This window comes from Staurois parvus, unplaced genomic scaffold (genome assembly GCF_062004578.1).
Source record: "Staurois parvus isolate SC_StPar_1 unplaced genomic scaffold, SC_StPar_1.0 ptg000734l, whole genome shotgun sequence".
Taxonomy (NCBI): Eukaryota; Metazoa; Chordata; class Amphibia; order Anura; family Ranidae; genus Staurois; species Staurois parvus.
In genome coordinates this window covers 142,778-214,866 of record NW_028318530.1, presented here as the reverse complement: position 1 = coordinate 214,866, position 72,089 = coordinate 142,778, and the positions used below count along the sequence as shown (strand labels likewise).

General features: G+C 42.1%; 2 protein-coding genes across 3 annotated transcripts in view; one reads left to right on the top strand and one right to left on the bottom strand.

Moving 5' to 3' along the window:
- The first annotated feature begins 19,145 nt into the window (after positions 1-19,145).
- SHISA3 (shisa family member 3) lies at positions 19,146-54,419 on the top strand. The gene is made up of 2 exons (XM_089653997.1): positions 19,146-19,818; positions 51,100-54,419. The coding sequence occupies exons 1-2, from the start codon at positions 19,554-19,556 to the stop codon at positions 51,531-51,533; spliced, it is 699 nt and encodes a 232-aa protein (XP_089510123.1). The 5' UTR covers positions 19,146-19,553; the 3' UTR covers positions 51,534-54,419.
- Positions 54,420-66,303: 11,884 nt separating this feature from the next.
- Positions 66,304-72,089, bottom strand: part of LOC149445239 (phospholipid-transporting ATPase IA) — a 146,985-nt gene continuing 141,199 nt past the window's right edge. For both annotated transcript variants that reach the window (XM_089653996.1, XM_089653995.1), the window contains one exon: positions 66,304-71,734. In XM_089653996.1, the coding sequence (XP_089510122.1) occupies positions 71,637-71,734 (98 nt within the window). In that variant the 3' untranslated portion in view covers positions 66,304-71,636. The remainder of the gene's footprint in view (positions 71,735-72,089) is intronic.

The following is a 72,089-nucleotide window of genomic DNA, read 5'->3' as shown; positions in this document are numbered from 1 at the left end:
GGCTAGTGGGGGATGACATCATTCTGTGAGTGCGCACAGGAGTCAGTCATTCTGGTACAGCTGGAGTGTGTTGGGAATACATGCTGATGTGCATTCTCAGCTTGGCCTTCATTCCATAAAAGATGGCGATCAGGCAGGTAAGTGTGTCTTATTGCAGAAGAGACATAGTGGAGTTTATTTACTAAAGCTGGAGAGTCCAAAATCAGACTCCCTTCTGCATAGAAACCAATCAGCTTCTAACCTCAGCTTGTTCAATGAAGCTTTGGCAATGAAACCTGGAAGCTGATTGGTTTCTATGCAGAAGGGAGTCTGATTTTGGACTCTCCAGCTTTAGTAAATAAACCCCAGTATGTCTGTTCTGTAATAAAGAAAAACTGCCTGCTCTCAATTTTTCACATTTTAGATTTAGTTCTGCTTTAATACAGATGGCCACTGGTGACAGGTTGTTTTTATATGAATTTGGTCATTAAATGTATTACTCGCTTGGGAAGCCTCAGATGGAAACTGCCCTTTGCTAATTTGTGGGTCACATACTATGACTAAGCACAGGGAACATATTCGGTTGCTTTAAGTTATGTTATTGGCCCAGGACTTAGCACGCAGCCTAGGTGTCTGAGCATGGCAGCTTCCGTCTGTGTTTTCTCCCTACATTGGCAATATAAAATGTATTGCAGACACCCAAGGATGCCAGCACAATCTTTCCAGGGTCCCAGGAGCCCATTATACTGTATAAATAGACTTTAGCTAGGCAGCTGGTGCTTGTCTTCACTCCATCCTGCCTCCCAAACCTTCTTACCTTTCAAAGTCCCTATCTGCATGGCAGGCAGTATTGCGTTTCGGGGAGCCAAAGGGCTTTAGAAGAAATGTGCAGAAACATAAAATCCATTTATATCATTAGCCTAGAACACTTTGCAGTAATCGTAGATTTACTTTAATAATAATGCTATTAAGAACCACCACAAACATAATTAGTACCAGGATTCAAGATACCGGCCTCCAATAGGTAAGGCAGGGTTTCATATAGAGTAGTGTGGATTGACAAGGGTCCTTGACCAAACCTCCTGTGTAAAGTCATAACTCCCAACTCTCCCTCATTTGAAGGGACTGTCCTTTTTGGAACCAAATTCTAATGTTAGAATGATTTGTTTTTGAAATTCACTTTCTATATTTGAATTCTTTTTGTATATTTGTTGTTCTGAATTGATTTGTATTTTCGGAAGTTATTTCAGAAGATCCAAATTTATTCCTTATGTTATTTTAGCGACTTGCTTGTGACTTTGCTGCAACTTGCTTGCGATCTCCATACAACTTGCTTGTGATTTGCTTGTGACTTACTTGTGACTTTGATGCGACTTGCTTGTGACTTTGATGTTTTGCGACTTTGGCCAATCATAACAATATAGAGTTTGACAATAATTATGAGCTTGCACAACCCTCTGCAGGCACAAATTAATATGAATGAATTTGTTGTTTTCACTATAATTTATTTTGGATTCCTTGAAATTCGTTATTATTGTGATTAGAAGATTTGGATCCAAATTTCAATTTGTAGCAAAACACAACACACATGTCTAGTGCTGATGTATATTAGTAAAAGATGTATAGTAGTAGTAAAATCATACCTCAATAAAAGCTGTCTGCTCTGTATTTCCAGGTGCTGCAGGATAATGGCAGTATAGGGTTGACTATGACCCCTCCTTGCACCATGCCTGTTTCCAGTATACAACGTATTCTGTGATTGGAGGATGAGAGAGGAGGCTGCAAGGATGCACATCATTTTTTTGACCTCCAATCACAAAATGCCTTGCAATCACAAGACTTTTTTCAATGAAAATGTGGTGGAGGAGGAGGAGGTGTGATTTTTAGGAAATCTTTTTTTTTAAATTTAGCTGCATATTTCTTGTTACAATATATATGTAAAGCACTGCGTAAATTGATAGCACTATATAAGTACCTGTAACAATAATAATAATACCATAACCTATCACCAAAGAACAACCCACAATAGAAGATCGCAGCAATACCACATATGTGTATGTTATTTGTTTGTACCCGTAGTAAAGCCCAGACACAATAGTGAGCATTTTGCTCACTATTGACACTCACTATATATATATATATATATTGCTCACTATATACACTGACACCGACACTAACTGACACTAATAAAAATTTTAAAATGTTTAAAAAAAAAAGTCCTGCCCAAAATTCTTTACTATTCTTCTTATTTTTTTTTCTCTTTTTTTACACACAGCTGTTACTTTTTCTCTGTGGAGAGAGAGAGAGAGAGAGAGAGAGAGAGAGAGAGAGAGAGAGAGAGAGAGAGAAGACCCCCAATGACACAATGGGGTTTATTTACTAAAGCTGGAGAGTCCAAAATCAGACTCCCTTCTGCATAGAAACCAATCAGCTTCTAACCTCAGCTTGTTCAATGAAGCTTTGGCAATGAAACCTGGAAGCTGATTGGTTTCTATGCAGAAGTGAGTCTGATTTTGCACTCTCCAGCTTTAGTAAATAAACCCCAATGTATCTCCATTCACAGAGAAAGAGAGGGGCAGGCTTCACAGTGGCTGATCAATGGCTATCACAGCGGTCAGGGGACTCAATCATTAGTACAGGACCTGGGACTCCTGGTGAGACCCTGGTCTCTGGGCTGGAGGGCTATGCCCCCAGCCCAAAGTCAGGTATGAATAAATGAGGTCCCATGGAAAAAAGCCCAGTCTAGTGGGGCCGCATATATGTGCATGCTTGGTGCCAAGGGGTTAAACAGAGCATAAATAATATAAAGGTGATTAGCTATTCACAAATGTATTACTAAACATGGTGTTTGGCCAAAAGTTCCTATCTAGAGAGCAGTTAGTTATAGATAGAGTAGGAAGGGGTGAGAGCCACTATCTGGTTTTTATTCTGCTCTTCTGGACCCTGTTAAAGAGATTTCCCTATACTTCCTGTTCTGACAACTTTTATTACCATACAGGAAATAAAAGGAATTCTCTTAAACCCACAGAGATGGAAAAAAAATAATTTTCCTTAGTATAGTAGGGGAAGTCTAGAACCCTTGTAAGATTTTTAATTCTGTTTTGCTTCTACAGATGTTCGCTCATTTCCTGTCTGATGAAGCTGTTGTCAGCAGGACAGGTAGTGAGGGGAAATCTCTCCCATGAAGCCCCAGCTAGAGCATGACAAGAGTTTTCCCTCTATGTCCAAAGCTAGAAAAAACATTTTTTTGGCTTGGCATACACTTGAGTCCGGACTTGTGAAGTGACAGGACGCAGACCTTTTGGGCCTAAGGTGCACTGCACATTTATGCCATCCATAAGTGGCTTTGTGTTTTTCTTTCAATAGCATTGTGCTGAATTAAAGACCCAAACTTTCTAACTTTTGACAAACTCATGGATGTCTAAGAACCCCTGAAGCCTAAGCACAAGTGAAAAGGTTAGTGTATTATTTTTCAAGTTATTGCAGAACAATTTCCCATACATAGAAGTATATGAGTAGCCTTTGTATGCCGCTCTGTTAATGAGCAATTCCGGCTCCTAAGTAGCTGTCTATTATACTGACAACTGAAAACAGGTCAGAAAGCGCATGGGAACAGATGTCACCATTCCTCCCACACACTTTCTGGATTATAGGTGGACCCTAAATGTTCTTGTTTTATGGTAATAGATGTCTACATATTCAGTCACAAATTAAAATCCAGGGAGAGATAAAAAGGAGACTACAGCTTCCACCAATGAAAGGGAAAAATTCAAGAATGAAGAAAAAAAAAGCCTATACAACAACTTCTCAGCCAGCAATGTGCGGACATACCTAGGATTTTTGCTTTTCCATAAAAATAATTTTACTAAAAAAAAGTTTGATACTTTAAAGTGGAACCTAACCAATCCTAAAAGACCTTACCTTGTACCCATTCCATGCAGCCATTTAAAAAAAAAAATAGCGTGTGCACTGATGGCCTGCAGGTCTCTTCAAGGCATTTGCTAGCTGGCAGAAACCAGGGGCTCATCTGCATGTAGTGGATTTCCACGCATGTACACAAATGCCACCAGCTTTTGGTGGATGGGCACTATAGTGCCCTGCTCCGTTTGTGCGTATCTGTGAAAGTCTGCCGCATGTGCACACATGCGCCTCAAACTTGCAGGCTTTGTAATATATTGCCTCCTTGGATAGCTGTGACATAGCAATCCCAGGAGGCAGCAGAGCCCTACCTAGGCTGGAAACTCAGAAGAGCTGCCTTGCAGCACATAAACCCCCCCCCAAAAGAGTAGAATAGAAACATTTAGCATTTGCACAAGAGGGAGGGGGGAGCTCAAAGAAAGAAATTGTTGTTTAGGTGAATAACATTACGCTCAAATGCCCAACTCTGGGCTAAATAAAAAATTTTTTAAATACCTGTCAGGTGTAACAATAAAAAAAAACCCAAAAATGGCTTCAACACTCATCTCTTTTCAGGAACTGTCCTTCAAACTACTTTTTCTCCATCACAAGATGTCCTCACTCTTTCAAGTTTTTATGATGCTGGTTGTCCTTCAATCCAGAAGTCTGAGAACCTACAGTATGTACAGATCTTCATGGACTCATCCTCTGAATGAACTTCACTTATGGAACACTTGGTCTGGCTGAAATCTGATTTGAGTCACTGAAATGAGTCATCCACTTGCATGTTTAAATTTCAGCTTGCTCTATTGAGCTTTGTAAACAACAAACTTTTTGCAATAGGTAGTAAGGAGATTGAGAAAAACAGCTGAAAAAGTCTAAAGCCCTGTCTAGATAGAAAATTATTTTTTTTTGTGATCATTTACATTAACTTGACTTAAAAAAAATATATTTTAAACTGTCATTTTTTTTAGCCCTGGCCATATTAAATAAATACAATACATAGCATTTCACTATACATTTAATGGAATAGTCTTTTCCTTTGTATACACTTTCTACTACATGTAAGTGTGTGTGCTGTGCAGTGTTTGCCTTGATTATGAGCAGACCCATAACCAATGCTGGCCAAACACGTGGACAATTTTCTAGCAAAATCAACCACTTTTAATCAGATACTAAATACGACATGAACTGAACTGACCCAGGCAACATACATCCTTTTTGATCACTTTTATGATATAAAGTGGTTGAAGTTGCTAAAGAGTTGTGTATGACCACACTAAGACCATGCTGTCTAAGGGAAAAAATATATGTACCCAAAGAACCCCCAGTGGGACTTTAATGCAGCAATAGGATCATACATATATTGAAAGAGACATTTGGTTTAAAAAGATTTTTATCAACTTTATTACATACACATTTCCATTGTAATGTTAAATACATGGTTTCTAAAAAGAATATTGCTCTGACAGTATTCTTACAAGAAAACTCTTAATACAAAAATATGAAACCACACAGAAAAAAAAAGAAAAAAAAAACCCAGGCACATTTCGATCATTGCATATTCTAGATCTTCCTCAGGGGGCATAAGAGACAAAGGACTTTCTAGTCAATATATAAACAAATGTCATATCATAAATGGATATACCAAAAATACATAAACAGATAACCCAAAAAATGTTTTCACATAACCAAAGAATTTTATACTTACAAAGCATATGTCAGAGTAAAAGAAAGGATGACTTCCAAGCTCCGGAGCATGAAAAAATGCTTTGGTTATGTGAAAACATTTTTTGGGTTATCTGTTTATTTATTTTTGGTATATTCATTTACAATTGTTTATATATTGACTAGAAAGTTCTTTGTCTCTAATGCCCCCTGAGGAAGATGTAGAATATGGAATGATCAAAACGCATCAGGATTTTTCTGTGTGGTTTAATATTTTGTCTATGTATTGCTATGTATCTTTTTGTTCGCTGTATGTGCATAACCTCCTATTGTATTTCCGACTGATACCTTGTATTACCTGTACTTATTGTATGCTCTGAGTTTATTAATAAACCTTACGGAAAAAAAAAAAAAATTTTTTAACCAAATGTCTTTTTCAATATATGTATGATCCTATTGTTGCATTAAAGTCCCACTGGGGGTTCTTTGGGTACATGTACTCATATAGGGATGAGCAGCCAGATACTCAACCCTTTTGGTTAGGGAAACAATATATTGCTCAATGTCTGCCGAAATGCTGGGCAAAGGTCCCTACAGCATTTTAGAAATCGCAGCCCACACAGGAAACTGCAAGTGCAGCGCGGATCGCAGTGTGGGAGCGATTTCCTGTACATGCGGAATGCCATTAGGATTATGGCACTTGCACACTGCGTTTTTCTGTGTTGGTGGTTGTGGCTGCAGGAACAGGTGTGGTCCACCAGCGGCAATCACCCACACATGTGAACCTAGCCTAAAGGTTAATCACTTCTAAAAGGATGCAGACACTGCAGATTTTCTGTCAGAACATAAGAAAGTGCACCAGCTGATTACAATAAATTAGTCGCTGTGATTCAGAATCAGTATCCAAAGCCACAGTGGAGCAAACAGCTGCTCCTTCAGAGCAGAACAGGTGGGAATCTGCTACAAATTTGTTAAAATTGCTGCAATGTGCCTCGATTACCCAGAGGGGATTGTTTTCTTTCTCGACAAAAGCGGAATTACTCTTTAGGCATGGTTTACACTAGTGCATTTTCAGATCGCATGACAATGGAAATCACATTGCTTTCTTGTTCAAACAATTTTATTAACAACAAAGCAGAATGGAACAAACAAGGAGACATTGCTAATGTACAATGGACATGGAAGTGGCAATAGGACATAAAAAAATGCACAGTACATATGTCTATATACTACTAGCATAAACAGGTAGATAAAAGTTGACAATAAAAGACATTATTGTTCCAGCCAATCAAAGTAATGTCTCCCGAGTGCATTAAAGAAATAGGGGGAAGTTTGAAGGGGGGGTCAAACCGGGGTGGAAGGGGGGAGAGGGAAAGTGAGACAGCAACCATGACTCCATGAGCGTTCGACAGGTTTACATCAATCCCTGCATGCTAAGTACAAAGGGCTATTGATTATATCCAAAGTGCATAGTATACAAATCAGGGGAGAAGGAGTGATTCGTCAAAGTTAGGGGGGATGAAGCGCTCTACCCAGGGGCTCCATATGCGCAAGAATTTAGGAATCATGTCAAGAATTGCGGCTTCCACTTTTGCATGTATCATGGCTTGTGTTATTCTAGTTTTGACGGCCGCGATACTCAGGGTGGGGGATTTCCAAGATTTTGCTATAACCTGTTTAGCCGCCGTCGTAACTTGCATAATGAGCTTAAATTGCGAATTGGAGATGCCAGGGGGGCATTGATTGAGTAGGGCTATTGTTGGGTCTGGTTGTAGGGTGATAGTGCTAAGTGTAGATATCATGGTGAAGATTTCACCCCAAAAGGTTCGGGCTATTGGACAGTCCCACCACATATGGTAATGCGTTCCTGGGTCCGTACAGCCTCTAAAACAGTTGGGTGAGTAATTAGAGGTAAATTTCGCGATTCTCGCTGGGACTAAGTACCATCGGGTTAAGACTTTATAATTCGTTTCCAATGCTACAATGTTCTGTGAGGATGATTTGGTGTTGGCCCAAATGCGGTCCCATTCAGACGGGTCAAATTTCTTTCCCATATCCGCTTCCCACTTATGGGTATACAGAGGGGGGGACGTGGTAATCGAAGTGGTGAGGAGTGAATATAAGCAGGAAATAAGCCCACGTCTATGAGGGTCTTTGTAGCATGCTCGTTCAAAGAAAGACATGGTGTCTGGCCGATTGGTTATTGTGGTATAGGGGGTGTAAAAGTGTTGTAGCTGCAAGTATCGGAATATCTCGGAGGCTGGGAGGCTATGCGTTTCCCGCAGCGAGGCAAAGAATTTAAACTTATTCCTCTGTAGGAAATGATGTGTACGGAGTAAATTAGCAGAGGACCAGGCTTTAAATAAGAGGGGTGTCTGCCAAGCTGGGGGGAAAGCTGGGTTTCGCAGGAACGAGAGCATAGGGTTATGTGGTGATTGGAGAAGGTAACGGTTTTTCAGTTTGTCCCATAAGGATAGAAAGTGAGAAGTGATGGGGTTGGTTATAGGGCGGCGGTCTATCGGCCTCAACCAGAGTAAGTTTGCTGTAGATAAGGGGTTGCATTCTATCGATTCCAGCGCAACCCATTGAGGGATTTCAAAAGTTGCATGGTATTTAGGCAACTGGGCTAAATGCGCTGCCTGGTAATATTTGCTAATATCAGGTAGGCCCAGGCCTCCACTGAGCTTAGGGCGATAGAGGGTGGAGCGAGGTATACGAGGACAAGTATTGCCCCATACATAGGAAAAGATGCGACGCTGCAGTGTGCGGAGGTAGTGAGGAGGTACTGGGACAGGAAGGACTCTAAACAGATATAGGATTTTTGGGAGGATTGACATCTTGATAACTGCTATTCTGCCGAGCCATGCGAGGGGAAGGGAGGACCATTTGGTCAGAAGGGTTGAGAGGTGGTTAAGCATCGGTAGATAGTTAGCTGCGTAAAGGTCTGATAATCTAGGTGTCAGTTTGATCCCCAAGAAAGGGATATGACACTGTGACCATGGGAATGGTAAAATTTGCTGTAAATGCGACAACTCTATAGGGGGGAGAGAAATGTTGAGTGCTGTTGATTTATTAGGGTTTATTATTAGACCCGAAAGCGCGCCAAATGTCTCAAGGAGCCGGAGTAAGGAAGGGGTGGAAGTTAATGGGGATGTGAGAAAGAGCAAGACGTCATCTGCTAATTCTGGCCGAAGGTTCTCGATACAGCGAAAAGATCCAGGTTAAGAAGTGTGGGCCAAAACCCCAACGATGCAAAATATAGTTGAGGTATTGCTATGAGACTGTATCGAATGCTTTCCGGATATCTAGGGAGAGGAAACAGGCAGGAATATTACGAGACCTGGCTAAGTTTGCTAGAAGAGATGCACGCCTGATGTTATCTCCTGCTTGTCTAGTTGGGATAAAGCCCACTTGGTCGTTATGAATTAGAGAGCCAATACATAAGTTAAGACGCGAAGATAGGATTTTTGCTAACAATTTGATGTCAATATTAAGAAGAGATATTGGCCTGTAATTGGACCACTGCGTGTCATCAGAGTTCGGCTTTGGGATCATTGAAATGTTCGCTTGCACTGTTTCGTGGTTAAAGGTTTGGCCAGATAGTAGATCGTTAAAAGCGTTAGTAAGGATGGGAGTGAGGAGGTGAGCAAATTTCCTATAATAAGTGGCTGAGAAGCCATCCAGTCCTGGGCGTTTCCGTAATTTTAGATTTTTAATAGCGTCTAAGGTTTCAGTAGGGGAAATAGGTCGCTCAAGCGCCACTAACTGGCACTCTGAGAGTTTCGGGAAGGAAATGGAACTTAGAAGGGTATCAGCTTGTGCGGGGTCAAAAGGTGTGGAAGAAGAGTAAAGCTGTGACAAATGTTTATGGAAAGTCTGTAGAATGAGTTCTGGGTTACTAGTGAGGTTGCCAGAGGAGGAGCGAATCCGGATAGGTTTAGTGAGCTGGTCGAGCCTACGAAGTGAGAGGGCCAAGAGTGTATTGGGTTTATTTGCCCTAGTATAATATTTATGTCTAGATCTACGTAGAGGGAGTTCCGCTTGATCTGTGAGAAAAAGATCTAGAGCCAATCTAGATCACTCTAAGGCTTCACGATTGGCGGGCGTAGCAGCCGCCTGGAAAGTTTGATGGGAACGATCATAGGTTTGCTCCAGTAAGAGACGTTGTTGTCTTTTGGTTTTATTTAAAAAGGATGCTTTGCTAATGCAGAACCCTCTCAATACCGGTTTATGCGCTTCCCATAACAGGAGAGGGGTTATATCAGGAGACTGGTTAAGAGTGAAATAGTCTTTTAGGGCTGCTTCAATTTCTAAACAGTGATCTGGGTTAGCAAGCAGGTTGTCATTAATGATCCAAGAGGATTCAGTAGGAGATGGGGCTAACGAGGCCATAGCCGTGAATACGGCGCAATGGTCAGTCCAAGGGATTGGAATTATTTCAGAGGTCAGGAGCCGAGGGGAAGAGGCTGTAGTAATGAATATATGGTCTATCCTGGAGAATGACTGGTGGGGATGAGAATAAAAGGTGTATTGGCGTTTAGTCGGGTTGAGTTCCCGCCATGTGTCTATCAAAGAATAACGATGTAGTATGGCTTGGAAGGTCTGTTTAGAGGCAGGGGTGGGGGATGGTTGAGGAGATTTGTCAAGAAAGGGATATATTACACTGTTAGAGTCCCCGCTAAGAATTAGAGTTCCGTGCTTATGGTGGTCCATAACCGAGAGTAAGTGGGAGAGGAATGGTAAGGGGTCTTGGTTGGGGGCGTAATATGCTACAATGGTAACATCTATGTCCAGGAGTTGCCCTATTAACAGGAGGTAACGACCCTCCGGGTCTTTGAGTGCGGTGCATAGCGTGAAAGGTGTTGTACGGTGGAAGGCTATCAGTACCCCCCTGCGGTGAAAAAGGTAACAGGTGAGAAGGGGTGTAGAAGGCCATTTGCAGCCTAGAAGGTGGGTTCCCTAAGGACATCCTGAATCAGGGTGGGCCAGGGAACAACAATAGCCCAAGTGTTATTAAATAACCAATAACACAGGGGCTAGGATGGAGTGTGCAGGTGCGCGGACCGTGAGGATGACAGCAGTGTATGTAATAAATGGTGGCGAGGTCCCGGTTGAAAAAAGTAGGTACATACAAAGAACATTCGAGAAAATCAGGGATCCTAGACTCAGATGGCACTAGTAGTGCTAGTGAGACAGTGAGACAACGTCAATGCAAGGGTGTGGTATCTCATGTTGCCAAAACCCAGGATCCCAAATATAAACTACAGTGGAGCTCAGGAGGGGGGGTGTAGAACAATCCCCAGGTATTGGGGCAACCAAAATTTAACAGGTAGAGGGAGAGTGGATAACCACGGTGTTAACCGTCATGGTGATAATCAAACGAGTATACTGTACCTTACGATGTATGTGGCGAAAAAAGGAGAAAGAAGAATAAACGTGGAATATTGTTCAGTCCATGGTATCGTGCGAAGGTAGGCCCGGAGACGAAAAACGCCCCCGCTTGTGGAAATTGAGTTGACCTTCAGTTGCACGTCTTGGGAAGGACTTCCGCGGCGAGCAAGATGTGGACCTCCGCTTGGCGCTTTCTGAAGGCGTCGCTGGGGGATGTAGTTGCAGGATCCGTAGGGTGTCTAAGAGGTCCTCTGGAGTCTTGCAGGTGTAATCCTGGGACTGGTATCGGAATCGCACTGCAAAAGGGAAGCTCCACCTATATTGTATGGCGTGTTTTTGGAGTACTTGTAGGTGGGGTTTCATAGCCCTGCGCTTGGAGATAGTTGTGGGGCATAGATCTTGGAATAGTTGGTAGGTATGACCTTGGAACTGTAGAGATTCTGCGTTGTGGGCAGCCTGCAAGAGTTGCTCCCTGGTACGGAAAAAGTGGAGCTTGGCTATAATATCGCGTGGTGGACCATCCGCGCGTCGTGGTGCTAACGCCCTGTGAACTCTATCCAATTCTAATCTGTCGATTGGGATAGCTGGAGCAAGCTCTTGGAACAGGGCTGTTATCGTTGATTGGACATCAACAATCGTTTCCGGAAGGCCACGGATACGCAGGTTTGAGCGCCGTGCTCGGTTTTCAAAGTCCTCCAGTCGTGTTAATAATGTTGCGTTTTCGTCACGCAAGAGATCAAGGTCATCCGTAAGCGTATGAAGCGAGGCGTCAAGACCATCTACCCTCTGTTCTAGGTCCGCAGTGCGCTGTCCCAGCTCACAGATTTCCCTAGAAAGTGTGGCAGTGATGCGGTCCGAGGTTTGCTTCAAAGCTTTATGTAGCATTTTTTCAAATCTTGAAAATAGGTCAGGGGGTGTAAGGTCAGGCGTCATGGCTTGTGCAGGGACATCTGTTTCATTGTCGGACTCACCCTCAGATGTGCAGGGATGGCTGGGCTGCGGATCCTGCAGGGCTGCATATGCCCCTGCTGCTGCGTGCTTGCTTCCACGTGTCGGGGCGGTGGCCATGTTTGTGGAGGCCTTTGCCAGGGCCTCTTTAATAGTTTTGGTCGACGGGGGGACCTGATGCCGGGGTGCCCCTTTGACCATTTTGCCGTTTGCTAGGGGGGGGCTGTTATACTGTACTCAGCCCCCCCTGCTCTCTCTCTCCTCACCTCGGCTGCGTTATGCTGTGTGCAGCGGTGGGCGGGCCTATGGACGGCTGACAGTGGGGAGCCAGTCCCGTCGGATTTCTCCGACCTGTTGCGGAGGATCCGCCACAGACCCGGGCGGATCGGACCCCGGGATGGTTGCCGTGGGGATCGGATCCCCCCTGAGTGAATTGCGGGCCGGGACCCGCTGCTTCGAGGTGCCGTCCCCCGACGGGGAGACGGAGCCTCATCGGGACATGTCCATCCCGCCGGCCACGCATGCGCACTCCGGAAATCACATTGCTTTCAATGGTGTCTGCTCACATCAATGGGACTCCCTCTAGGGATGGATGGATGGATCCCCACTCAGTTGTAATCACCCAGCTTGAACAATCAGTAATGACACCACTCCTTACTCCTTATAACGCTGCCATGCACAAGGTACAACTCTGGAATGAATTACTCCAAATAGCTGCATGCAAAAGGAAGGGGATCTCTCATAGGGCAATAAAATTAGGTTTTATTTAAAAATACACATATACTCACTTCTTGACACAGTATAAAAACATATTGTGTACACAACATATAGTGACTTGGTGGGCGTGATGACATCACTGCTGTAACTCCACCCAACGTGTTTAGTCCAAACGGATGTCATCACTAGAGCAATGAATCAGTATCCAAAAACATAGTGGTGCAAACAGCTACTCCTTCAGAGCAGAACAGGTAGGAATCTGCTACAAATTTGTTAAAATTGCTGCAATATGCATTTATTACCCAGAAGGGATTGTTTTCTTTCTCAACAAAAGTGGAATTACTCTTTAGACATGGTTTACACAAGTGCGATTTCAGATGCATTCTGAGTGGCACAGAATCACATAACAATGGAAATCACATTGTTTTCAATGGTGTCTGCTCACATCAATGGGACTCCCTCTAGGGATGGATGGATGGATCCCCGCTCAGTTGTAATCATCCAACTTGAACAATCAGTAATAACACCACTCCTTACTCCTTATAACACTGCCGTGCACAAGGTACAACTCTGGAATGAATTACTCCAAATAGCCACATGTAAAAGGAAGGGAATCTCTCATGGTGCAGTAAATAAAAGCAGGTTTTATTTAAAAATACACATATACTCACTTCTTGACACAGTATAATAATATACCGTATACACAACATATAGTGCCCTGGCGGGCGTAATGACATCACTGCTGTAACTCCGCCTAACGTGTTTCGTCCAAACAGAAGTCATCACTGGGGCAACGAATTAGTATCCAAAGACATAGTGTTAAAATTGCAGCATTGTACATCACCCGCAAGGGACTGTTTTTTTCTCAACAGCGGAATTACTCCTTAGGCTTGGTTCAAACTAGTGCAATTTCAGATGCATTCTCAGTGGCATGGGACCACATGACAATGGAAATCACATTGTTCTCAATGGTGCCCACTCACATCAATGGGACTCAGCACTTTGCGATTTTGGAAAAGATTTCTGTACTTTCTTGGTGTGATTCCGTGAGATTTTGTCCCCATAGAATATGCAAACCTTATACAAGTATCCAAGTAGCACTACATAATCGCAGTGAAAGTTGAAATTGCATGGCAGCAACGTGAACCTAGCCTTAAGCGGGTCATACATGCGAATTTCACCCAGGTTTCTGATGAACCAGCCACAATGAAAGCTATGGGTGGCTCTGTCAGCACCCTCCTCCTGACATTGTTTGATCTGAAAACTGAAAGAGCTGGGTGGAAAATTACAATCAGATGTAGTCACTGTTCAGGTATTCTGACAGCCACAGGCAACAACTGCCGGAATACAATACCTGGACATGCATCTGAAGATCAAAGCAACACCCCAAAGTATTAAAGTCCAAAATATAGTTTTATTTTAAACATATAGTGGATGCAACCCTAATGCGTTTTGGGGGCCACACACTGGCATCAGGGCTACAACTTGATATGAAAATATAAAGATATTGGACTAAAATAAAATAAAAAGCCTCTCTATCATGATATATGTGACTAAATTTATCCTCATATGTATTGAAAGGATTTTTTATAGTAATATATAAATAGTGATTTTCTGTATGTCTGAAAACAATATTATATACTGTAGTAGAAGCAATACAAATAACTGATATGAAAGTCAGTTGTCTGCTATCAAGCATATAAATATAATCAGGTCAAAGGCTGGCCATACATGCTCAATTTTTTGCTGATTCCTGCTAAATTGGTTGAAATTTGAACTGTGGGTGGTCCTGCCCGCACCACCCAGCTCCACCAAGTTGAACTACAAAACTGAAGGAGCGTCCTAGCAGGCAATTCATTAAATAAGAGACACATACAGTTAATAATGTTAAATACACAAATCCTCGAAATAACTGACCAGCTTTGAGTTGGTGTCAATTACCTCCAGTTTGTTATCCATGAACTGGCAGTATTTCTTTTTCAATGACTTGTAAGTGTAGAAGTTGATGTGTGTCTGAAGCCGGCCATACACGGGTCGAATTCCGAAATAATTTTCTTTCTAATATATTTTCTAAGAATTTGTGTTCGAATTTTGCACCATTAATGGGTCACAGAAATGGCGATTTTCGTGTGACCACCGAATTTGAGTGATCGGCTATGTTGGAAATTTTTTGAAAAACGAACAAATTTCGAATCAATGATGGGAGAATCGTGCAAGAAATATAAAGCTGTGACCTGGAAAGAAAAGAAAATTCTTGGCAACAAAAATTCTTTTCTGTAGCAACATGAGGAGAAATTGTAGGCTTGGTTGGCTGAATTTCAAAATCAATGGTGGCACCATCGGATTAAAAACCGCACAAAATTTCCGATTTTCTAAAGAAAATTAGTTATTAATTCGACCCATGTATGGCCTGCATAAATCTCCCTTTCCTTTGAAACCCAATCTGCATTCGGACTGCACTCTAGAGGCTACTGACAGCTGGTTAGGAAGCAATGTGATTCCTCCTCACTGTCTGCTGACAAATGTGTCACAACTGAATGCATTGAATACAGTTGCGGGGCATTTGCAGCGCTTCCCTATTTGCATGTAGTGTTTGGCGGGCTTGCTACCCTCTGATCGCTACAGGTTGGGTAAATTTTGTCGCAGGCGTGAAGCATTGCGACCACGCAATGTAAACACCCCCGTCCGCTCCCTATTGCAGCTTAAGGGGGAGCGGTTGGCAGGCAGCAAAAACGTCAAGCATTTTTTCCACCCCCCCAACCACATGTCTAGTGGAAGCCTATAAATGATGGACATATAAGAACTACCCGAAGCTATCATACATCTTGGAACTGTTACTGAAACTGTCACAAGGTTTTCATGAAGGAGGTGCAGGGCAACTTAAAGGGTCCATACCACCAGAAAAGTGTCAAATGCTTTACTGAATTCCTCTCCCAGTGAGTAGACAATACGGGGCAATAGTTGGGATTGATTGCTAATCTTTGTGTTCACTGATCAAATATAATAGGTAGGTGAGGTCCTCTTATTCAGAGAAGGGCGCTCCAAGAAGACCAGCTTCATATAGAGTATGTGCGGGGTTGGTTTCAATGTGATTTGTAAAAAAAAAAAGTCTTGTACGGTTTTGTTCAACAGTTTAGGTGCGATTCAGGGGCAGGTTTTTAAAGTCTATGAAACTGGAAATCACACCTGAACTTGACTCTTTTTAAGCCCTGGTTCACATACAGTGGATATAAAAATTCTACACACCCCTGTTAAAATGTCAGGTTTCTGTGATTTAAAAAAATTAGACAAAGATAAATAATTTCAGAACTTTTTCCACCTTTAATGTGGCCTATAAACTGTACAATGCAATTGAAAAATAAATTGAAATCTTTTAGTGGGGGGAAGTAAACATAAAAAACAAAAATAATGTGGTTGCATAAGTGTGCACACCCTCTTATAACTGGGGATGAAGCTGTTTTCAGAATTAAGCAATCACATTCAAAATCATGTTAAATAGGAGTCAGTACTCACCTGCCATCATTTAAAGTGCCTTTCATTAACCCCAAATAAAGTGCAGTTGTTCTAGTTCCTAGATTGTAAGCTCCAAGGAGCAGGGCCCTCAAACCCCTCGTGTATTGAAACGTGTTGTTACTGTACTGTCTCATGTACTGTCTCCCATTATAATGAACAGCGCTGAGCAAACTATTGGCGCTATATAAATCCTATATAATAATAATAATAGGTCTTTCCTGACATTTTCTTAGTCGCATCCTACAGCAAAAGCCATGGTCCGCAGAAAGCTGAACAACAAACTGAAATCTCTTAAGTGGAGGGAAGTAAAAATAAAAAAACTAAAATAATATGGTTGCATAAGTGTGCACACCCTTAAACTAATACTTTCTTGAAGCACTTTTTGATTTTATTCCAGCACTCATGTCTTTTTGGGTATGAGTCTATCAGCATGGCACATCTTGATTTGCCAATATTTGCCCACTCTTCCTTGCAAACATACTCCAAATCTGTCAGATTGTGAGAGCATCTCCTGTGCACAGCCCTCTTCAGATCACCCCACAGATTTTCCATCACATTCAGGTCTGGGCTCTGGTTGGGCCATTCCAAAACTTTAATCTTCTTGTGGTGAAGCCATTCCTTTGTTGATATGGATGTATATTTGGGGTCGTTGTCATGTTGACAGATGAAGTTCCTCTTCATGTTCAGCTTTCTAGTAGAAGCCTAAAGGTTTTGTGCCAATATTTACTGGTATTTGGAACTGTTCATAATTCCCTCTACCTTGACTAAGGGCCCAGTTCCAGCTGAAGAAAAACAGCCCCAAAGCATGATGCTGCCGCCACCATGCTTCACTGTGGGTATGGTGTTCTTTTGGTGATGTGCCGTGTTGTTTTTGTGCCAAACATATCTTTTGGAATTATGGCCAAAAAATTCAACCTTGGTTTCATCAGACCATAACACATTTTTCCACATGCTTTTGGGAGACTTCAAATGTGTTTTTGTAAAATTTAGCCGGGCTTGGATGTTTTTCTTTGTAAGAAAAGGCTTCCGTCTTGCCACTCTACCCCATAGCCCAGACATACGAAGAATATGGGAGATTGTTGTCACATGTACCACACAGCCAGTGCTTGCCAGATATTCCTGCAGCTCCTTTAATGTTGCTGTAAGCCTCTTGGCAGCCTCCCAGACCAGTTTTCATCTCTTCTTTTCATCAGTTTTGGAGGGACGTCCAGTTACAGCTAATGTCACTGTTGTGCCATATTTTCTCCACTTGGTGATGACTGTCTTCACTGTGTTCCATGGTATATCTAATGCCTTGGAAATTCTTTTGCACTCTTCTCCTGACTGATACCTTTTAACAATGAGATCCCTGTGATGCTTTGGAAGCTCTCTGCGGACCATGGATTTTGCTATAGGATGCGACTAAGAAAATGTCATGAAAGACCTACTAGAAAAGCTGAACTTTATTTGGGGTTAATCAAAGGTACTTTAAATGATGGCAGGTGTGTACTGACTTCTATTTAACATGATTTTGAATGTGATTGCTTAATTCTGAACACAGCTACATCCCCAGTTATAAGAGGGTGTGCACACTTATGCAACCACATTATTTTAGGTTTTTATGTTTACTTCCCCCCACTAAAAGATTTAAATTTGTTTTTTAATTGAGTTGTACAGTTTATAGGTCACATTAACGGTGGAAAAAGTTCTGAAATTATTTATTTGTTTCAGGTACTTGTTTATCTTTGTCTCATTTTTTTACATCACAATATCCTGACATTTTAACAAGGGTGTGTACACTTTCTATATCCACTGTATATGTAAATTCGATGTGTTTTGAACTGCGCCCGATTCACATAACATGTGAACCAAACTGGCTTCTATGAAGCCGGTTCACATATGTGCAGGCTGGCAGCAGTGCTATTTTAAAAAGAGTCAGGTATGATTTTCAGTCTGATTCAGGAGTGATTTCCAGTATCACAGACTTTAAAAATTTGCACCTGAACCTGTGAATGAAACTGCACCGGACTCTTTTTACAAAATGCACTGAAACCGGCCCCCCACATATGTGAAGCTGGTCTAAAATTGCACTGCGGTTGGCCCCCCACGTATGTGAAGCTGGTTTAAACTCGCACTGCGGTTGGCCCGCACATATGTGAATGTGAAGCTGGTCTAAACTCGCACTGTGGTTGGCCCCCCAACGTATGTGAAGCTGGTCTAAACTCGCACTGTGGTTGGCCCCCCAACGTATGTGAAGCTGGTCTAAAATCGCACTGCGGTTGGCCCGCACATATGTGAAGCTGGTCTAAACTCGCACTGCGGTTGGCCCTGTACATATGTGAAGGTGGTCTAAAATCGCACTGCGGTTGGCCCGCACATATGTGAACTGGCTCCATAGGAAGCTGATTTGGTTCACATGTCACATGAATTGGATGTGGTTCAAAACGCATTCAATTCACATATATGTAAAGCGGGGCTCAGAGTTCACCTTTCTAATGAAGGTGATAACGGCGGACCTTCATAACACTGGCAAGGGAAACGTCTTATGCTTAATTACAGCCCTGCAAGTCAGAAACCTGGCTGCTAGACAAGGGGAAAAAAATCTATTGGAATGAAAAGCATAAAATCCAACCTGGCAGGACCCCCAGTGATAATCTGGTACCAGGTGGTCACTCAAACTTGAATACATTACTGCAATTAATTATTTAGCCTCCCCAGCACCAACCTGTGCATGTTGTAATTGATGAAAAGCCCTAATAAATACATGTGATGGATTAGTCAAACATTCATAGCAGGGGGTGCCCATCCAATGACATCAGCCAGCAGCAGATAAATGGTATTATACTTTATAAGAGAAAATCAGATGCACAGGCTGCAGAGGAGAGTGGCCCCTGCTTGGGATGAATGAGATGCTTTTTTCTTTTCAGCCCCCAAAAATCCACTTGAAATTAGTCTGCATTTAAAAATAAATAGTGAGTAATGAGGGGGGCTTGTGCTCTGGATTGCATTGTGCTGGCAGCTCCCAGGGGGGAGATGAGGAGTGCCTGTGTGCTGGTGACAATGGAGGCCAGTGAGTGGCAGGGAGCTGCTCTCATTAGCTGCCTTGTGACCCCGGGGGCTGGGAGTGACAGCCGGGGGGCTCTAGCTGGCTGCCAGACAGGGGGGAGACCACCAGAGGAAGAGAGAAAGCAGCAGCAGCAGCAGCCTGCTGGAGGGGATCAGCCCCGGGACTCCAGGCTGGGATGTCAGAGCCGAGGATCGGACGGTGACCGCTCTCCTCCAGGCTGGGCTGGTGCCTAGGCTCTCCGGTCAGCGATGTGTCGGGGCGCCCAGCACGCTTCTCCCTGAGCGGCTGTACGGAGGAGGATGGTCAGGTGTGCCCGGCCCCTGTCCGGGTGAGAAGCCGCTCTATAGAGGGGGGAAGCCGACACTTGGCTCGGGGGGTCCGCGCCGGGACTACTATGGGCTTACTAGCAGTCTACTTGGTGCTGGCCGTCCTGACTTGGGGCAATGCCAGGGCTCAGGGGGAGTACTGCCACGGCTGGGTGGACGCTGCCGGCAATTACCAGGCGGGATTCCAGTGTCCGGAGGACTTCGACACCGTGGATGCCACCATCTGCTGCGGCTCGTGTGTACTGCGCTACTGCTGTGCGGCGTCTGATGCCAGGCTGGAGCAGGGCGGCTGTACCAATGATCGGGAGCTGGAGGACACCGGGGTCACTGCACGTGAGTCAGCCTGATGGGGGCATCTAGTACTCTGGACTTACCCTTCACTGATCCTACTGCCAACTGTACCACCCCGACTTACCCATCACTGATCCCACCGCCAACTATACCACCCCGACTTACCCATCACTGATCCCACCGCCAACTGTACCACCCCGACTTACCCATCACTGATCCTACCGCCAACTGTACCACCCGACTTGCCATCACTGATCCCACCGCCAACTGTACCACCCTGACTTACCCATCACTGATCCCACCGCCAACTATACCACCCCGACTTACCCATCACTGATCCCGCCGCCAACTGTACCACCCGACTTGCCATCACTGATCCCACCGCCAACTGTACCACCCGACTTGCCATCACTGATCCCACCGCCAACTGTACCACCCCGACTTACCCGTCACTGATCCCGCCGCCAACTGTACCACCCCGACTTACCCATCACTGATCCCACCGCCAACTATACCACCCCGACTTACCCATCACTGATCCCACCGCCAACTATACCACCCCGACTTACCCATCACTGATCCCACCGCCAACTGTACCACCCGACTTGCCATCACTGATCCCACCGCCAACTGTACCACCCTGACTTACCCATCACTGATCCCACCGCCAACTATACCACCCCGACTTACCCATCACTGATCCCGCCGCCAACTGTACCACCCGACTTGCCATCACTGATCCCACCGCCAACTGTACCACCCGACTTGCCATCACTGATCCCACCGCCAACTGTACCACCCCGACTTACCCGTCACTGATCCCGCCGCCAACTGTACCACCCCGACTTACCCATCACTGATCCCACCGCCAACTATACCACCCCGACTTACCCATCACTGATCCCACCGCCAACTGTACCACCCCGACTTACCCATCACTGATCCTACCGCCAACTGTACCACCCGACTTGCCATCACTGATCCCACCGCCAACTGTACCACCCTGACTTACCCATCACTGATCCCACCGCCAACTATACCACCCCGACTTACCCATCACTGATCCCGCCGCCAACTGTACCACCCGACTTGCCATCACTGATCCCACCGCCAACTGTACCACCCGACTTGCCATCACTGATCCCACCGCCAACTGTACCACCCCGACTTACCCGTCACTGATCCCGCCGCCAACTGTACCACCCCGACTTACCCGTCACTGATCCCGCCGCCAACTGTACCACCATGACTTACCCGTCACTGATCCCGCCGCCAACTGTACCACCCCGACTTACCCGTCACTGATCCCGCCGCCAACTGTACCACCATGACTTACCCATCACTGATCCCGCCGCCAACTGTACCACTCCGACTTACCCATCACTGATCCCGCCGCCAACTGTACCACCCCGACTTACCCATCACTGATCCCGCCGCCAACTGTACCACCCCGACTTACCCATCACTGATCCCGCCGCCAACTGTACCACTCTGACTTACCCATCACTGATCCCGCCGCCAACTGTACCACCCCGACTTACCCATCACTGATCCCACCAACAACTGTACCACCCCGACTTACCCATCACTGATCCTACCGCCAACTGTACCACCCCGACTTACCCATCACTGATCCCACCGCCAACTATACCACCCCGACTTACCCATCACTGATCCTACCGCCAACTGTACCACCCCACTTGCCATCACTGATCCCACCGCTAACTGTACCACCCCGACTTGCCCGTCACTGATCCCACCGCCAACTGTACCACCCCGACTTACCCGTCACTGATCCCGCCGCCAACTGTACCACCCCGACTTACCCGTCACTGATCCCGCCGCCAACTGTACCACCCCGACTTACCCATCACTGATCCTACCGCCAACTGTACCACCCCACTTGCCATCACTGATCCCACCGCCAACTGTACCACCCCGACTTGCCCGTCACTGATCCCACCGCCAACTGTACCACCCCGACTTACCCGTCACTGATCCCGCCGCCAACTGTACCACCCCGACTTACCCGTCACTGATCCCGCCGCCAACTGTACCACCCCGACTTACCCGTCACTGATCCCGCCGCCAACTGTACCACCCCGACTTACCCGTCACTGATCCCGCCGCCAACTGTACCACCCCGACTTACCCGTCACTGATCCCGCCGCCAACTGTACCACCATGACTTACCCATCACTGATCCCGCCGCCAACTGTACCACCCCGACCTACCCATCACTGATCCCGCCGCCAACTGTACCACCCCGACTTACCCATCACTGATCCCACCAACAACTGTACCACCCCGACTTACCCATCACTGATCCCACCGCCAACTATACCACCCCGACTTACCCATCACTGATCCTACCGCCAACTGTACCACCCCGACTTACCCATCACTGATCCCACCGCCAACTATACCACCCCGACTTACCCATCACTGATCCTACCGCCAACTGTACCACCCGACTTGCCATCACTGATCCCACCGCCAACTGTACCACCCCGACTTACCCATCACTGATCCCACCGCCAACTGTACCACCATGACTTACCCATCACTGATCCCGCCACCAACTGTACCACTCCGACTTACCCATCACTGATCCTACCGCCAACTGTACCACCCGACTTGCCATCACTGATCCCACCGCCAACTGTACCACCCCGACTTGCCCGTCACTGATCCCACCGCCAACTGTACCACCCCGACTTACCCGTCACTGATCCCGCCGCCAACTGTACCACCCCGACTTACCCGTCACTGATCCCGCCGCCAACTGTACCACCCCGACTTACCCGTCACTGATCCCGCCGCCAACTGTACCACCCCGACTTACCCGTCACTGATCCCGCCGCCAACTGTACCACCCCGACTTACCCGTCACTGATCCCGCCGCCAACTGTACCACCATGACTTACCCATCACTGATCCCGCCGCCAACTGTACCACCCCGACCTACCCATCACTGATCCCGCCGCCAACTGTACCACCCCGACTTACCCATCACTGATCCCACCAACAACTGTACCACCCCGACTTACCCATCACTGATCCCACCGCCAACTATACCACCCCGACTTACCCATCACTGATCCTACCGCCAACTGTACCACCCCGACTTACCCATCACTGATCCCACCGCCAACTATACCACCCCGACTTACCCATCACTGATCCTACCGCCAACTGTACCACCCGACTTGCCATCACTGATCCCACCGCCAACTGTACCACCCCGACTTACCCGTCACTGATCCCGCCGCCAACTGTACCACCCCGACTTACCCGTCACTGATCCCGCCGCCAACTGTACCACCCCGACTTACCCGTCACTGATCCCGCCGCCAACTGTACCACCATGACTTACCCATCACTGATCCCGCCGCCAACTGTACCACCCCGACCTACCCATCACTGATCCCGCCGCCAACTGTACCACCCCGACTTACCCATCACTGATCCCACCAACAACTGTACCACCCCGACTTACCCATCACTGATCCCACCGCCAACTATACCACCCCGACTTACCCATCACTGATCCTACCGCCAACTGTACCACCCCGACTTACCCATCACTGATCCCACCGCCAACTATACCACCCCGACTTACCCATCACTGATCCTACCGCCAACTGTACCACCCGACTTGCCATCACTGATCCCACCGCCAACTGTACCACCCCGACTTACCCGTCACTGATCCCACCGCCAACTGTACCACCATGACTTACCCATCACTGATCCCGCCACCAACTGTACCACTCCGACTTACCCATCACTGATCCCGCCGCCAACTGTACCACCCCGACTTACCCATCACTGATCCCGCCGCCAACTGTACCACTCTGACTTACCCATCACTGATCCCGCCGCCAACTGTACCACCCCGACTTACCCATCACTGATCCCGCCGCCAACTGTACCACCCCGACCTACCCATCACTGATCCCACCGCCAACTGTACCACCCCGACTTACCCATCACTGATCCCACCACCAACTTTACCACCCCGACTTACCCATCAATGATCCTAATGCCAACTGTACCACCCCGTCTTACCCATAACTGATCCCACTGCCAACTGTACCACCACGACTTACCCATCACTGATCCCACCGCCAACTATACCACCCTGACTTACCCATCACTGATCCCACCGCCAACTGTACCACCCCGACTTACCCATCAGTGATCCTAATGCCAACTGTACCACCCCGTCTTACCCATCACTGATCCCACTGCCAACTGTACCACCACGACTTACCCATCACTGATCCCACCACCAACTATACCACCCTGACTTACCCATCACTGATCCCACCGCGAACTGTACCACCCTGACTTACCCATCAGTAATCCTAATGCCAACTGTACCACCCTGACTTACCCATCACTGATCCTTCTGCCAACTGTACCACCCCGACATACCCATCACTGATCCCACCGCCAACTGTACCACTCTGACTTACCCATAACTGATCCCACCACCAACTATACTACCCGACTTACCCATCACTGATCCCACCGCCAACTATACTACCCCGACTTACCCATCACTGATCTTACCGCCAACTATACCACACCGACTTACCCAACACTGATCCTACTGCCAACTGTACCACCCTGACTTACCCATCACTGATCCTACCGTCAACTATAAGACCCCAACGTACCCATTACTGATCCTACTGCCAACTAAAGTACCACAACTTACCTATAACTGATCCCACTGCCAACTATACTACTGCGACTTTGATATTAGTGATCCTACTGACAACTATACTACCTCCACTTACCCATCACTGATCCCACTGCCAATTATACTACCCTGACTTACCCATAACTGATCCCACTTCAAACTATACTACCCCAACTTACCCATCATTGATCCTACTGCCAACTATACTACCCCGACTTACCCATCACTGATCCCACTGCCAACTATACCACTCTGACTTACCCATCACTAATCCTACTGCCAGCTGTACCCCAACTTCCCCATTTCTGATCCTACTACCAACTGTACTCCCGACTTCCCGTCCACTGATCCTACTGCCAGTTATACTACCCCGACTTACCCATCACTGATCCTACTGTCAACTGTACCCCAACTTCCCCATCACTGAACCTACTGCCAACTGTACCCCCAACTTCCCAATCACTGTACCTAGCACCAACTGTACCCCCAACTTAATACCCCCAACCACCCAATCACTGATCCTACCGACAACTATTCCCCAACTTATCATTGAACCTGCTGCCAACTATACCCCAAATTACACATCATTGTACCAACTGCCAACTTTACCCTGACTTACCCATCACTGCACCCACTGCCAGCTATACTCCCCACCTTACCCGTTGCTGAACTTAATGCCAACTATCTGCCCAACATACCTATCGCGACACCCACTGCCAACTGTACCCTGATTTACTCATCACTGAAACAGCTGCCAAATGTTCCTCCAACACCCATCAATGTGCCAACTACCAACTGTACCCTGACTTACCCATCACTGCACCCATTGCCAGCTGTACCCCCACCTTACCCATCTCTGAACATACTACCAGCTGTACCCACAACATTCATCACTACCCCTACTGCCATCTGTACCCTCAACTTCTCCATTGCTATGCCTATTACCAACTGTGCTTCCGACTTACCTATTACTGCACCCATTGCCTGCCGAGCCCCTAATTTCCTGATCATTGCACCCACTGCCTGCTGTACTCCTGCCTTACGCATTACTGCACCTACTGCCAGTTGTACCCCCTTTCACCATCACTGCACCTATTTCCAACTGTACCCCAGATTTCCCCATAAATGTGCCTACTGCCAGCTGTACCAGCCTTTTAGTATCACTGCACATACTGCCAGCTGTACCTCTGAACTCCCCATCATTGGACCTCCTGCCAGCTGTATCCCAGACTTCTTCATTACACCTACCACCAGCTGCCCCTGACATACCCATCACTGCTTACTTACCCATCACTGGTTCCTGGATTTTTACACCAATGCAAGCAACCCCTTCCTTATTGCTTTTTGTATGTCTTACTTTCTATAGTCTCCAAACTTCCTAATAGATATTCAAAATATTTTATAAACAATGAGAAATTATAGAGAATGTAGCAGTCCATATTACTTCAGTTTTGCAGTGCTGGAATCCTCAGCTTGATTCCTAGTCAGGACACTGTTTGCATGGAGTTTGCATGTCCTCTCTGTGCTTGTGTAGGTTTCCTCTGGGTTCTCCAGTTTCCTCCTACACTTCAAATGTGCTCGTAGGTTAGCTGGCTCCTGTCTACATGGCCCCAGTGTGATTTTTTACTGAGTGCGCCCAAGACAGCTTCCACACTATCTGCCCAACAGCAGACAAAGCACTTTGAGTCCCCAGGGAGAAAGTGTTATATAGAAATATAAAATAAATAAACAATAATTAGCAAATTAGGCTGGCCAATGCTGCTCGAAATTCAGTTGATTTCTGCTGGCTCAGACAAAACTCATGCAGTGCATGGGCCTGCAGACACCATTCCAGTTGACCAAAATTGATTGTTAACTGTTGTCGAGAGAGTTTAATTGGAAAATTGTCAACCAAACAGCATCTGCATCCAATCAGATTCAGGCACTGTACAGGTTGTCAGAATACAATAGCCTGGCAGTGGGGATTTGTCCCTGCGCACAGTTAGCATGGATGGAGGCTGAGATAATATACACCAGATCAGGAACAAATGCATCGGATGTATTTTAGGCTAATGTCAGATGGGGGATTTTGTAGTAGAGATTGATGTCAGGCCATTTTGTAGTAGAGGGGTCATTGGTGATCATACTACAGAATTAAACTGTGCTCTGCAAAATGACTTTGGGGAGAAATCTTTGCGTTGTAGACACCCTTTAGAATTCTTGCGGCCAATTCATGGATGCTGAACACTCTGACCTCAGTGTGCTGCTTTCCTCCTTGGCTACTGTGGCCATTGCACTGACAGGTAGATGGCAGGGGAGCTTTGTAGTAGGGGTAGTTGGAGCCTGATGGGGAACTAGTTCCCGTTTGACAGCGCACAGTAGTGGGTGGCCTACACATGACAATGCCCCAAAGTAGCTCCAGGACATTTTCAATTGCGGAGAATTGAGCATTTTTTAGTGTGATTTTTGTCATGTTTGTAGCATGTTTTGGTGTGCTGCAGAACACGTGTCTACTACCCATGCTTGGTGTGTCTTCAAGCTTAACCCAGGATTGCAGCTTGTTGGCAGGTGTGAATGCAGCCTAGTAGCCAGGTTTTCATGAGTATGTGTGACACAAGTGTCTTATCTGATGTCACTGCTCCCAAATAGAACATAATTGGAGAGAAATTATATCAAAACCTATTATTTGCATTTGAAGAGGAATGATGTCACAGCTGTAGATGTAGTTTTTGTTTTGTCACCCTTATAATATAACATATCTGGAGCAAACCAATGTTACTATTTTACAATATGACGGGAAGTATACAGGTGAAAGGTGAGCTGTATCTGAAGATCGGTGTTATTAGTACTGTAGAAATAAGGAACGTAAAAGTAAAAAGCAGATTTCTACAATAACCCACATCTTATGACAAACTCACAGTGAGTGTTCATACAAAATTCTTTGCTGTCAAAATAAATTGCATGTGGACACTGATTCCAATGAAAGCTTGTGTCATATGAAGAGAAAAGCTTCCCCCTCTCAGTAAAACACTTGTCCTAAGGACTGAATTATATGTAGTTGTAGAAATTGTGTGTGGTCGCTGTAATTTACAGTAGAATTAATGGTATTCTCATTCTGTTTGTGTATGGTAATCATTTTTTACTGGATGACTGTGCTGTTTTTATTATTAGAATTTGGAATTTAGTTTATGACTTCATTGAGATATTGGTCACATAGTGCAAGCATGTCCTACACAACTTAAACAGACTGGTTGCTTAGGATAATGCTTTAAAGCAGCCTTTCTCGACCTCTTTACACAGAGGAACCCTTGAACTTTTTGTCTAAGGGATCCTCTGCTAAAAATCTATCTACAATTCCTGATTCATTAGTGTGGCCAATTCATGGGTGCTGAACACTCTGACCTCAGTGCGCTCTTTTCCTCCTAGGCTATGGTGGCTGTTGCACTGACAGGTAGATTACAGGGGAGTTTGTAGTAGGGTTGGCCAGAGCCTAATGGGGAACTAATTTCCCGTCTTACTGTTGTTTGACAGCACACAGTAGTTGGTTGGCTACATACAACAAAAGCCCCAAAGTAGCTCCAGAACATTTTCAGCTGTTCACAGCACACAGTAGAATTTAGTTCCCTTTCCGTCTCAGGGAACCTCTACTAAAAATTACTCTATCTACAGTTCCTGATACAGTAGTGTGATGGTCAGTGGAAAGATTACTCCTTACACATGTGGTCATTGGGGAGAATTACCCCCACTGAGATAGCGGAAAAGATCAATGGTGTCAGTGGGGACTTATCTTAGAGAAAAATTGCTTGTTGCTCAAGGAACCCCTGGTAACCTCTGGAGGAACCCTAGTTGAGAAACCCTTCTTTAAAGTGATAATGAAGACTGGTATTTTTTTATCAAAAATTAAAAAGGTTTATACTTACCTGCTGTATTTAAGGATATTGCATAGCGCGCCCCTTACCTTCTGCTCTGGGGTCGCCTGCCTGCGCTGTCCACTCCCATTATCCTGAGTGTGCCCCCATAGTAAGTCATGTGCTATGGGGGCAATTGTGTGAGTTCTATCCCCAGCCAGGCTTTGTGCATCTATTGCTTATCATAGGTGAATAGCTTACTAAAGTTATTAAAACTATCGTAAGACAAAATACATTTCCTGCAATACTTTAATGTATTGTATTGTAATGTATTCTTTCATTTTCAAGTATGTGCAGTCTTGGTCATTCAGTTTTTATGGACAAATACTGTACTGATTAAAGGAAAACTGTTTGTTTTCTTTTCATACTTGTCCCTTCGGATAATTTTGCATGAACTGTCGTGATCTGCTCTCAAAAGCTGTGTACTAACGATCGGATTATTGGACGATCGCTTTGAAAGCAGTAATTTTCGCCCGATTTTCTCATCATTTGTACTAGGTTTTATTTCCATCTCTGATTGAAATGGTTTTGTTGGCAAAGTAATGACCAACCCCCTCACACCTTTCCTGTGCACAGACTGGGCTTCAGGCAACAAAGATAACATGACCTACAGTGGAAGAGTTGTCTTAAAGGTAAGAGGGACACCAGTTTGCCATGTTTAATATAAAGGATCAGGAACATGAAGATAGAGACTTCAGATGCTATTTTCTGATACCTGGGAATGTGACATGTTCCCATAGTGATTGGGCATTCTGTAGTACACCTGGAATCACAATTGATGACCTCTATGAGATTATAGGAGAAATAATACAATAATCATGGGTTAAGGCAGCTTCCTACAAATGAATACACACAAGATACCTATATGCTCATACTGTATATGACAGTGCAGGGTGGGAATAAAGATACTTCAGCAGATTATTACTACAGGTTGGCCACCTTCCCATCTCTTTTTAACACATTCACAGTAACCTTGAGTTTGCTTGTGACAATAAAGCAGTATTAAATCCAAAAGTAAATATTTACTATATTGCAGCTTACCAATTCTTAGATGTGATAACTGCATTAGTTATCTTTTTTAGGCTTTCTTTCCTTTATTTTCACCTGGTGATCTGGGCAATAAGTCTGTTGTTTTTCAACAGAATAAGCTGACGTACAGATGTAGCGTTTAGAGGGTTAAAGTGGTTGTAAAGGCTGAAGGTTTTTTTTACCTTCATGCATTCTATACATGAAGGTAAAAAACTTTCTGTGTGCTGCTCTCCCCACAGCCCCTCTAATACTCACCTGAGTCCCCTCTCGATCCAGTGATGTATATGGGAGCCTTTTCTTTCCCAGGTTTCTCTCTCCTCATTGGCTGAAACACAGCAGCAGGAGCCATGGGCTCCCACTGCTGTCAATCACAGCCAGGGAGCCAATGAGGATAGAGCAGAGGGAGGGGCCAGGCCACAGCTCCATATGTCTAATGAACATGTAGAGCGGGGCTTAGGAGAGAGCACGCACCAGTGCCCCCATAACAGGCGGCTAGGTATTGGAGGCACAGGTCAAGGGGGAGGAGCACAGAGCAGGTAAGTGTGACGTGTCTGTTATTTAAAAAAAAAAAAACTAAGGCTTTAATATCACTTTAAGACAAACTATTTACTACTTACAGGGATGCTTACAATGATCCCCTTTTATTCATTTATTTATTTATGTAAAATGTTTATCTCAAAAGGAAAAACCTGTTTGTTGTAACTGCTTATAAAATATTAGCTTGAGTTCAGCTTCAATTTGGTTGTGTATTTAAATCTGCCAGTACATCTAACACTTCCACTGGACTGAGAAAGCTAATATCCAGCGGCGCCCCTGTACTCATTCACCCAGAGTGGGGGCACTCTAATACAGGAGGTGTGTTACTGTTTGGATTACCAGGTGAAAACAGATGGACCCCCCCCAAAAAAAAGAAACCAAATGGGTTTGATACTGCTTTAATAAGTACAAACATGAATTTCCCTATGTGAGCTTGCACCTTTGCAGAATGAGCGGCGCTGCACATTGTGAATGGTCCTGCAGTCTTCTGGGACCTATTACGTGTCTTAGAAGACTGCAGAGGGAGGGAAACTTCCACTTCCAATCCCCTAGGCGATCGCAGCTGAAGTAGGAGTGGGTACCTGTCATAATCAGGTACCTGTTCTCCCCCTCGCTCCCCAAAGGTACCAATCCTTAACAGGGAGTGAGGAATAAGACCTTAATGCGGAACTTCCCCTTTTGGGTGGAGCTCCACTTTAGGATGGAACATTATAGCCAGAACTGAAAAGATCATGCTATTGTAGCGCTGTCCATATAAAAAAGCCAGTGGCTGATTCAGAATCAAAGCAGCTGCCAAATACGCATGTACCCACGTATGGGTAATTGAAGCTATTTGTAATAATTTGTTGGATCGGGAATTTATATTCTTTCTCAGCTGTAAAGATTCCTTTCTAGGCAACAGGACTATAAAAAAATGACACCATGCCAGCTCTTATGTCATTTTGGGCAAATACTCCAAAGCTCCAACAACTGCCCTGTGGACCTATAATCAGAAGCTGCAAAATTTATTTGGCAAATTCATCATTTTGTAGTGTGAATGTCCTTATATAGCTCCCCAGCCAGCATTTATGCAAGCAGCAATATAATTTAATTTCTTGATCTAAATCCTAAAATCATCTTGGGGTGAAAAAAAAAAATATTTTCTTTGTTTGCCCTGGAACTGTCATGGTTAGCAATACATTTGTGTAAAATTATTTATGCATTGCATTGGGGGCTCTTCTGCAGTGCTGAGTGAGGCTTGTAATATTATACTGGGACCTCCTGTATTTCACTGGGACCCAGCAGGGAGAACTTTATACTCACCTTCAAGTGTATCTGGATAGTGGAAATGCAACATGCTGAAGTGTACATTATCCACTCAGAGATAAAAGCTGATCCCAGGACCTCTTGGCTTTGTATAAAGCTTAAAAATGTAAAACAGTTTACAAAACATGTAAAAAAAAAAGTTTCCATATAAAGTGCACCTGTGCTCAGAATCTAGATTTTTTTTAACAAACTGTAAAAATAAGACTTCACTGGCCTCTGTAGCTGCATACATTGTGGAGTAATTTATCCTCAGGATGTCCATAGTCTAGACACAGGTGACCCTTAAAGTGGTTCTAAAGGTCTGAGGGTTCTGTCAGTCACAGCCAGTGAGGAGGGAGAAGGGAGTGGGGCCAAGCTGGCTCTGTGGGGTTTATTTACTAAAGCTGGAGAGTCCAAAATCAGACTCCCTTCTGCATAGAAACCAATCAGCTTCTAACCTCAGCTTGTTCAATGAAGCTTTGGCAATGAAACCTGGAAGCTGATTGGTTTCTATGCAGAAGGGAGTCTGATTTTGGACTCTCCAGCTTTAGTAAATAAACCCCTGTGTGTCAAGGGACACACAGAACCAGCTCGGGAGTGAGCACACACAAGTGCCTCCATAGCAAGTGCCTTGCTGTGGCGGACCTCAGTAGGGGGGAGGAGCACTGGCGGGGGACCTGAGAAGAAAAGGATTGGGGCTTCTGAAAAACCATTACACAGAGCAAGTAAGTATCACGTTTTCTATTTTAAAAAACATTACCTTTATAATCACTTTAAGGATGCACTCTTGGGTTCTTATATCTTTTTCAGAAACTGCGTCATTGGGGTTACATAGTTAGTCTGGCTGAAAAAAGACAAAAGTCCATCCAGTTCAACCATTAAAAAAAAAAAAAAAGTTATAATCCTATACCCGCAGTTGATCCAGAGGAAGGCAAAAAAAAACCAGCAAAGCATGACCCAATTTGCTTCTGCAGGGAAAAAAAATTACTTCCTGATCCCCCGAGAGGCAATCAGATATTCCCTGGATCAACTTTACCTATAAATGTTAGTATCCAGTTATATTCTGTGTATCTAAGAAAGAATCCAGGCCTTTTTTGAAGTAATCCACTGAGCTGGCCAGAACCAACTCTTGAGGGAGTCTATTCCACATTTTCACAGTTCTCACTGTGAAGAAACCTTTCCGTGTTTGGAGATTAAATGTCTTTTCCTCCAGACATAAAGAGTGCCCCCTTGTCCTCTGTGATGACCTCAGGGTGAATAGCTCTACACCGAGTCCACTATATGAGCCACTGATGTACAGTTGTGACCAAAATTATTCAACCCCCACTGAAATTGAGTGTTTTGGCCAGTTTGACATTGCTTTTGATCATTCAGTCATCTTGCTTACATTTACATTAAAGAGGCACTTGTAGGTCAGACAAATATAACATAACAGTTATAATGAAATAACCACAAATGTCTTTTCTGTGCTCACAGCATTATCAGTTTTATTCAACCCCCAAGTGACATTCAATCTTAGTACTTAGTACAGCATCCTTTTACAGTTATAACAGCTTTTAAACGTGAAGCATAGCTTGACACAAGTGTCTTGCAGCGATCTACGGGTATCTTCGCCCATTCTTCATGGGCAAAGGCCTCCAGTTCAGTCACATTCTTAGGCTTGCGCACTGCAACTGCTTTCTTTAAGTCCCACCAGAGGTTCTCAATCGGATTTAAGTCTGGTGACTGCGATGGCCACTCCAAAATGTTCCAGCCTTTCCTCTGCAACCATGCTCTAGTGGACTTGGAGGTATGCTTGGGATCATTGTCCTGTTGAAAGGTCCAACGTCTCCCAAGCCTCAGGTGTGTGACGGACTGCATCACGTTTCCATCCAATATCTCCTGGTACTGAAGAGAATTCATGGTACCTTGCACACGCTGAAGCTTCCCTGTACCTGCAGAAGCAAAACAGCCCCAAAGCATGATTGACCCTCCACCATGCTTCACAGTAGGCAAGGTGTTCTTTTCATCATAGGCCTTGTTCTTCCTCCTCCAAACATAGCGTTGATCCATGGGCCCAAACAGTTCTAATTTTGTTTCATCAGTCCACAGAACACTATCCCACAACTTTTGTGGTTTGTCCACATGGCTTTTGGCATACTGCAGTCGACTCTTCTTATTCTTTGGAGACAGCAAGGGGGTACGCCTGGGAGTTCTGGCACGGAGGCCTTCATTACGCAGTGTGCGTCTTATTGTCTGGGCTGAAACTTCTGTACCCACATCTGACAAATCTTTTCTCAGTTCCTCAGCAGTCACACGGGGACTTCTCTCCACTCTACGCTTCAGGTAGCGCACAGCAGTCGAAGTCAGCATCTTCTTTCTGCCACGACCAGGTAGCGTTTCAACAGTGCCCTTTGCCTTGAATTTGCGAATGATGCTTCCTAAGGTGTCTCTTGGTATGTTTAACATCTTTGCAATCTTCTTATAGCCATTGCCCTTCCTGTGAAGAGAAATCACCTCTTCTCTTGTCTTCCTGGACCATTCTCTTGCCTTCACCATGTTTGTAACCACACCAGTAAATGTCTAGAAGGAGCTGAGTATCACAGTCATTTTAAAGCTGCCTAATTGGTGCTTATTATGCTTGATTGCTGCTCGGTGACATCCACAGGTGTTTTCAATACCTGATGGAAAGCACCTGTATGAACCTCTGTTCTTCAGAGTGGTAGTCTTTAAGGGGTTGAATAATTGTGGCAATGAAGAAACCACATAAGAACCATTTACTACTGTATTACATAAACAATTGATGTCATTTTAGTTGCATTTGGGTAGTTACAACGTCCTTGTAGGATTTGATTCTGAATACAATTCCAAATGTACACTATAGTCCCTAAACCCCTTTACAGCATTGGGGGTTGAATAATTTTGGTCACAACTGTATTTATACATGGAGATCATATACCCCCTTAATCTCCTATTCTCAAGAGAGAATAAATTCAGTTCCTCTAATCTTTCCTCATAGCGGAGCTCCTCCATGCCTCGTATCAGTTTAGTTGCCCTTCTCTGTACTTTCTCCAGTTCCCCAATGTTCTTTTTGTGAAATGGTGCCCAAAACTGAACTGCATATTCCAGATGAGGTCTTACTAATGATTTGTACCGGGGTAAAATGATATCTCTCTCTCTGGAGTCTATACCTCTTTTAATACAAGAGAAGATTTTGCTCGCTTTAGAAACTGCATGGACCGTATGGACTGTGTCCCCATACTATGGGATCTTAAACCTCCTTTTCACCCAGCTATATTCATTTTCATGTAAAAAAATGCAGCATTTGGCAGAGAGAAAAGGCCCTCTTGTAATGACTGCAACAGGTGCAGAAGCCATACTAGCAAGATCCTAGAGAAATGTAATAAGTCTCACCAGCTTAACATAAAATAACATTTTTATTGGCCAGACTCTGTACACAGGCTATCGACCTGAGTGATATTTTCCTTGTAAACACGTCATGTGCACTTCAGTTGGTCGTCATATCGGTTTGGTTTTAACAGAGTTCTGTTCTACACTCTTCATTATTAGAGATATATAGAATAAACAGGGAATACAAATAACTGCAGATGGTAAATATATATATATATAGTTATGTACACATACATGCATACAGAGAGAGAGAATGAATAGCCTACTAAATACACAGCTGAAAACATACATATGCAGATTCCAAATGAATAAGAAAGTGTAAACACACCGATGAGGCAAAAAAATTAAGTTTTTATTTTATTGGTTTGTTAGTGAAAATTCAGCCAGTCATGTGTAGGGCAATGTAAAAATTCTGAATTTTCCCTTGTGTATAGTATGGTCGGCTTTACATCAACTCCACGATTTACGTGAACACAGCTTCACACTATTTCCTAGTGACATTTCTTCTGTCCATTTACTATATCTAGCTGGGTTGGACCCAGACAACAATATTCCATCTTGGGCAATGAGAGCAGTGCAGTGTAACATCTTGTATGCTGGAATGGAGTGTATGTGAGAGGTGTTCTGGAAATTACAGGGATACAAATTAGTGAACTGCCATGAAAGATTAGTCTCATCATTTTTATATCTGTGGGTACCAGGAGATACTAAAGATTGATCATTCTTAGAGAACAGTAGATTGGATATTTTTAGCCAATCATAAGTTGCCATGTCCTACCAACATTTCACATCTATGCCTAGTGTATGTTTCTTTCTATAATTAACCGAATTCTCACATAATACTGGAGTCCATTCAAATAGGATTTTTGGACATTTATGCTGTAAAAATAAATTCCCACTATTGAAGTGTGTGCCATGTGTGGGAGCTGCATCACACAAAACTTTTTAATCCTCAACTCCTACAGTACAGCAAGTGCTGAAACGTACAGATCTGACTGTAGTACACATAGCAGAGGAATGCTCGCCCGGCAGCTCTTTCATTTAGAAAAAGTCCTGTATTCTTTTCACAGATCATAGTCTCCTCTCCTGCAATCACAGAGAGACTTGCATTCTGTGAAAATATTGCAGGACGTTTTCTGAATGGAGGAGGTGTACAACGAGCGACCAGTTATCTGTGTATTATAATTAGGTTTGTATTTGTATGCTTACTCTACGGTACTTGCTGAATATACTGTAAGTATGTGGGCAGCACAGTGGCTAAATGGTTAGCACCTCCACCTGGAAGTATTAGGGTTGATGGTTCAAATCCCAACCACAGCACCACCTGCCTGGAGTTTGCATGTTCTCCCTGTGCCTGCTTGAGTTTCCTCCCACACTCCAAAGCCATGCTGGTAGGTTAATTGTATCCTGTCTAAATTGGCCCTAGTGTGTGTATGTATAAATGTAAATTAGGGATTTTAGATTGTACACCCCTTGAGGGTTAGGGACTGATGTGAATGTACAATATATATGTAAAACACTGCGTAAATTGATGGCGCTATATAAGCACCTGAAATAAATAATAGAAAAAAAAAAGTAAAACATTTTTCTAATCCAGTCCCACATTTCATTAGTGGCAGTTTATTTTTACAATGCAAATGCCTAATAAATATTTTTGGCTGGAGTTATACAAAAATGCACAAACACTGGAAAATGTAAAATGGAGCCAGGCACTATCTATCTATCTATCTATCTATCTATCTATCTATCTATCTATCTATCTATCTATCTATCTATATCTATCTATACACTATATTGCCAAAAGTATTGGGACTCCAAATCACTGGATTCAGGTGTTCCAATCACCTCAATGGCCACAGGTGTATAAAATCAAGTACCTAGGCATGCAGACTGCTTCTAGAAACATTTGTGAAAGAATTGAACGCTCTCAGGAGCTCAGTGAATTTAAGAGTGGTACCGTAATAGGTTGCCACCTGTGATAAAAGTCCATTCATGAAATTTCCTTACTACTAAATATTCCACGGTCAAATGTTAGTGGTATTATAACAAAGTGGAAGCAACTGGGAACAACAGCAACTCAGCCACCAAGTGGTAGGCCACATAAAATGACAGAGCGGGGTCAGTGCATGCTGAAGCGCACAGTGCGCAGAAGCCCCCAGCTGTCTGCAGAGTTAAAAGCTAAAGACCTCCAAACTTTATGTGGCCTTCAGAGTAGCACAACAACAGTGCATAGAGAGGTTCATGGAATGGGTTTCCATGGGCGAGCAGCTGCATCCAAACCTTACATCACCAAGTGATGTCTGTCTGTCTGTTGCCTGCCTTTACCTTTGCTACATTCACAGCCTGACTCCTCCAGAGTGACTTACATCTTGTTTCTCCAATCACTGTACAATACGTCTTCTTTCTTCTATCTTGTTTGCATTAATGATATTCTACCAGAGAACACACACTGCTCAAAAAAAAGAAGGAACACTTTTTAATCAGAGTATAGCATCAAGTCAATTAAACTCCTGGGATGTTGATATGGTCAGTTAAGTAGCAGAGGGGGTTGTTTATCAGTTTCAGCTGCTTTGGTGTTAATGAAATAACAACAGGTGTACTAGATGGGCAACAATGAGACAACCGCCAAAACAGGAATGGTTTTACAGGTGGAAGCCAATGACATTTTTTCCCTACTCATCTTTTCTGACTGTTTTTCACTAGTTTTGCATTTGGTTAGAGTCAGTGTCACTACTGGTAGCATGAGGCAATACCTGGACCCTACCCAGACCCTGCACAGGCAGTCCAACTCCTCCAGGATGACATTTCAATACGTGTAATTGCCAGACAGTTTGCTGTGTCTCCCAGCACAGTCTCAAGAGCATGGAGGAGATTCCAGGAGACAGGCAGTTACTCTAGGAGAGCTGGATAGGGCTGTAGAAGGTCCTTAACCCATCAGCAGAACCAGTATCCTTTGTGCAAGGAGGAACAGGATGAGCACTGCCAGAACCTTACAAAATGATCTCTAGCAGACCACTGGTGTGAATGTCTCTGACCAAACAATCAGAAACAGACTTCATGAGGGTGGCGTGAGGGCCTGACGTCCTCTAGTGGGCCCTGTGCTCACTGCTTGGCACCATAGAGCTCTATTGGCATTTGCCATTGACCACCAGAATTGGCAGGTCCACCATTGGTGCCCTGTACTTTTCACAGATGAGAACAGGTTCACCCTGAGCACATGTGACAGATGTGAAAGGGTGTGGAGAAGCCGTGGAGAATGGTATGCTTCCTGTAACATCGTTCAGCATGACCATTTTGGTGGTGGGTCAGTGATGGTCTGGGGAGGCATATCCATGGAGGGATGCAGAGACCTCTACATGCTAGACAATGGCACCCTGACTGCCATTAGGTATTGGGATGAAATCCTTGGACCCATTGTCAAACCCTACGCTGGTGCAGTGGGTCCTGAGATCCTCCTGGCGCGCAGCGTGCCCGGCCTCATGTGGCGATAGTATGCAGGCAGTTCCTGGAGGATGAAGGAATTGATACCATTGAATGGCCCCCACGCTCGCCTGACTTAAATCCAATAGAACACCTCTGGGATATCAAGTTTAAGTCCATCTGGTGCCAGGTTGAACCTCAGACTGTCCAGGAGCTCAGTGATGTCCTGGTCCAGATCTGGGAGGAAATACCCCAGGACACCATCTGTCATCTCATTAAGAGCATGCCCCAACGTTTTCAGGCATGCATACAAGCACGCGGGGGCCATACAAACTACTGAGTACCATTTTGAGTTGCTGCAATGAAATTTCAGCAAAATGGACTAGCCTGCTGCATCATTTTTTCACTTTGATTTTCGGGGTATCTTTCAGTTCAGTCCTCTATAGATTGATAATTTTAATTTTCATCAAACGATGGGGCATCCTTACATTCCTAACACATTACCCAGTCCATATCAGTATAGATATTCAGCATGATATATTTCCCCATTGAGATCTGATGTGTTTTGAAAGGATTCTTTAAATTTTTTTTGAGCAGTGTATATAGAGTGGTATCAGAAAGTTTTGAGACTAGTTTTGTAACACGCCTACATATGGCAGCACAAGGCTGCATGCAGAGTCACAGGGAGCAACAACCTTCATAAGTCAGTGTGCCAAAAGACACTGTGCAACTGGTGCTATTCTAACCATGTGCGTTACAACATCTGCTATTTCGTCATGGACAGCAAGTTAGAACAAAGCAAATGTGAAATTCTGCGTGATTCTGGGCAAATGGCTGGACAATGTTGTCAAAACAGCGACCTTTGAGCTGGATCTTCATGTTTGGGAAGAGGGCATTTTCGGGGGCTGAGCTCGTTGAAGGTCTTTCTGATCTCTAGTCATCTTCTAGGATGTTCTTCCGCTCTTGAAGCATGCATGCCACTTTCAAAGACTCATTGCAGCATCACCATAAACTTGCAGAATCATGTCAAATTTGCCCAGTTTCACATAGAATTTCACATTTTGTCTTTGTTCTAACTTGCTGTCCATGATGAAATATCAGACGTGGTAAAGCACGTGGTAAAAATAGCACCAGGTGCACAGCTTCAATGTACACAGAATGATGTCTTGACACACTGACTTATGAAGGTCAGTGCTCCCTGTGACTGTGCGTTCAGTCTTGTACAGCCATTTGTTGGCATGTTACAAAACTAGTCTTGAAACTTTTTGATATCACCTTGTATATATATTTATCTGGGATATGTTAAACTGTGGTGTGCAGTAAAACATACCGTCCAATAGGATATGAGTATCTAAAAGCTGAAGTAGACAGACCTGATCGCTGATTTGTTGCCACAAATTATTGCATTGCTTCATAAAATAAGTCCAGGGGTAAACTGCGTACTTTATCTTTAAAAATAAAGCAAAAAAAAACCCACCAAAAAGCATATATTATTAAAAGACATTTAAAGAAAATGCAATCCCTCGGGCCCCCTCAAGGTTTTACTTGGTGCTGGTGCTTAGAAAGCATTAGGTACCCAATTTCCTCCGCACTGTAACCCAAACCAAAGTTTTGTTCAGAGTTCCACTTTAATGTAAATGGAATCAGCGCAACAACAAGTGTATTATATATTATTGCATATTTTAACATTCTTTCCCAATGAATACATAGGACCAAACTGATTTTGTCCTCAATTTGCTATGAGTAATGCAACTTTCCAAAATGTGCAAATAGTTTGTTGGCAGCACTAAGAATGAAATCAACAGAAGTTCTTTCACAGAGAGCAGTGTGTGGAGCTGGCAGCAGCATGACCCCAGGAACAGACAGGGGCTCTCTAGTTGGGTCAGTGGCTGCCTATTCTATTTTAAAGCCACCTTACCCTGTATTGTTCCGTGCTTTGTAATAATTCCAGAAAGGGGACATTGGGTGTAAAGGTGCTTGGTCAAAATATCAATGGTCTTTCTCTTGCTATGGTTTGAGTTTCAATACCCCTGCTTCAATACTCTCTGCAGGGGTATTGAATTCAAATTCAAGGAGGTCCGGTCACTAAAATTTTCTTCTGGTCGAGGTCCGAATACGGTGTGCCCATCAGTGTGCCCCCTTTTATTATGTGTCGCCATCAGAGTGCAACTTTACATCATGTATTCCATCACATCAGATGTGCCCATCAGAGTGCCCTTTTACATCAGTTGTCCCCATCAGAGTGCTCCTTTACATCAAGTATTACCATCACATTGCCACCTTACTGTACATCAGGTATTAACGTCAGAGTGCCCCCTTACACTCAAAATACCCCTTTCTATCATACATAGTTCCCCATCAGAGTGCCCCTTTACATCAGATATCCCCATCACATTGCCACCTTACTCAGGTATTAACATCAGAGTGCCCCCTTACACTCAAAATACCCCTTTCTATCATACATAGTTCCCCATCAGAGTGCCCCTTTCCATCATATTCCCCATTAGAGTGCCCCTTTCCATCACATGTGCCCATCAGAGTGCCCCCTTCCACAGTATGTGCCCATTTGTGCCCCCTTAACATAAAATGTGCCCCTTAACATAAAATAAGGCACTCTGATGAGCACATGTGATGTAAAGGGGCACTCTAATGGGGAATATAATGTAAAGGGGCACTCTGATGGGCACATGTTATGTTAAGGGGAACTCTTATGGGCACAATCTATGTTGTACCCATCAGAGTGCCCCTAACATCCAATGTGCCCATCAGAGTGCCCCAATAAGACTACACCCTAACTTGAGGGCAGACAGGAGCTGTGCCGGGATCCTTGCTAGACTCTTGTGTACAGGCAGGGGGCGGAATTGGGCTGAAAGGGGCGAGGCGCACACGTGATGCCATGTTTCCGTGACGACCGCCCTGCTCAGCAGCAGATCTGTCATTGCGGGCTGGCGGTCGGGACATCAGCATTGCTGGGGCCAGGGGTGGACTGACCATTTGGAAACTTGGGCACTGCTCGAGGGCCTGGGGTCAGTAGGGGGCCCCATGAGATGCCCCTGGTACCTTTTTCATAGGCTTTTTTGAGTTTGGGCAAGGACACAGGGGCCCCATGATCCCCTATTGCCCGGGGGCCCCATGAGTTGTCAGTCCGCCCCTGGATGGGGCCATTCGCAGACTGCGGTCTGCCATTTAGTGACCGCTGGTGTAAAGTATCTTATTATCTGCTCTATTTGTGGTCTTTCCACACAATCTGCAGTACATAGCACTACAATATATGTACAATTATTTCTTGCAACTGCTATACAGATGGTGAAATGGTTCTAAAGAAGTTGTCATTGTTGGAGAAGTATAGTTTTAAGAGTATGACCTTCCAGTCTTGAAATTGGAGAGCAGGACCAAATGTTTGTATGCCCTTTAGGTTCTTTGTATTGAAAATATCTAAAGCTAAACTTTTTTTTTGTTTGTTTTTTTATCTCTTACAGGAAGTAAGAGGAAATCACTCCATAATGAAATAAGCTCCCCTTCTTACACAATTATTACTGAAACACGTTTCCATTGGAAGATTTCCCTTCTAGTCCTGCTCCACTGACACGTGTGAAATATCCTCCCTTCATGGTCTGTAATAAAAGCTGGACATGAATGGTGACCCTTAAAATGGTATTAAACCCTTGATGAAAAAAAAGCTCTAAATTAGAATGACTTTAATATATTAGTAAATGCCATTTCTTTTTTACACATTCATTTGCAAGTGATTATTTACATTAATTGCAGTTTCTTGTGCAGCGCTCCCCCCTTAGCTTGCACCCAATCTTCCCCCATGCCCCATGGCCCCAACACTAGGGCCACATATCTTATTATAAACTTTACATGCATTGGTCAAGTGCATGTGCAATGGTGTTTCAGGGAGTTTCTGCTGGTTCCTCCTCCCTAACATTTCCAGGAGGAAGGTTGAGCAATAATGTAAGAAAAAACATTTTTTTACTCGAATTTTGGCATTTAAAAAAAAAAAAAAAAAATCTTTTTTGCACAATGCAGGAGAGGTGGGGGAATCCTAACACCTCTTCATAGTGAGACTCAGTGGGGGGATTTACTGAAACTGGAGCACATAGAATCTGGTGCAGCTGTGCATGGTAGCCAATCAGCTTCTAACTTCATCTTGTTCAATTTGGCTTTGGCAATAAAACCTGGAAGTTGATTGGTTTCTATGCAGAGCTGCACCAGATTTTGCACTCTCAAGTTTTAGTAAATCAACCCCAATGTGTCACCTGCATCTTCACAAAGAGCAACTCAACGTTGGTCCCTGGGGGGGATGCCATCGCGGTAATCATGCCAGAAATCCAGAGTCTTTGTAACATCTTGTGCACAAAACTGAAATCTCAGTGATATCAACCTTTCAGCTATATTCTATAAACTATAACTACAACTACCCCTCCTCAAGTAATGGAGGTGAGAAGTGTGTGTGTATATGGGGGGCTAATATGTAGTCCAAATCAGGAGATCAATACATAACCACCCTTGGACACAAAGTGTGTTACTGGCAGGATCACTAGGTGGAAAAAAGCCTGAAAAAGGGAAACTAAACCAGTCATCACGTTTAAGGACTGGTAAGCTGCAATATATTAAAGCTTTCCTCTGGATCAACTGTGGGCATAGGATTATAACTTTGTTTTCTTTAATGGTTGAACTGGATGAACTTTTGTCTTTTTTCAGCCAGACTGTGTAAAGCTCAGGTTTAGTTATTAACTTTGTAATCAGCACAGTGGATGGCACTTTGAATGAGACACGCCCCTTGTGATGGTGACTGCTGTATGCATTTAAGTCTTTACCCACTTGCCTCCTCCCCCCCCCTCTTCCTGACCAGGCCATTTTTTGCGAAACGGCACTGCGTTACTTTAACTGACAATTGCACGGTCATGCAACGCTGCACCCAAATGAAGTTTATGTCCTTTTTTTTTTTCTCATGAATTGAGCTTTCTTTTAGTGATATTTGATCAACTGTGCAATTTTTATTTTTTGTGGTATAAAAAAAAGGCCGACAATTTTGAGAAAAAATTTTGTGTGGGGAAAGGAGAGCTGATAACTGGCAATCCTGACAGGGCACATTTACACTGATAATCAGGGCATTGATCATGCAGCTTATTAGTGCCCATCGGTACAGCATATCAGTGCCGCCTCATGAGCGCACATCAGTGCAACCTCACCAGCACCCATCAGTGCCTATCAGTGCCGCCTCATCAGCGCACATCATTGCAACCTCACCAGCACCCATCAGTGCCGCCTCATTAGCGCACATCAGTGCAACCTCACCAGCGCCCATCAGTGAAAAAGTAAAATAATTTATTTTCAACATTTTATAACAAACACTAAAAACACAGAAACCTTTTTTTTTTTCAAAATGTTAGGTCTTTTTTCATTTGATTAGCTAAAAATAAAATGAAAAACCCCAGAGGTGATTAAATACCACCAAAAGAAAGCTCTGTCTCAAAATATGATAAAAATTGACAGCACAGAAAGCTGAAAATTGACCTGTGCAAGAAGGGGGTGAAAGTGCCTGGTACTGAAGCGGTCAAGGTTAGATAGTAGCTATCTAATAATCAGTTTATTATTTGGTCATCATTGACATAATGGAAGGTAACACCAAAAGATATAGAGTAGGGGAAAGTTATAAAATGTAGAGAGGCCAAGGTCTAGGGGTGAGCAAAAAATGAGAGAAACCAGAAAAAATGTATTACAACCAGGTGCCAGTTATAATCATCAGATTTGTACATGTTAGATTATGTCCACCTTTTTATTATGTCTGGATCAGTAACTACTGTACATTGTGATGGAGCCATATTCTACCAGGATAGCCCCGATTCCCACACTTGTGAATCAGAGGGAGCTGATTTTCAGATTATTCATGGCAGACTACATACTCCCAGAGGTTTAGCTTTTATATTTTGTTATAACGAAGAATAATATGCTTCTTTGCAGTCCTGTTGAGTAGATGTCAGATGTATAAATGTGAGATGTACCCCACATATGCTGTGTAAGCAGTAGCGTGGAGCAGGCCCCTGCCATGTCATAAAAGTTCGGGTAGGTTATGTGTGCTCTCAGCGGTCTACATTTTGCTGGCTGCCTGACTCACATGTCCCATGTACTCACTGCGAGCTGCTAAGCTACCTGAGCCTGTGAGCAGGAAGCGAGCACTTTCACACCATAAATAATGAGGCAGTACCGTGTTCCAACATCAACACACTCCAAGACAGGCAGGAGGGGAAACACATGTATAAAACATGCTGCAAAGTCTCAGTGACCCTCAAGAATCAAATGCTCTGTTCTGTGACTCCTCTGCAGCATTCCCATATATTAACCCTAGGTGTGGGGCTAGTAGAGTCCATCAAAAGGGCCATCAAAGATTGTAATACTCACGTTTAACATTCATAAATACAAATATTTAACACATTTAATGTATTGGCATTAAAGGTGTGATGAAAGAGCAGCCATAAAGCGGCCATGGGCGCCCATGCACAGCCTGGAATTTGTAAGTGGTAAGCATCTCCTGGAGCGATGTGTTAGTGTAGGGGGGCCGCTTCATAGGCAGTGCTGGAAATTCTGTGAGCCCCGTAAGTGCAGAGCTTGGCGCTTGATTTCACAACCCGAAATAAAGAATCTCGCAGCAGGGCCGCCATTTGTAGTTCTTGGCGCATTGACTCTTAAATTTAATGATCAGATCGTAAAGAGATCTCCAGTTGCCTGGTTCTGTTCATCTTAAATTCATTTGCAATGATCCCTGAAATTATATGTGAAATGCAGGTCTCTTGACAGTACCAGTGAAATGACGCACATACATACAATTACAAAGAATTAAAGATCTTTTGATTTAGGTTTTCAGAGTTTCCCAACTGATTATATATTTATTATATGGGCTTTGTTAGATTATTTTGCACTTATTCCTGCAAACAATCTTTGATTGGGTCTCTCATCTCACTTGACTTCAGCAATTTAGTAACTTGCCAATTGTCTATGTAATATATTCCTCCTGTGTATTTTATATTGCAGAGACCTTGTCTTATCTATTCATTTGACTGAATATCTGTACATACAACGTAGGCGCATGTCCTAGTCAGCAATGATGTTACTTTATGCCCATTTCATTACTAATAAAAAACTCTTTTGGAATAAATAAAATAAAAAATATTAGAGGTTACGGAAAATAGGAGTCTCAGGCATCACCCATTCCTCAGCAGAGGCTGACTTGCAGAGATCTTGTCCTGAAAGCTACCAAGTTTTGATGGTCATGATGGCATTTCTTCCATATATGACCCCAACTCATCAGTATAATGGAGTTGGTTAAATGGTACAAAAACCGACGACTCCACAGTTTCGTCTCAGTTTTCCAAATTTCTGCAACAGCTTAGAAGCTTAAAGTGGAACTTCACTCTCCCAATCAACATGGACTATGTATAATCCTTATGCTGCTAGCATTAGTAAACAGATATGAAAGTATATCATATTCACTTGCTTTAACCTTTTTTTGCATTTCTTCATTTGTGTCCTGGTTTCCATGGCAAATGGTGTCCTACATCCCAGGGGTCTACAGGAGGGGAGGGAAGGTTCTCAGCTCAGCCCTTACCTGAGCTAAGGACAGATGGATTCCAGGAAGCAACTGCTACATGAATCATCTGCCCTTACTCAAGATGGCAACTGCCAGAAATGCCAGGAGGGTTTTTTAAAATGATTTATCAGCAACATTAAGCATATAGACATGGATGGAGGAGTTTGTTTTGAATATTAAAAATGAATTTTACTGCATTTTTGGTATGTGGTGCTCAGATGCAGTGCAGTTCCACTTTAATGTATTGCTGAGTTGATTGGTCACAGCAGGTACTGCTAATTTCGTTGCTCTACAGTAGGCAAGATTTGCTCTGTTAGAGTTTTCTATTTCTGGCTTTAGTGCAATCCACAATAATAATATGAACATTATATATTAATCTAGCATGTGTATATATGAATGTTAAGGACTTCAGATTGTATACTCCTTGAGGGTTAGGGACTGATGTGAATGTACAATATATATATGTAAAGCGTTGCGTAAATTGATGGCACCACATAAACACTGTAATAAATAAATGACCTAGCAATACAGTAAGAGAACGATGCACTCACTTTATGTACACTATACTTTAGGCTCTGTTCACAACTATGCAGTTTTGCTTTTTGTCTGTTTTGCAGGGCTTTTTGCAGTTTGTATTGCGTTTTTCTACACGTTTTCAACTAACTTTTTATGCGGTTTTGACGCATTTTTACTGTGTTTTGTTCAGTTCTTTTTTTTTTATGGAATTTTTTTTCGTTGCTGGGCAGAATAAAAATGCAAAACGCAACAAAAACGCACTACCATGCATTTCAGAAGATTCTCCATTGTAGCAAAAACGATGCTTGTTGCTTTTAAAAAATTACCTGACTCTTTCCAAAAATGCAGCAGCTCAAAAAAGCATAGATGTGAACATGTTCCATAGGAAATTACGTTAAATGGGCTGTAGTGCGTTTCTGCAAAAAGCACTAAAAAACCGCATTGGTGTGAACGGAGCTGTATTCACACCTATGCATTGTGGCAACATATTGTAGAAAGATAGTGCAGCAATCTACATTGACACACTATACAATGTGCGACATGTAAGGGTGTCCTTGTGGTTGAAAAGTACCACAGTGCGAAGTACAGCAGTAGCCTGCAGCACTCCCGCACTCCACATGTACATATCACGTGTTGAAGTGCACTGCATTGAAAAAAAATGCTGCAGGGGATGGTTTTGCCTTCCATTGTCATACCATGGCAGCCCTTTCAAAATGAATGATACATGAAAAAGCAAATGCCAGTAAGTGTGCAGTACCTCAGCAGAATGTTCAAGTGTGATGGGCCAAAGAAACCTGTACTGACAGAAATATGTAAGCCACCATTGCTGGTCTTTTCAAAATGCTCTGTGCCTGAAAGTTTTTAGCTTTAACTACTTGCCCTCCAGAGGATTTACTCCCTTTCCTGACCAGGCCATTTTTTGCGATACGGCGCTACATTACTTTAACTGACACTTGCACGGTCATGCAACGCTGCACCCAAATGAAATGTATGTCCTTTTTTCCCCACAAATAGAACTTTCTTTCAGTGGTATTTGATCGCTTGTGCGATTTTTATTTTTTGCACTATAAACAAAAAATGACCAACAATTTAGAAAAAAAAACTATATTTTTTACTTTTTGCTATTAAACATGTCTAGTAAAAAAATTGAAAAAAATCAAATTTCATCATGAATTTAGGCCAAAATGTATTCTACTACGTTTGCTAAAAAAAAATCCCAATACATGTAAACTAATTGGTTTATGTGAAAGTTACAGCGTCTACAAATGGCGGTATATATACTGGAATGTTTTTTTAAATTTTTTTTTACTAGTAATGGCCCCAATCAGCAACTTATAGCGGTACTGCGGTGGGCATTCTGACACTGGGGGAACTGACACCAATATAGTGATTAGTGCAATGAAAAGCACTGACACTGTAATAATGGCACTGAGCAGGAAGGAGTTAACATCTGGGGTGATCAAAGGGTTAACTGTGTGCTGTTTTACTATGGGGTCTGTGTGTTTCACTGTAAGGACACTGCTTTGTATGGCTCTCCTATGCAGAGCCATACAAAGCAGTGTGCAGGAGCTGACAGGGAAGAGGTTTGTATTGTTTACATACAGGTCTCTCACCCATCGGAAATCCTCAGAGATCGCCGGGTGCTGGTGGAGAAACACCAGCCGGGACCCAGTAATTGACAGCCCAGCCCACGAATGGCTGTGCAGGTAATCAGTGACCGCGCGTGCGCCCCCTACCCGGAACTGCAAAATCATGTATATATAGGTGATTTTGCACACTCATGCTTCCCTCTAGCAGTATTTCTGCTATAGGGCGGCGCAGAAGCGGTTACATTTTTTAGGTCTCTGACTAGAAGAGCAGAACTCCAAATCTGTATGCTCTTGATCAGTTAGAAACTACTGGACAAGGGTGACAGGCAATTTGCATTTTTATAAATGGTTCAGAAATGTAAGCCTGTGTATTTCTTCCAGTACATATAAAAGCAGAATGAAACTGCTGGATCCTGGGTGGCCTCTTGCACATTATGGCACACTTATTTTACCAGTGTTCTCCTCCGGTGCTGTCCAAGCCTGGCTGTCAGTCGCTTGCTCCACTCTCCTCCACCACCACTTGTGGGTAATCCCATCCTACATGGCCATTGGACAGCACTCATTCTGTGTAGACTAAAAACAATAAATGCTAAGGAACAGAGGATGTTTTTTTTTTTACGTCTCTTCCGGCAAAAATGTTACCTTGTAATCTTTCATCAACCACTTTCCCTGGCTGGAGGTCGTAGGACGTCCTGGGAGTGAAGTGGTCATACTGGGATGATGTCTACACCTGCAGGCATCATCACAGTATCAAAATTTACAGCTGGTGATCCCCTTTTAATGATTGGACAGGCAAGCTCGGGACCGCAACGGCTGTACTACACAGAGAGAGAGAGGAACTGAGGTTGTTCCTCCCTCTCCGTAACTCCAGAAGCAACAAGGATTCCATCACTTCCAATTTCAATTCTTGTTCATCCCTTGTGATAGCCATACAGTTAATTAAAAAAAATGAGTGTGTAAAAAAATAAAAAATAAAATAAATGATTAAAAAAAAAAAATGTAAATCAAATTTTAACCCATATGTAAATGGTGATCGCACCACACATGTGAAGTATTGTCACGAATGTCAGAGTGAGAGCAATACTTTTAACTCCAGACCTCCTGTGTTCCTCAAAAATGGTAAACTGTAAAAGCGTTTACAGTATCGCCTATAGAGGATTTTAGGTACGGTTGTAAGGCGCTGTTGCACGGGTGTATGCAATTTCAAAGCATGACAGGTTAAGTATCTATTTACCCAGCATAACATTTTTTTATATTTACAAAAAAATTGGGTATTATATAGTGTTTGCGTGCAATAAAATTCAATAAAGTATATTTTTTCCAAAACATCTACATTTGAAAAACTGCTGCACAGATACTGTGTTGCAACACCCACCTTTTTATTCTCTAGGGCCTCTGCAAAAAAATTTTTTAATAAATAATGTTTGGGGGTTCTAATTGATTTTCTAGGAAAAAAAAAAAAAAGTAGATTTTTTACATATATACAGTATATATAGTCAGAATTGGCCCAGTAAATGGTTAAACTTTACCTAGGGGAAATACGGAGGATTCTGTTGCTGATCTTAAAACACTAGTTGCCTGGCCTCAGTATTATGGTGTCCTTTTATCATGCAGCAGTAAATGACTGCTGCTCAGTTCTCGGGCATTCTCAGAGGAGAGAGTTCTCCTCTGAATGCCTTTTTATGAAGCTGTGTAGATCACTTCTCTGAAAGAAGAGAGAAGCAATCTACAAACACTTTGAACGCTGGAAAACGGCTGCTTTTACTATAATTTCGAGAGATTACAGTAAAAGATCAGTCAAACACCATTTACTAAGCAGCGGTAAATTATCGCTGCTTCGTTTGCGGTTCCTCCGATTCTCCACCTCTGGGCTGGAGAATGTGGAGGGAGAACACAGATCTCCATTGAAGGCTGATATCGGTCCATCATACACTGGCCGTCTGTGCTGAGATGATCAGCAGAGAACATGTTCACCACTGATCATCTCTATTTCCTAATCCACTAATGATCGGAGATCAGCAACGATCCTCAGGATCACCGCTGATCTCTGTTTCATAAAAGGACACCTATATCAGTCTCTGAAGCGGTAGATTCAAAAAGTTGGAGAAGTCAGTCTTTATCCACATAAGTCCTCATGCACACGGGATGTTTTTACAGCGGCTGTTTTTGGCTTTTGACGTTTTTTTCTACAGCCAGTAAACCCCCCCAGCATGTTATCCTATGTGTCCATGCACACATAGACTGTAATCAACGTTTTTTGGCAGGGGAGTTTTTTGGCTGGAAAAAAACCCAGGACTAGTGGGTTTCTAGAGGAGTTTTTTAGCTGTAAAAATGCTCTAATGCTGAAAAACGCTGTAAAACGTGGTAAATCGTGGCAAACCAGCATGTTTGGATGTTTTTTGATCCCCCAAAATTTATTTTTTTAGTAAAAAGAAACTCTAAAAAACAAAAATGTGAGCAAACACGGCAAAACCGCTGAAAAACCTCACGATTTTAACGTGACTTTACATACCAGCGTTATTAAAACGCCCAGTGTGCATGGGGCCTACTTGTTCGGGGTTAGCAACTCAAGGTATCTAGAAGAGTTAGAAAAGGCAGTCTCTATGTTTCAGTCAGTAAAGGTTTCCTTGAGTCACTGCTTGTGTCGGGGAAAAGGTCGGTGTGGAATTGGTAATAGTAAAAATGCCATGCCAAGCAGATGCCTTTATCAATGGGAGTTCCATATACAGCATTATCCACAGACATAAGAGGAGGCTGGCTTTTAGGGCAAAGTTTGAGGGCCCGTTCTCACTGCCCGCACAATAAACAGGAACATTTTGTTCTGGCTTTAGTGAGCCACGGTGAGGGGGTCAGTGGGATGCATGTTTCAGCACATCACACAGTTCCCTTTTCTTCTCTTTATTTGAAGTGCTCAAAGTGCCAACAATCCATGTCACTGTGTTCTGCTGTGCATTGACTACCCAGTGCACTGTAATAAAATGCAGCATATCTGCATTTTATCGCAGCTTTACACCACTCCTCCGGGCTGCAATGCAGTGCAAATGGGGCACAAAGAAAATAAATTGTTATCTATGTGCCCTAGTGGTGACTGGTGTTCTTTCAATACAAAAAACACCACAATACGTGTGACACAGGCCCTGAAAGACAACAATCTTTAATTCCTTACAGACATATATGTGCACTTAACTATTGTATTAAGGTTTTTACATCTTTTTATTGAACCAGAAAAAAAAATTTGTGTACCGAAGTTTAAAAATATTTTGAGCTAGTAAATTACTTGGGATAACCCTTCCTTAGTAGGTCTAGGAGCCCTGTAATGGATTTTACTTGACAATCCTGCTAACCTTTTTACATTTTGTTTTGCAGAACCAGTGTATGTCCCATTCCTCATCGTTGGGTCCATATTTATTGCCTTCATCATTGTGGGCTCTTTGGTGGCTGTCTACTGCTGTACATGCCTGAGACCAAAACAGACCTCTCAGCAGCCAATGAGGTTCACCTTGCGGACTTACCCCCCGGAATCTCTTCCTATGATTCTCACCGGTACTGGTTTACGGACTCCATCGAGACAGTCAAGCACCGCCACTAGCTCCACATCTACTGGAGGATCAGTACGCAGACTCTCCTCTTCCAGGACAGACCCTGGCTGCCTAGTAACCTCACCACCTCCTCCATACTCTTCTGCACACTCCATCCATCTGAATCCATCATCTGCTTTTCTGGTCTCCACACAATACTTCTCTTACCCACTCCAGACAGATGGAAACTCAAACAAAACCTGTCCTGATTTCCGGCAGTAAGAGGAACTGTTGAGCTGTGGAGCTTCTCTACACCAAGACAATTAATGTTGTGTTGGACTAAACTACCTTGTGTGACAGCACTGTCAGATGGAGAAAACTAGACTGACCATCACATAAATGAAAAATGACAGTGTGTGTTATACCTTTCATAATGTCAGTAATTTCTGTGAACAGAAATTAATGGATTTCAAGTAATAAGTTCACTAAATGATAAATGACACAATGCTTAATAATATCTACATGCATAATAGCAGCATATAGAAGTATGTGCAGTAAGTACTGAATAAACTCAACACCAGAGCTTGGCTTTCTTCGAGGCAAGGAAGACACTATTACTTGGAGTTCCAAAAGGATGGGGGTGCTCCTCTGAGACCCTCACCATGTCCAACCTGGAACCACACAGCCTTTATCTCAAAATTTGCCAGATTCCACTTCTTCAACAGAACAGTCTATCAATATGCTTTCTGAAGAAGTGAATGGAGTCTGATACATGCACACATTGGTAATGCGATGTATGCATAGTCTGAAAAATTTAATGTGAGAAGATGTGGTGGGTCAGGTGGGGCACAATTAAAATCTATTTGTGGCAAATACAGGAGGAAATAATAGGTTCAATATAAGTTTACCTATCCTGGTACAATAGAGGTTGTACCTATACAAACCAACATTTTCCCACAACCCTCCTGAGCTAAACTAATGCCAACACCCCCAGACAGCTGCTTTATTACCATTTTCCACTTTGGAGTCTACCTTCTCTGCAAACACGTTCTTTTCAGTGCTGGCTATAAAAAGTTGAATAGAGCCATACACCGAGACTGGAGACCCTTGGTACATGGCCTTATTCAAGTCAATTGGTAATTGGTGTGCAGACGAAGGCCTCTTCGCAGAAGTAAGCTCCAGAGTCAGCTGCAACTGTGATACAGAGTTAAGCAGGGGGTACAGAGGTATTAGTGCAGTTTAGCTCAAGAGGGCTAAATGTCCACCTTAAATACATATTTGTTTACAGTTTAACCTGCTAAAGGATTAGTAACTCTGCTCAGCCAGTCTTGTGATTCACACACAATTTTTACCCTGCCGTGCCAAACAGGTGACAAATGTAGTTACTGTTCAAGCAGTTCATCTTCCTAGTTCAGTCATGCAGCATTGTGTGTTACCTCTTCACCTCCAACCCATTCTCTGCATCATCACCTCTGTCTAGTGAGTATAAGTCCTCATGCACACTGGACATTTTTACAGCTGCTGTTTTTGGCTTTTAATGTTTTTTTCTACAGCCAGTAACCCCCCAGCATGTTATCCTATATGTCCATGCACACACAGACTGTAATCAACGTTTTTTGGCAGGGACGTTTTTTGGCTGGAAAACAAACCCAGAACTAATGGGTTTCTAGAGGAGTTTTTTAGCTGTAAAAATGCTCTAATGCTGAAAATGTGGTAAAACACCGCAAACCGGTGTATTTGGACTTTTTTTGACGAAAAAACGGTTTTTTCTGTAAAGAAAAAAAAACACTAAAAAAACACAAACGCAGAAAAACATGGCAAAACACCGCTAAATGCGAATGCAAAAAAGCTGAAAAACTCAAGTTTTTAACATGACTTTACACAGCTAACGTTACTAGTGTTCTCAAAACACCCCATGTGCATGGAGCCTGAGAAGACAATTGCCTGACAGCCATTTTATCCTTTACCTTCTGTATCCAAAATGGCAAAAAAAATTGCATTTATATAGACTTTAAGATGCAGACTGACCATACTGATCAGCAGAGATTTGTGTATCACAAGAATGCCTGGACACAATTCCAAACTCACTGGAGGTAAACCAGGAAACAAATATGTATTTCAACTGGGCATTTCACTTTTGCCTAGAGCTTCATTTCAACATTATCCCTGTAAAGTCTGCACAATAGATCCAAGCTATGTGAAATCTGTGTCCCTGTAACAATATAAAAGATTAAATCGAAGGTTCAGTTTTGGGATGACATATCTTTACAGTTTGTAAATTATTGTAAGTATTCCAAGGAAAACTGTAGTCCTTTTACAGATTTTATGATATATATGTGAATGTGATCAATTTAAACACTGGGTCACCTTAAAAGTAGACTGGACAATAGACATACGTGACCTAACATACTTAGCAGAATAGCTCAGAGGACACCATCATGCAAAGCGTTCCCCATATCACTGCTGTACAAGAATGAAAGATTTGGATAGAGTGGTGAGGACTTAGAAGCTATGTCAGGTTTATATTGCTGACCCTTTCCTAAATAGCCCCCATTCATACTTGTACAATTTGTCATACATCTGTAAAACAGACATCACATTAGTCTCTCTAGTTCCTGTTCACATCGATGCAATATGGTGTACACACGTTTTGGTGCATTTTGTCTTCTGCACCTACAGGGAAATAAATACAAACATGCTACACAAACTCACTGATAAGCGCATGATTATGTGGTGGTATTAATGTGAACTTAGGCTAAGGGAGATTCACTTTAATTGTCTTGATAAGCAATGTTGCCAGGAATGAAAGGGACAGGAACATCCACAATTTTGAGTTCCCTCAATTTTCATAGACTTTAAAATGGTTGACTGGACAGAAAGGAGTTGGGGATAGGGCGAGGGTAGACACATAGGCTGACGATTTCACATGTTTGGTTTCTGGGTTTCTCGGTAGCTTGGCATGGAGTACTCATGGCCATCAGCACAGGTTTCTTGCAATGTCTGCTGCCCAATTAGCACTGTTTAGGAGATCACAAGTTCACCTCTATGTAAATAATCTTATCTGTATGTGTTAATGTCTTTTTGTTCTTCTGTACAGTTTGTAAATATATATGTACTTTTGGGCAGCCATATTGGTTTATTATATATGAAACTTTGTGTCCTACACAATTGCTTGTGATTCATTACTCACCTCTCTTTCTGGTCTGACTTGACTGAAAACAACACATAGGGGTTGAGTTACTAAAACTGAGTGTGCAAAATCTGGTGTGGCTCTGCGTAGAAACCAATCAGCTTCAAGTTTTTTGGGAGTTTTTTTTGTCAGAGCTGAATTGAACAAGCTGAAGTTAGAAGCTGATTGGCTACCATGTACAGCTGCACCAGATTTTTCACTCTCCAGTTTTAGTACATCAACCCCATAGTACTGAGAAATATGCAGACGGTCATTTCTGACCTCCAGAAAATACTAGTTGTCTCACTGTCTCTAGTGCCCACAAGTTACAAGCCTAATATGAACATGCAGTAAATTAGGTTAGAACTGCTGGTCAGTGCATTTGTTCTGGGTTTGCCAGGCAGCTCATACAACCCCTGGCAAAAAGTATGGAATCACCACTCTTGGAAAATGTTCATTCGATTGTTTGTGTAGAAAAAAAATATACACATACATGCCTCAAAACTATTTTCATTTAATATTCCAACCTTCTGGCTTTAAGAAACACCTAAAAAAATTAAAGCAAAGAATGAAAACTAGCCAGTTGCAACTGTTTTTGCAGATCAAGCAGAAAAAAAAATATGGAATCGCTCAATTCTGAGAATATTATGGAATCATTATGGAAAACACTACAGTACATCACTAGTACTTTGGTGCCCCTGACCTTTGTGCATATACCGCAAGGCCATCCTGATTGACTCCTTGGTGGCCATATCAGATCCGGATGTAAGTTTTGTTTTCACTCTGTAGATGTTGGAATTTTGTGAATTAAAGACCTACTACACTATTGGAAGTTTTCTCTGGGCTCATCATTTCCATGGGAGCCCACTTTTGAAGGTTCCTGATGACCTGGATTGGTGTGTGACCTCTCCCTCCCCCGCTGATGATTGGCATGGTGGAAGGTTTAAGAGTACACCTAGACTGATGACATCTAATGGCCTACACGCCGATGACATCTTCCTGATATTACAAGTCCAGAGCACCAGGAGCAGGTCTTAATTGCTCCACGCACAGCTAATGCGCTATCTGGTTAGTGCAATGTTTGTACACTCTCAAGAGCACAAGAGTCACGGTTATCCTTCTATTGCGGATTTATGAACACTTGCACATAATCACTTCGCTTTACCACTATGTATGGACTGAGCTGCTGAAATATGATATTGTGCAATTTCTGATTTATTTGATTCTTTACCTGATTTTATATTATTTATATTAGCGCTGCATACTTATGTTACATTTCTTATACTGGGTTTTAGAGGTTGCCTTTTATGCTAGCAGCTTGATATTATTGTTCCCAGCGCTCAATTACCACTTTTATATAGTATTCTTCATCAATCCAGCTCCAACGTTATCTTATTGCAGGTGGGAGCCTTGTGATGAACCATTTATTTTAATTTCCACCATAGATTTTCAATTAGATTGAGGTCCAGACTATTTTCAGGCCATCCCATTGACATTATGGGGTTTATTTACTAAAGCTGGTTCACTCAGAATCTTTTGCAGTTCTGCATAGAAACCAATCAGCTTACAGGTTTTATTGCTAAAGCTTAATTGAACAAGGTGAGGTTAGAAGCTGATTGGCTACCATACACAGGTGCACCAGATTCTGGGTGAACCAGCTTTAGTAAATAAACCTCTATATGTCTTTTGCCCTATGGCCACATGCATTATCATTGTGAAAAATGATGTCCTCATCACCAAACATCCTTTCAATTGGTGGAATAAGAAAAGTGTCCAAAATCTCAATATAAACTTGTGCATTTATTGAAGATTTAATGACTGTCATCTCCCCCGTACCTTTACCTGACATGCAACCCCATATCGTCAATGATTGTGGAAATTTGCATGTTTTCTTCAGGCAGAAGACTTTATACATTTCACTGGAATGGCACCAAACAAAAATTCCAGCATCATCACCCTGCCCAATGAAGATTCATGATTCATCACTGAATATCACTTTCATCCACAGTCCACGATTGCTTTTTTTTAGTCCACTGCTTTTTTTTAGTCCACTGTAACTTTGTTTTTTTTAGTTTAGGTGTTAATGATGGTTTTTGTTTGGCTTTTCGACTTGTAAATCCCATTTCTTTTCATCGATGTCTTACAGTTTGATCACAGACACTGACTCCAGTTTCTGCCCATTTGTTCCGTTGTGCATTTTCTGGTTTCAAGGAATATTGCTTTAAGTTTTCTAGACACTTTGATGTCTTCCTTTTTACAACCTTTTGATTAGTACTTGGTCCAGATTTTAGACACAGCTGACTGGGAACAACCAATATCTTTTGCAACATTACGTGGTGATTTACCTTCTTGAAGTTGTTTTATAATTATCTCCTTTGTTTCAACTGACCTCTCTCATGTTGGAGCCATGATTCATGTCAATCAGCTTGGTGCAACAACTCACCAAGGTGTGCAAGCACTCTTTTTTTTTTTCTGCAGACTAATTAGCAGATGTAATCTGATGCAGAGGTTTGTTTTAGAACAGCAAAGTACATGGTGATTCCATAATATTTTCCTCAGAATTGACTGATTCCATATTTGTTCCTCTGTTGAATCTGCAAAAACAGTTTGCAGTTTACTTTTTTTTCATTGTCTCTTAAAGCCAGAAGGTTGGAATGTTAAATGAAAATAGTTTTGAGGCATGTCTGTGATTAGTTTTTTTTCTACATAATTAAACAGTTGAATGAATATTTTCCAAGAGTGGTGATTCCATACTTTTTGCCAGGGGTTGTATTTGTAGAAGGAAAGGTCAGCAAGCGCATCTTTCATAATTTCCTTTGCAAAAGTTTCCAGTAAGGTTAACAGTTTATTCTACCTTATTGCTTGATATACAAGGGCCACTGTAAGTAAGCCACAGCTTGCCTTTAGAGAGAAGTAAAACACTGAAACCTCATTTGAAATTTAATCTCTGAATTCTGGACCGCACACTGTTCCAGGAGAACAATATGGAGCCTACGTAAGTTTCCCCATAACATTCCTGCTCCAGAACCAACCAGAAAATGGTAGCTTCCAGAAAAAAATATAGCTATGGAAAGCTAGAAAATGCTTCAACTATATATACATATAAAATAGGCAAATATGAAAGGTCCTTTAGGTACACAACTTGTTCTGACATGTACTAAATCTACATACCCATCTACTTACAGGGCACTATTTAAGAAGAGAATATTTGTACATTATCAATGTTTCTTATAGTCTAAAGTGACCCTAAATTCTATATTTAAACAGTCTCAGGAGTATTCCAACATGATTAACAAAATTGTAACCTATGGTACACTGAAATTTTACAGATTAGTTCCTGGTCACATGAAGGCTAAGCACCTAACTGCCTTCCAGATGTATTTCGGTAGAGGAGACAACACAACAAAAGTTGGACTTAGGGGATGCAAAGCTTTATCAACAATTTTTTTCCCTGTAAATTCTAATCAGAATCAAAATGCCTGACACTGTATGCCTTAAGGCCAGTTCACACTGCGACAGGCGTGGTGTCAGACCCCAGCCCTTCTCACCAAACCCGTGACCGAAGGACTAGCCAATCTAAAACCGCGATGTCACGTGCATAACAATGCCACACCCAGCTGCACCCTGCACACTGATTTTCCAGCTAATTGGACCACAATCAACGCACCTGCAGCCTGGGAGTGTTTGTTACTGGGTCAGGTTAATTACGCAATTAACCCTTCACACTGCCACCACCTCCTTTTTGTACAGAGAAAGAGGAAACTCCAGCAATACACTAGGATGATTGGTTAATCGTCGGTATCCCGCTATCGCCACAGACAGGTTATACAGAGGGTTAAACACTCATAGTAGTGCTCTTCAGCGGCAGGGATTCGTAAGTCACATTAAAGGGCTATAGAAACAGTTCAACACTTTCAGAAAGTAAGTTTTATTACTAAAAGGTCAAAAGGGTGCAGTAGAAATATTTACAGAAAAAAGATGTAACACACATATATATACAGTTGCAAGAAAAAGTATGTGAACCCCTTGGGATTACATGTTTTGCATGAATTGGGCATAAAATGTGCTCTGAACGTCATCTAAGTCACAACAATAGAAGAACACAGTCTGCTGAACATAATACTAGACAAACATTAGATGTTGCCATGGTTTAATTGCACATAACATGTAAACATTCACAGTGCAGGGAGGAAAAAGTATGTGAACCTTTGGACTTAACTGGTTGACCCTCCTTTGGCAGCAATAACCTCAACCAAACGTTTCCTGTAGTTGTAGATCAGACTTGCACAATGATCTGGAGTAATTTTGGACCACTCCTCTTCACAAAACTGTTTCAGTGTAGCAATATTCTTGGGATGTCTAGTGTGAATCGCTCTCTTAAGGTCATGCCACAGCATTTCAATCAGGTTGAGGTCAGGACTCTGACTGGGCCACTCCAGAAGGCATATTCTGTGCTGTTGCAGCCATTGTTTTGTTGAATTACTTGTATGCTTTGGGTCATTGTCCTGTTGCATCACCCATCCTCTGTGGAGCTTCAGTTGGCGGACAGATGGTCGTACATTTTCCTGCAAAATGTCTTGATAAACTCTGGAATTCATTTTCCCATCAATGACAACAATCCGTCCAGGCCCTGAGGCAGCAAAGCAGCCCCAAACCATGATGCTCACTCTGCCATGTTTTACAGTGGGGATGAGGTTTTGATGTTGGTGTGCTGTGCCTTTTTTTCTCCACACATAGTGTTGTGTGTTCTTCCCAGACAACTCAATCTTGGTTTCCTTTGTCCACAGTAGTGCTGTGGAACATCCAGGTGCTCTTTTGCAAACTTCAAACGTGCTGAAATATTCTTTTTGAACAGCAATGGCTTCCTCCGTGGTGTCCTCCCATGTACTCCATTCTTGTTTAATGTTTTCCTTATTATAGATGTGCCAACAAAAATGTTAGCATGTGCCAAAGATTTCTGTAGGTCTTTAGCTGACACTCTGGATTCTTCTTTACCTCATGCAGCATTCTGCGCTGTGCTCTTGCAGTCATTTTTACAGGACGACCACGCCTAGGGAGAGTAGCAATAGTGCTAAACTATCTCCATTTGTAAACAGTCTGCCTTACCGTGGACACATGAACATCAAGGCTTTTGGAGATACTTTTGTAACCCTTTCCAGCTTCATGCAAGTCAGCAATTCTTGATCGTAGGTCTTCTGAGAGCTCTTTTCTGCGAGGCATGGTTCACATCAGACAGTGCTTCTTGAAACCAGTAAACCCAAAACAGGTGTGTGTTTTTTAAGGGCAGGACAGCTGTCAGCAACACATCCAATATCATCACACTGATTGGAGTCAAGGTTGGCTCACTCCTGGCTCCAATTAGCTCTGGGAGAAGTCATTAAGCTAGGGCCTCACATACTTTTTCCTCCCCGCACTGTGAATGTTTACATGTTATGTGCAATTAAACCATGGCAACATCTAATGTTTGTGTAGTATTATGTTCAGCAGACTGTGTTCTTCTATTATTGTGACTTAGATGACGTTCAGAGCACATTTTATGCCCAAGTCATGCAAAACTCCACGTAATCCCAAGGGGTTCACATACTTTTTCTTGCAACTATATATATATATATATATATATATATATATATATATATATATATACACACACACAGAACACAACAGCACAGCAAACAGATAACAGAAAGAAGTTTAAAGTGTTAAAGTACTTGCCAATCAGTCTTGGGTTAAGCAGTTTCAAGTCTTATGAGCTCCAGGATGATTTGCTTTCTGGTCTCTACTGCTAGTTTTGTTGGGACGTGGCAGGAGATTCTGCTTTCTCTCAGTCTGCTAGATGTTAGAACGCAGACGTTCCTCACTTCTCTGACTACACACAAAGCATAACAGCTTCTTTTTCTACACAAAATCAACGGGTATCTGCCTACCACGGACAAGCCAATACCTTATTTGGCAAGAGGATTGTATAGACAGCCCCTTAGCAAGGTATGCTGAATGCATTTCTGAGGGAGGGGAAATCGGAGGAGGGAGACTGATGTGTTTTGGGGAGAGATACCAAAATGTAGATGTTTGGAGCAGAATGGATGACCGCGCCCATCTCTGTGTGCATGATTGTGACACACACTACATGCGTTTCAGTTACTTTTTTTCTGTATCCAAAACGCACAGAAAGTAGGTTATATGGTTGTCAATGCCATAGTTCACATCAGTGCTTGCAGTTTCAGTGCGTTCCAGATGCAGAAAAAAAAAAGTAGAACATGCTGCATTTTTTCTGCACGTAACTGTATTGTAATGCGGTAAACCGCATCAAAAACGCACCAGAACGCAGCAAAAACACACTGGAACGCACATGTCCCTATTTAAATTGAAGAAAAAGAGATGGGAAAAATTAATTGGAATACATAAAAAACGCACTGGAGCACGTCAAAAGCACACTGGAATGTATCAAAAACGCGCATGCAGAAATGCATTCGGAACACATCTGGACTGCGTTTCTATAGTGTGATCTGGCCCTTAAACTTTTAGGGATTCCTAATGGGGTATTCCAAATGAAAAGCCTCACAATAAGCTTTCCTTTTACACCTGATAGCTCAGCAGTCTGCAATGATCAAACACTAGTAGCTTTTCTGGGGTGCCCTATCCATTGTGGCACCTATGCAGCAACAGAAGCCAATGGGCTTGATTTACTAAAACTGGAGAGTTCAGTGCAAAATCTGGTGCAGCTGTACATAGTCACTAATCAGCTTCCAGCTATTTTTGACAAAGTGTAATTGAACAAGCTGATTGGCTAACATGCACAGCTGCACTACATTTTGCACTATTAAATATTAGTTTTCAAAACCAGGGCCACACACACATACTATGTGGTTGATTTATTATCTGAACAGTAACACAACCTAAAACCAGTATAAAACCTTCATAACTACTGCACTTCCAAAGCCAGCAGAGTGCAAAGCACATTTAAAAAGCAAACTGTGTATCTAGAGTCCAAAGTCAGTAGGCAACAATACAAATGAATGGCAAAAAAGCCAGGACAAGAGTCTGTGTCAAGAAGAGAAACCCAGCCTCTAAGTGTAGATTGGAAGACATTTTAATGGTAAAACATAAGTTTAACAACTTGCATATGAATAGTAGTAAGTAGGCTCATAAGGGGTTAGAAGTGCACAGTGCCTGATAGCTGGGTTTAACCCCTAATGAGCCTTACTACTATTCATATGCGAGTTGTTAAACTTCTGTTTTACCATTACGTCTTACAATCTACACTTAAAGGTGCTGTGTTTCTCTTGTTTCACTTCAGAGCCATTGCTTCACTCTATCACAGCTCGCTGGGTGTTTCAGATTGCATACTTCCCCGTCAGTTTCTCACCCCACACTCATCCAAGAAACTATGTGGACTTGTCATTCCATGCGCCTGTTACCCCTTTGTTATCAAGTGTCTGGGTCACCTGACCCATCAAAGTCAAATTACTGCCTTTCCTCAAATAACGGAACACTTTGCCACAGCAGGCTCCAGCCTGATTTATAGCTGAGAGCAATATTTGCATAAAAACTTTTATCTTGTATATTTTAGGTATTTTCTTTAGCAGGATTTCTCAACCTTTTTTTCAGCCACGGCACCCTTTAACTTACTGCACAATCATGAGGCACCCTCAGTTCCTCTCTTTCAGTTAACATGACCCCAGTGCTGACGGAGGGGGCATCCAACAAGCTGCATCCTTATCAACAGATGCAGTCACCAAAAGTCTATTATTATTATATTATTATACAGTATTTATATAGCACCAAAGGGTTTGCTCAGCGCTGTACATGAAATCAAATGTCCATAAAGTCCTAAATAAGACCCAGTGATCTGAGAATCCACCACCTGCACACACAGCCTCTTACCAAATAGTCAGATCCCAGATTATAGGTGGTCTAACATAGCATGGAGCTGCATAGATCTTGACAGACACAGAAATACATACAGCACTAATATCTCCTGGTCTGTATGACTCGGCATGAAAGAGATAGATCTCCAATAGTGAAACACCATTAAAAAAATGTATTAAAACAAGCCAAATAACTTCTAATACATCTTCACAGTAAACACATGTAGTGTACAATGCTGCTGGTACCGTCTTCAGCAAAGTGTGGGTGACGTCAGAACAAACTCCATCCCACTCCAACGTACATTTTGTCTCAACAGATGTTGTCAAGGGGATCAGTCTGTTGTGCTGATGTACCGCTATGATTTAAATAGAAAATTCTGCATAGATGGGAGCCACCTCCCTCTCCCAAATCATCTGTGCAATATACACAATACTCATTGTAAATCAAGTTACAATTCTTAGGAACTAAAATGAGTTCACATAGATTTCTAAAATATTTAAACAATGTAATTACAAAATCGAAGGTAAGACCCTCTTACTGGTATACATCTTAAAGGATAAGTTCACCTATTTACCAAAAATAATAAGTGAACATTTTTGTGCAGGTTAAAAAAAAAATGTGCATTTATTATTTTTGGTTGCAGGAGCCTGTAAAGCAATGCACTAGCAATCAGCACACTGCTGGTGCCATGCAGGTCTCCTGCAGACCTCTCAGTATATCTGCTTGCCCATATGGGATGTACAGGCAAGCAGATATGCTGACATGGTGTTTCACTATTGGAGATGTGAAGATGCATTGTAAGTAGTTTTTTTTGTCTTATTTTAATACATTTGATGGTGTTTCATTATTGGAGATCTCTCTCTTTCATACTGAGTTGTACACAGACCAAGAGAAGGAGACATTAGTGCCATATGCATTTTGTGTCAGATGATCAGAGTCAAAATCCATGCAGCTCCATGCCATCTCAGACCACCTATAATCTGGGGTCTGACCATTTGGTAAGAGGCTGTGTGTGCAGGTGGTGGATTCATAGATCACTGGGTCTTATTTAGGACATTGACACTTGATTTCATGGACGATTGATGTTATAATTTTTCATTTTATGGACTCAGTATTATGCTTATGAACATTTGGTTTTATTTATTTAATATAAAATTAAAGAACACTGATTTTACAGCGCCACACTTTTTTTTTTTTTTTTTTTTTTTTTTTTTTTTTTTAGAGTGGCTTGAAAAAGTATTCATACCCTTTGAAATTTTCCACATTTTCTCACGTTACAACCAAAAACATACATTTATTTTATTGGGATTTTAGGTGATAGACCAACACAAAGTGGCATGTAATTGTGAAGTGGAAGGAAAATGATAAATGGTGTTCAACATTTTTTTAGATAAATATCTGAAAAGTGTGGCATGGATATGTATTCAGCCCCCTTTACTCTGATACCCTAACTAAAATCTAGTTCAACCAATTGCCTTCAGAAGTCAACTAATTAGTAAATGGAGTCCACCTGTGTGTAATTTAATCTCAGTATAAATACAGCTGTTCTGGGAAGTCCTCAGAGGTTTGTTAGAGAACATTAGTGAACAAACTGCATCAAGAAGGCCAAGGACCACACCAGGCAGGTCAGGGATAAAAGGTGTTGAGAAGTTTAAAGCAGGGTTAGGTTATAAAAAAAAATATCTCAAGCTTTGAACATCTCACAGAGCACTGTTCAATCCATCATCCGAAAATGGAAAGACTATGGCACAACTACAAGCCTAAACTGACAGACCTGGCATTAATCAGAGAAGCAGCCAAGAGGCTCATGGTAACTCTTGAGTAGTTGCAGAGATCCACAGCTCAGATGGGAGAATCTGTCCACAGGACAACTATGAGTCGTGTACTCCACTAATCTGGCCTTTATGGAAGGGTGGCAAGAAGAAAACCATTGTTAAAAGAAAGCCATAAGAATTTCCATTTGACGTTTGCAAGAAGCCAAGTGAAGGACACAGCAAACATGAGGAAGAAGGTGCTCTGGTCAGATGAGACCAAAATTGAACTTTTTGGCCTAAAAGCAAAATGCTATGTGTGGCGGAAAACTAACACTGCACATCACCCTGAACACACCATCCCCACTGTGAAACATGGTGGTGGCAGCATCATGTTGTGGAGATGCCTTTCTTCAGCAGGGACAGGGAAACTGTTCAGAGTTGATTGGAAGATGGATGGAGCCAAATACAGGGCAATCTTAGAAGAAAACCTATTAAAGTCTGCAAAAGATCTGAGACTGGGGCAGAGGTTCACCTTCCAGAAGGACAACAACCCTAAACACACAGCCAGAGCTACAATAGAATGGTTTAAATCAAAGCATATTCATGTGTTAGAATGGCCCAATTAAAGTCCAGACCTAAATCCATTTGAGAATTTGTAGCAAGACTTGAAAATTGCTGGTCACAGATGCTCACCATTCAATCTGACAGACCTTGAGCTATTTTGCAAAGAAGAATGGGCAAAAATGTCACTCTCTTGATGTGCAAAGCTGGTAGAGACATACCCAAAAAGACTTGCAGCTGTAATTGCAGTAAAAGTATTGACTCAGGGGGGCTGAAAACAAATGCACACCACACTTTTCAGATATTTGTAAAATATTTTGAAAACCATTTATCATTCTCCTTCCACTTCACAATTATGTGCCACTTTGTATCGGTCTACCACATAAAATCCCAATAAAATACATTTACGTTTTTGGTTGTAACATGACAAATGTGGAAAATTTCAAGGGGTATGAATACTTTTTCAAGGCACTGTATACTTGGAACATATTGAATTTTTGTTGTGAATGGATATTACATTACAACACTTGTGTGCGCACTGAGCACAGTTTAAAAGGTTTAATTGGGTAGATGCTGTCATCAATTTTTAGGACATATAATAATGCTGCACATTAAAAATCCATGGCTTTGTGTAGCAAAAAAAAAGGCAGGCTTGATCCACTTGCTTATGGGCAATTGTTTGGCCATTGGGGAAATATTTTAGGCATTTGACCAAGACACCCGTGAAGAACCAGAAGGAACCCTGATTGAAAAAGGCTGCTCTATATAGTGTGTGTGACAAATTCATGATGAAGTCAATTTAAAATAATGTATTGTTTCTCCTAACTCACTGTATTTGTGATATAAAACTTGGATACGCCACCTTCAATTAAACTGAAGTCATGCTTATTGGCACCCCCATCAATTCAGCTTCAGTCTAAATTAAAAAATCTAGGGGTGATATTTGATGCTAGCTTAACCTTTGATACACATGTACAAAATATTGTCAGAACATCTTTTTCCACTTGGATGCATCCTTTGCTGTTATACATTGTAGCTGAAAAGCTGATCCATACATTTGCGTTCTCCTGACTTGACTACTGCAATGCTCTGCTTGCTGGTGTACCTAAATTCACTATTAATTGACTACAATATTGTACACAATTCTGCAACCAGAATCCTCACTAGGTCCAGCACAAGTGACCATATTACCCCCTATCCTGGAGTCTTTGCACTGGCTACTTGTCAGATATTGCATAGACTTTAAGATCATCTGGTGCACCTATAAGGTTCTGCATGGCTTGGCACCCCATTATCTGTCTGAATTTTAATCTACTTACTCCCCACTCTTGTAACCTCCGCTCCACAAAATCTGGTCTTCTGTGTATCCCCCCTACTGACCTACACTCGATAGGAGACAGAGCCTTCTCCTGCTATGTTCCAAAACTCCGAAATTCGCTTCCAAGGAACATCAGAGAGTCATCTTCTCTAAACTCTTACAAATTAAATCTAAAAATGTTTTTCTTTAGACAAGCTTTCACTTAATTGTCCTTTTTTTTTACTGTGTGTTTCTTGTGTTTTCTTTGTAAAGCGCTTTATACATTGCCTGTTTTTCAGCAACCTACAAATGTGTACAATGCTATATAAAATCATCAAAACGTTTCTAAACCAAAAAAGCAAGAACAAGTGCACAATTTTTTATATGCATTAAAAAAGACCAACATTAAAGTTTAAATGATAACTTTTAATAACCTGAAACAACTGAGACAGAACATTGATAGATACAGTGTTAATCATGCACATTCACAAAATAAAAGACAAAGAACACTGCATTAAAAATAAATTAATAAGGAGAGAACAGAAATCCAGTGCCAAGAACTTCAAGTCTTTCTTTACTTGCTAATAGGACTGAAAACATGAGAATAATTATACATCAGCAACAAAACATATATTTATATAAAAAAACAAAAAAACAAAAAAAAAACCTGAGGCATGAACAACACAAACACCTAGAAACAACTTCATTCATGCAGCACCACAGTTCACAATTACAGCAGCGAAAAGTCAATGGCTGGAACATATTGTATCACATCCCTTTCCATTGATGCCAGAATGAAATAAAAAAAAATATATATAAACGAAAAACATTAAATTAAAACACGTGTTCTATTATGGCTTCTAGAGTGAAAATAAAAATCTGCACCAAACAAAAAAAAAAAATAAGTACCTAATATTTACATAAAAGGGCACAAAATGTTTACAAAGTTACCCAAAAAGATATAAAGAAAAATCAGCGAATGAGACGAATCTGGTGTAAAAATGTTAAGAAAAAAAAAAAGAAAATGACAGACTCATATTTCTCAATGCATACAGTAGTAAAGCATAGTGCAAGCTTCCAAATCAACTAAAAAACAGTTATAGGGTTCACATTAGTCAAATATAACCATAAAGCATCATACTTTAAAAATATTAACTCGTGCAGACAGAGAAGTAGTACACTCAACACAACCACAAGAGTTTTCAGTAAGTCACAGAAGATAAATTAACCTAGAGGACAAGTGAAGTTATATTCAGAAAGTCACACACAAGCTGGACATGGAGGAATGGGGTTGAACAACGTAAAATCAATCCAGTCATAGGTGGTATTTACTTATTTAAATGAGAATCAAGTCTGCAAATAAGCAACGTGGCTTTTTCCGACACAGTCAAATACATTACATCAATATTCATTAGTATGTTCATATTTATCGACCTTCAAACCATGTAAAATGTACTAAAAAAACCTAAACAGAATATGTTGAGGGGATCTAAGTGTAAATAAAAAACAAATTCACAAATTTAAGAAAGTTATTTAATATCTGAATAAATAAAATACCCAAGCTGGTGTAAACGATTTAAATCAAATTTAGTAGACAAACTCCAATTTAAACTATATATTGATGAGATGTAATTAATTGGCACCAGCAGAATCATAATAATAGGTACTTACATCTTAGTAAATACAAACACATTTTATTAATCATATAAATGTGTAATGCTTTTTAAAACTATTTAAAGCTATTTACTAAAACTATAAAATTAAAAATTGAAATGTATCTTGTATTTTTTCCCTTATAGAAGCACAAGCAATCATTAAGTTAGCTTTCTATAGACATAACCTCTCAGGCAAACATATATATATATAAAAATTATTGGTTTTCAAATAAATGTAGTCAATATAATCTCAAGTATTCCCATCATATTTATAAATATTTGGAAATATTCCTCAAAGTCTTGGGTAAATTCACATGATAATTATATATGCAAAATATTAAATATCGGTGTATGTTTTAATGAATGCTAATAGCAAAGTTAGGAAATAAATGTAGTACTAATGAAGGTTAAAGGAAAGGTATTACCGTAAATGCATGGCAATTATTTTGCAAAGATTAGCAGAGATTTTGACAATTGTCAGTTTAAATGATACACATTTGATTACACGATAAAACAAATGAGGATAACTGCAAAACTATGCTTTAAATTCTTTTGGAAAAAAAAAAAAAAAAAAGTTAATTTCTGCAGAATGGGAACCAACACATAGAATTTTCCAGAATATGCAGGCACTTTATTTTAAATATTATTCAGTGTATTTAATCTGGGTTTTTGGTGAGAAAAGAATCACGTGGACCAACTGCATACAACTAAATAATTGAGTATTAAAAGATCACACCATCAAAATTATTATTCAGTGTTTTGAAATATTCCCTAAACTATAGACAATTGCATGAATAACTGGCTGTGCACACATTTTTACCAAGAAATGTGTGCCCATTAAGGAGGAGAGTTGGGTTGGCAATATTACGGGAATTAGCAAGAGTTTCTTGGTGCACAGAATAAGTTGATGTGGACCTTAGTAAAAAGAACACAAACAGCTAACATAATAGAGCTTTTTTTTTTTTTTTTCAACTGAGGATTCCAGTGCTTTTCACTTTTAATAAGTGCAGCAGTCTGCAAATGTGTAACACAACTTGATTATTTTTGGCTTGGTGCCATTTTTGATAGATGTATACAGACTAAGATAATTGGGAGGAGAAGCCTACACACTAGAAAAGGAGGTTGTGGGCATCATGTTTTTAAGATCAGTTCTGAAGGTCTAGAAAAATGTTGGTGGAGCAGTAGCTGCTTCTATAGATGGCTGAAATATGAGCAGTACTATACAGGCCCGAAGAGTTGCCTGCACATACCTTCAAATGACTGCTGTGTCATCTCAAACACCCCTAATACCACACTGCTTTTCAATGAAAATTTCAACACTTGCTACTCTTAGGCCCGCCTTCCCCTTCCTATGCAGATGGGCAGCCTTTTACTTTCCAGTAGGAAATTGTGAAAGTGGGAGGGTAGCCAATGAACAATAAAAGCAGTATCAAAATTTTCATAAAGTGGTGCAGGATTTGGGAATTGCCAGATGTGGAAGCAGCCATTTCAAGGTATGTAAAGGCACATCTTGGTTCCTGCTAGCTATTGCTGTAAACGTTTATTGGAGTTTTACAGGTAAAAAATATACATTTTAATTTTGCAGGTCTGAGCTTAGCAGCTGTGTAAACTATGCATATCAATGTTGAATGTTTTTAATAAGCAAATCATTTTAGTTTTGAGTATACCATTAACTTGAATTAGATACACCCAGACAAACTGTATGGGTTGCCATTTTGCCAATTCCAATGCATTTCCAAGGGCATTTTGAAATGCTGTAGAACTCAGGGCCAAGGGAAGCTACTGTACTTAGCTTGTAATATTTTTGTATACATTAGCTTGATGTGATCAGACCCCAAGTCAAACAAAATCCAGGTTTAAACCATGTTGCATTTGACCAGCGTGCATACATTGACACACATGTGGTCGTGTTGGCTATATAAATAAAAAGTCGGTCCATAGAAGAGTAAAGCAGAGAGCTATGGGACCAAGGCAAGTAATGCTTACAAATAGTGGGTGAGAGTGGTGAGAGTGTACCTGTGCATAATGCCTGAGCCCGGGATTCTCCCATGGAGGATATGGTTAGTATCAGTAATATCAAAGGCGAGCCCAAAGCTACTACAGACATATGGGGGGGGGGTGGGGGAGAAAGAAGAAGCGGAGCAAATGACAGGAAGAAAAGAACTGCAAACCACACAAGCATGATGCAAGGCAAGCAAAGTGGCTGCTAGTTACTCCAGCAAATGCAGCCATACATGGAAAGTATGAGAAGGAGAGGGACCGCAAAGTGTGAAACAGTAAGCACAATTTATAGACCCTGCAAAGTTTATAGATGCTCCCAGTCAGAGGGGAGGAGATGTTCAGCGACATGCTGCCTGGCCAATCACAACCTTAAACACAGCACAGTGGGTGCAGCATAGCAATAAACAAGTGTACTATTTGTTATGTACATATGGGCAGTCTATGGAGACTAAACTATTCCTTAAAGTCAATAAGTACACCAAAAATGCTACTTACAAACAGGCACTGTTAGGATTAAACTACATTGCATGTGCCATTCTTTTGAAGACAATACACTGGCTAAATCTGGGGATAAGAAATGATAAAGCTCCAGACAGAGAATATGTGATTTTCCTGTGCTCAGGTCACAGGATGCCTCTCCTGTGTGGATCAAGGATGTGTTATTCTCCATAGGTGGACAAAGTGACATTTCTTTCTCCTATATAAAACAGGACAGGATTGGCTTGTGTAGGGTGGCAGAACTACATATACTATTACCATTCCGTTCAGTACCATTCTGTTCCACCTCCAGTCCTCACTTCCTTCCAAGAAATCTAACCTTTAGTGAGGGTTCTATGGTGGCCCCGGAAGTGATTTCATCTCTTTCATAAATACATTTTTCTTCATGTAAACTTTTCCTCACTATAATAGTGCAAAGAAGAAAGTAGGGATATTTTAGATCTTGACTAATATGTACAGAATGTACAAAACCCCTATAAGCAGTAATGTTCTTTTTTGTTGTAAAGTGAGCTATTGTATGCATCAACTCAATAAAGAGTTCCACTGACAAATATGATAAAAATCTTGACTCAATCCGCTAACTACAATATGCAGAACATAAAACAAGTCTTCAATTTACACTGTAAGATGACCAAGTGCAGTTGAATGATTTACAAAGTGATATACAATTTCTCCTTTTTTAAGTCACCAAGGAAGTCAACAATTGTAAGAAAAAAAAAGTAAAAACAAAACGAAAAACAAACAAATGAAAAAGAAACAGCAATGGAGAAGGATGCAGAAGATTTTACCATTAGTGCAAATGTGCCACACAGCAGGAGATATTTCAAAGAAAGGAAACATAAAACACTACAGTATCACATTATGAGGATCATAGGTGTTAACAGAAATGCATCAACGCTTGCATCTTGAAACACACAAGAAAGCAGGAGGGCAGCATTCAAATTTTTACTCAGCAAGATAAACAGAACAGCATGAATAAGGCTGAAGGTGTAAAATGTCACAGATAATAAAAACAAGTGCCCTTCCAGCAAATGAACGGAGCCTACAAACTGGTTCCACATTTTCTTGCTCACTTTTGAACAATACACATAGTACTGCTCTTTAGGTCTTGAAAGACTCTAGCAGTCAATAAAAACTCGTCGACTTCTTTGGCAAACGTATTTATTAAAATAGTTTGACACGCAACCCTCCAGAACGACGCAAGCAGTGGTCATGTGGCTTTGCACGCCTTATGGTTTCGTGTTCTCAAACTCTAGTTGAATTTCCCAGCTGGCACATCAGTCTTGTAGAATGATGCTCTTTGATGGTGAGGATGTAGTAAACTTGCTGGTTACTAAGGCAGCAAGAGATCCTTACTAATCAATAATACTGAAACACCTTCCTGGCTAAGCCAAGGCTTATCGCAAGTATTAGTCTTTAAGCCTAAACTAATTTTTATGGTTGCTTGGATATCAACAACTTGTTTTAAGTTGGATTTTTTTTTTTTTTTAATTGTGAGACAGTTTTCACCACAGATCTTTTAGAACCTAAATAGTAACTTTTTCAAGGATGTATTTTTCAAGTCTCCTCCAGTGCACAGATGTTTCACCATTCCTCTGGCTTCTGTTTTGTGGTGTCATATGCTCTTACCACTTCAGACTGTGAAACAATACCATTTTCATCCTGGGAGAAAGCATAACCATCTGTGGAACAAAAGATGAGGGATAAATAGTTAGTGGGACACTTACTAAAATTGGCTATTGAACCTAGATGGGTAACATGGAAAGTAGGGATAAATCAGCAAGGATGACACAATGTTTAAACGCATCAGAACTCATTTATAATTCCTGATTTTGGCTGTTTCTGAAAATGCCAATAATCAAGCAAAATCACTACTGTTCAAGGAATGTGAGAACTTGGTAGGATTAGTGCAAATCCTCCTAACTACTCCAGTCCTCAGAACTTCCAATGGCAAATGTTTTCATATTTCCAAGCAAAGGTACAGATGTATTATTTAGTGAAATTGTATTCAAAACCGTTACCTCAACTTTTTTTTGT

Bases quoted from the DNA above. Each gene is read 5' to 3' on its own strand.
- SHISA3 (XM_089653997.1), top strand. From the start codon at position 19,554: ATGGGCTTACTAGCAGTCTACTTGGTGCTGGCCGTCCTGACTTGGGGC. The intron at 19,819-51,099 runs GTGAGTCAGCCT...TTTGTTTTGCAG, and splicing joins GGACACCGGGGTCACTGCAC to AACCAGTGTATGTCCCATTC.